This window comes from Oncorhynchus nerka, linkage group LG26 (assembly GCF_034236695.1).
Source record: "Oncorhynchus nerka isolate Pitt River linkage group LG26, Oner_Uvic_2.0, whole genome shotgun sequence".
In the NCBI taxonomy this organism is placed as follows: Eukaryota; Metazoa; Chordata; class Actinopteri; order Salmoniformes; family Salmonidae; genus Oncorhynchus; species Oncorhynchus nerka.
In genome coordinates this window covers 52,091,055-52,163,143 of record NC_088421.1, presented here as the reverse complement: position 1 = coordinate 52,163,143, position 72,089 = coordinate 52,091,055, and the positions used below count along the sequence as shown (strand labels likewise).

General features: G+C 42.6%; 1 protein-coding gene and 1 pseudogene across 1 annotated transcript; both read left to right on the top strand.

Annotated features, from left to right (window-relative positions):
• The window catches only part of LOC135564916 (piggyBac transposable element-derived protein 4-like), a 2,569-nt pseudogene extending 1,598 nt beyond the window's left edge, over positions 1-971 (top strand).
• Positions 972-34,757: 33,786 nt separating this feature from the next.
• LOC135564915 (uncharacterized) lies at positions 34,758-35,462 on the top strand. Its single transcript, XM_065011001.1, has one exon. It carries the CDS (start codon positions 34,758-34,760, stop codon positions 35,460-35,462), a length of 705 nt encoding a protein of 234 aa, XP_064867073.1.
• Positions 35,463-72,089: the final 36,627 nt, after the last annotated feature.

Below are 72,089 nucleotides of genomic sequence, written 5' to 3'. Positions count from 1 at the left end.
GCGGAGCCCGACGTTAGCGATCGCCGCGACCGGAAGCCGGCCCTCATCCTAGACTACAACTGCAACAAGGGCGGCGTGGACAACCTAGACAAGGTGGTCGGCACCTACAGCTGCAGACGGATGACCGCCCGCTGGCCCCTGGTCATCTTCCACAACATCCTCGACGTGTCCTCCTACAACGCCTTTGTCATATGGCGAGAGATCAAGCCCGACTGGATGCCTGGGAAGCGGAACAAGAGGAGGGTGTTCCTGGAGCAGCTCGGAAAGGCACTCGTCAAGCCCTTGATCCAAAGAAGGCATCGTCTCCCCCGCACCCAAGCCGCGTCCGCACTTGTCAAAGTCCTACAGAGTGCCACCGCCGAGGCTCGTCCGCCAGCCCGGGAGCAAGCCGCTGGCCCGGCCGCCGCCGCCCCGGCCGCCCCGCCGGTGGCGAGTAAGAGGAAGAGGTGTCAGCTCTGCCCACCCAAGAAGGACGCCAAGACACACACCACGTGCTGTAGGTGTAAAAAATACATCTGCAAAGGCTGTTCACACGCGTACTGTCACACTTGTGCCTTTAGCCAAGACGGGACAGGGTGACCCGGGGGGGACACTGTGTGGTAGGCATAATAGGAGGACAACGGGAGGGTTATGGACCGGAACTATGTCGGTAGATATTAAGGTAGGTGTAAGTGGAGCTCCCTTGGTTTCAGGGGTAGGTGTGTGCTTGTTGTCTCTCCAACTGGATGATCTACTTATTTGGGGAGGGTTGTCCTGTGGTGGAGGTTAGGTTTTTGTTCGTATTTTATGTTATGTTTGGTAGGAAAGGATGGTGTTGTCTTCAGCGTGGGTATGTATGTACTCCCCCTGGTCGGGGTAGGAGAGGTAATGTGCTATGTGGTGTGGTGTGTCCACCATTTCCAGATGGCTGTGGCAGTCGTGAGGGTCCAGTGGAGGCAGTCCTGGAGGGTGTGGAATTCGGTGGTGGGTAGAAGGGGGATGTGTGGGTGGTTTTTGATATATCTGTTAAGGGTGTCCAGATTGATTCTCTCCTCCAGTGGCATTTTTGGGGAGTGGTTGATCAGTGGGATGAATATATCTGCGTTGGGGAAGGCTAGGGTGGCCGTGTAGTAGAGGTTGGAGATGTTGGCGTGGTGTTGGGTGGCGTTCCCTTGTTCCCTGTTGTTGAGGCCGAAGGAGAGGATCAATTTGGTGACCAGGGTTCTCCCTTGGGTAGGAGGAGTTTGATCATCCCTGTTGCGTGTTCGATTAGGGCTCCTGGTTCGATTTGGGTCTGGTCTGAGTGGATGAGGGGTAGTTTGCAGATGTTTGAATCGCCCATGATAAGGATGGTGCGGAGTGGTTTGATTCTCCAACTGCTTTTGTTTCCTTTGTGTGGGTTTCTCCTGAAGTGGCTGTTGTTGGCTATGTAGGGAGGTGTCAGTGCCGGTGGTGTCCTGGGGAGGTCTGAGGATGGGGTAGATGTTGTCGTGGGTACCGGGAGACCGGTCATGCTGGTAGAGGGTTGGGGGTGGTAGTTGCCCTATCCGTGGGTTTGTGGTGTTTTAGTAGTTGCCTCCGTGATGGTGGGGGGTCTCAAGATTGGTGAGGTCTCTTCCCCGGGTTTCGTAGAGTATTCCTGTGGTTTGGTGTTTTGTGGAGAGGAGGGATCTCTGCTCGTAGGGGTGGGGGGTTTGTATGGAGGTGGCCTGAGTGTTGTCCTGGTGTAGGGTTGTGGATCGTGGGGTGGTGGCGAGGGCGTTGAGTTTTTCCACCTGTGAAGCTGCGTTCATGAGTGCCTCGTCTTCGATGACGTTCAACTCCAACAGGTACTGTGGGGATGGTGGTTGGTAGGGGTGTAGTGGTGAGAGTGGTGGTCCTGAGAGTGCGGGTGGATTGGTGGTTAACATCTGGAAGGTGGGGAGGTATGGGTCCGTGGCTGCCCATTTGTTGATGGTTTCTTCTATCCCCTGGGATTGGGGAGGATGGCACTTCTTTTTCTGTGGTACGGGGCTGATCAAGGATTTCCATGTTTTGGGTAAGCCTTTGGGGATGTGCTGTGACTGGGTTGACATTCCACCCTGGTTTGGGTATGGGATGGCATAGAAAGATCAGAGGCCACCTTAGCACTCTGCCTCTGCTCCTTTCCCTCAATCACCCTGGTCAGGGTATGATCTTGGGTTAGGTTAGGAGGGTTTGTGTTCCCTGAAGGGAGCCCTCCCTGTACCACCCTGGTCAGGGTATGGCTGGGTCTTTGGATCCCCAGAGGCCGCTTTCTGTGAGAGGGTGCCTTGGTCTGTAGTGTTGGGTTGGGGAAATGTTTTTCCCTGGGGTGGTGTTGGACCCCGAAGGGAGGGGGTAGATGCCTTTTGGGATGGGTTCCGTTCTGATGTGAGGCGTCTGTTGGTTCGTGGAGGAGGTGGGATGATCCTGGTGTGTTTTGTTGGTGTGGCTCCCTCGTGCTCGTCCTGGTTGTTGGGTTGGCTGAAGGTAAGCGGGGGGCTTAAATTGGCTCAGGTCTCTGGTGGGCCAGAACCCGTTGAAGTTGGGGAGTGAGTCTCTAATATCCTGTAGGAGGCGATCCAGGAGTGGTCCGCTGAGGAGTTTCTGGGCCCAAAGAATGCCTAGGTACCAGGTTTCCTGCCAGTCGGAGCATGATGGTGTGTTACAGAGTAAGGCGTAGGTTTTGGCTACCTCCTCCCTGTAGTGCTGTTGTAGGATCTGGTGGTTGGATTCTATCCAGAGTGAGGAGGCCAAGGAGAGTGCCGTCAGTGTGGTGTCTGATGCCCCTGCCGGGGTGAAGGTTGCCGTGAGTATCCTGGCTTTGTGGATATATCCGGGAGGTAGGTTGCTACCTGAGAGGTAGTAGCTAGTAGCCTCTAAGTGGTGTCTGATGCCCCTGCCGGGGTGAAGGTTGCCGTGAGTATCCTGGCTTTGTGGATGTATCCGGGAGGTAGGTTGCTACCTGAGAGGTAGTAGCTAATAGCCTCTAAGTGGAGTCTGGCTCTGATGAGTTTGGAGAGTGTCCGTGCTCTGGCGTTGATGCTGGTAGAGGTCTGTGGTGCCCCGATGGTGTAATGTAGTGTTGATGGGTCAGTGGTTGGTGAGACCAGGTTGTCCCGGGGGCTCGGAGTGGTGGTAGTGGGGACCTGCTGTTCCGCTGGTTTGGCAGTACTTCTGGGGGTGGAGCAAAGTGTAGAGGTATCGGTCCTGTGGTGCTGGGTAGGGTGTCTGGAGATTGGTTTGAGGAGAGTGTGGGTACTCCAGGTGTGTGGCTTCAGTGTATGATGTCCATCGCTGTGGTCATAGGGTTTTGGGGTATCTGGGGCGGAGAGGAGTCTGTGGTGGGTGTGGCTCCTAGGTATCCCTCCGGTGTGTCCGGACTGTCCCTGTGTAAGGGATTGTTTTTCAGGTGGTCCGTGTGCCTCCTAGGTCGCCTTTGGGTGGTTTGTGGTGGTGTTGTTCTGTGGAGGGGGGGGATCTGTGTCCTGTAGGTCTCCTGGAGGTCCTGGAGTTGGATGGTGTGAGGTAGGCTGTAGAGTTTGTTGGCCGGCTGGGGATGTCATCAAGAACTTTCTCCTTGCGTCCCAGTTTGGGTGGGGTGGGAGTGTAGTAATCCGGTGGCTGGGTCTGGTCATCCCTTTTGGAACCGTGAAGAGGTTCTACCTGGTGGGAGAAAAGAGACCAATTGGTGTGGGGTATTTCTCCCGTTGTGTGGGAGCCTGAAAAAAGAGGTTTGAGGTTAGGCGAAATCGACGTTCCTGCAATGAGACTAGGTTGCCAGTCGAAACTTTTTTCGGCTGGCCCCTCTGAGCGTCTCTTCTTAAAAGGTGTAGAGGGTCTAAGTGAGTATCTATGCCCAGTCAAAAGATTTTGGCCCGTTTTGTGGTGGAGTAGGGGGTCTGAGTTGCCATCAGAGTGCCCGGGGTCCTCGTTGTCTCGTAGATCTTCCTTTGTAGTGTGTCCCTGTGTAAAACTCAAAATAAGGGTTAGGGTTAGGTTCAATAAGTGACAGACGAATCTGGTGTGCACTGGCACAGGCAACCCCTTTAGGATAAATAGGTAAGACGTATGTATAATATACTTTAAATGACCAAAAAAAGCTATAAAAGGAAGACCAGAGTCAGACATTAAAATAGGGCTTAGGTTAAAAGCCAGAAATTCTAAACTAAGAATAAAGGCCAAGTGCCAAATTCAGAGCGGTGGTCTAGGAGAAAATGTTCGATATGAGAATCTAAAGATAAAAATAGATATGGAGAGTGAAAGATTTGGATTAAATATGGGAGTGTGGGGACATAGGGTTAGGGTTGGGAATAAAGCTGAACATTTTTAAACTATCAGTTAAGGTCAGAATTCAGATTGGGGTTCCCATAAGGGTCAGGATCAAAGTACAGGTAAAGGTTGAATCAAGATCAGATATGAGGGTCTAAAGGTCTAAGGTTAGGCATGAGGGTCTCAAGGTTAGGGTGAGGGATTGGGGTAACTAGGGGTTAAGGTTAGAATTCAGGTTAGGGTGAGGGATTGGGGTAACTAGGGGTTAAGGTTAGAATTCAGGTTAGGGTTAGGTTCAATGAGTAACAGACGAATCTGGTGTGCACTGGCACAGGCAACCCCTTTAGGATAAATGGTGAGACTTATGTATTATATACTTTAAATGACTAAGAAAAGCTATAAACGGAAGACCAGAGTCAAACATTAAAATAAGGCTTAGGTTAAAAGCCAGAAATTCTAAACTAAGAATAAAGGCCAAGTGCCAAATTCAGAGCGGTGGTCTAGGAGAAAATGTTCGGTATAAAAATCTAGAGATTAAAATAGAGTGTAGAGATTAAAATAGATATATTCAAATTAGATATGGAGGTGTAGGGACATAAGGTTAGGGTTAGAAATTAAGCTGAAGATTTGAAAGCCATAGGTTAAGGTCAAAATTCAGATTGGGGTTACCATAAGGGTCAGAGTTAAAATACAGGTCAAGGTTGAATTAAAATCAGATATGAGGGTCTAAGGGTTAAAGGTTAGGCATGAAGGTCTCAGGGTTAGGTTCAGGAATGGGGGTCCCAGGGTTAGGGTAAGGAATTAGGGTAACTTGGGGTTAAGGTTAGAATTCAGGTTGGGTTGGGGTCAGGTTCAATAAGTAAGGTTAGGCATGAGGGTCTCAGGGTTAGGGTGAGGGATTGGGGTAACTAGGGGTTAAGGTTAGAATTCAGGTTAGGGTCTACAAGGTGAACCACCCAATGAGTACAATAATAAATAAATAAAAAAGGTCCATAGTGCCATCAAACAAAGGCAAAACTCGAAATAAGTGCTGTAAAAGTATCCAAACAATCAAATAAAACCACGCCACACTAAAAGATCAAGGATATGATCAAAATAAGTGCCATCGTTTTTATGGTCTGTGAATAGATCCATAAATAAATAAGAAATAAGAAATAAACAATCATAAGTGCTATCAGACAATGGCAAATCCACCATGGACCAGTCCAAAATAAATACATAATACAATAAACAAACATTTATAATGAGTGGCTCTCCACCGGCCCCCACCACCTCCCCTCTTCCCTCCCCCACCCCAAATAGCTCATGTCATGCATGACCCCTTCCATCAGTTAGGTAAGCAAAAATAAATCAATATTTTTCATTCAGGCCCTTAGGGTCTATCGTATTGAGACGCCCAATCCAAGTTCTTTCCATCCCCTGTCGTTGTGTCCTGGACCAACTCCCATTTGTCTCCAGGCCAAAGTCACTCAAACCGTCCACTGCATGCATGCCAAAATGCAAATACAATACCGTAGTCTTATTACCCTTAGCTATCTGGTATAGGTGTTGTTTCAGTCTGACCTGTAATGCATTCTTTGTTTCGCCAATGTAAATCTTTTGGCACAATTTACACTTAATTCCATAGATCAAGTTTACAGTGGACAATTCGATCCTCTGTCTTACGAGGAACCCCAACCCCGAAAAGGCATTAACAATATACTTGGGTCTCCCCAAATATTTATCAAATTTATTAGGTACATTTTTCGTCTGGAAGGCCGAGTGGACCAGACTGTCCCCGATGATTTTATTTCTTCTATACGCTGAGATTACTCTACAATCTACCAGTCCTTCCACTGCCTGTTGAGCCTCCCTGAAATTGGACCTCAAATTCCTGCCAAATCCACTCAAACTCCCAGAGTATGTTGTAACAAATGGTATCAGATTATGTGTTTCCACTGTTTTATTGTATCCCCCTTCCCTGCCAAATAATTCCCGTACTTCTACCTTTATCCCCCTAAGGAAACGTTTGGAATATCCCCGTGGCCCCAAGGCTCTAAAAAGGATAGTTATGGCCTCCTCCACATGCTCACCCAATGTACAGATTCTATTGAACCGAATCAGCTGGGATTTAATAATCCCTCTGAAAGTATGTTTTGGATGGTAACTTGCCTTATGTAACAAGGCATGCCTATCGGTCTCCTTAAAGAAGACTTTAAGTGGCCAATGATTTAGTTACCCCATCTGAGGGTACAAATAGGACCTTAGTGTCCAAAAACTCTAGTTTTTCCCTTTGTATATTGTGAGAGGTTGTAATGGCAGGATGATGTGTATTGAGAGTTTCTAAGAAGCACTCAAAGTCCTGCATAGAACTCACCCAAATTCCAAAGATATCATCCAAATACCTAAGATATAGAAAAGGAAGGATCTGGCATTTAAGAAAAGCTGTCTCTTCCCAGAAGCCCATATATAAGTTGGCAAAGGCCGGAGCAAATTTCTTACCCATAGCAGTCCCATGGATCTGAAGATAGAACTCATCATTAAAATTGAAATCGTTCCTCAAGAGACTCAGTTCCAACAGATCTAAGATTTCCTTATCCGGACGCTGAGGATCAGGAAACCTATCAAATGCCTGTTTTATCGCCCGCAGTCCCAAAGAGGTTTCAATGTTTGTATATAATGAGTTAATATCTATTGAAAATAAGAACGCCCCTAGTGGTAATTCAAGGCCTTTAAGTTTATCAACAAAATCATATGTATCCTTAACATAAGAAGCGTGCTTCTGGGATAACGGATTAATAAAAGAATCAATATATTCAGCAATTCGGTACGATTCCGATCCACAGTCACTAACAATTGGGCGGCCACTAGGGATCTGAAAGGGCACAGACCACTCTTCCAAAGGTTTATGAATTTTTGGAAGGAGATAGAATTGTCGCGGTCTTGGCTCCTCGGGGCCCAACAGGTTGCTTGAACGAAATATACTTCTTTTCCAGCAATTCCACCAATAGCCTCTTAATCATTTTTTGAGTTTCAGATTGAATAGAGTGATCTAATGGGACATAATTTCTCCCGTTATTTAATTGGTTGTTAGCCTCCAACAAATACTGTACTCTGTCCATAATTACAATCTGTGATCCCTTATCCGCCGGTTTAATGACTATACTCTGGTTGGACCCCAATGATTTAATAGTATCTAGCTCCAATTCCGTGATATTCCCCCCAGTGACTGGACCAGGTCGGAACCTCCTAAATGCATCCAGATCCTTCCTGATCAACGTCTGAATGGATGGAAACATGGATTGTACTCTAGGTTCCCAAAAAGAGGGATCTGTAAATGGCACAAAGGGAATGTCAGTTACATAGTTAAAATGATCCAACAATTTTAGTCTCCTATGGTATAGGTGAAGGTCCCTCGAAGCTCCATCCTATCCATTATTCGGGGTGGGGATAAAAGACAATCCCGTTCCAATACCTTTCTTTCCGTCTCAGAAAGCCTATATGAGTGTGAAAGATTAGTGATATTTGAATGTGGAGCTGTATCAGGGCACTGTTCTCCCCTTACATGTTTAAATTATCCAGCCAATAGTTCAAAATCAAATTTCCTGTTTCAGGTGTCCAGTGTACTGGGTCACGTGGCAGTGTATGGAACCTAAGTTTGCTAATCTCCGGTAAATAGTTACATTGCTCTAGGATTTTTTGATTAAGTTGATCCAAGAGTACCTGTTGCTGTTTTTCCAATCTATCTGAGTAGTTGATAATTGGCACGTAGAGTACTGCATTGGGAAATTTACTTTCCGCCACTTTCAACAGTTGTTGTAGTTGTTTCCAGGAGGTCAACGCCAGCTGTTTCAAAAGGCAGTTGTTTAAACCCCCTGATAAAACCACCTTCGCCACCGTTGGGTGTTGTGCCAATTTTTCTATTACCCCTTTTAGATGGTGAAATGTGGCCCCAGGGAAGCTGTCTGCTTGCACTCTGGGGTCAGCAACCCTAGGTATCCGTGAGATATTGGAATCTCCAATTATAACAATTGGTTTTCTAATTGTAAGTTCCCAATCCCAAATTTTTCTGATAGAATTTGGGTGCCTAACTGGTTCAAAACAGGTGGATATAGGCTTCCTGACAGGTAGGTCAATCACTGGGATGGAAAAAGGGACCCCCGGGTGCGCCTCAGCTGGTACTAATCCCCTATTATTTTACTCTTACCTTGACCAAGATGCGGAGTCCCCAAGAGAGTAGCAGCGGGGACCGGAGCGGCAGCAATATGGGACCCCCAGGGGCTCAGACAAGGAGCGGCAGCACCGCGGACCCCCAGGGGCTCAGACAAGGAGAGGCAGCACCGCAGGACCCCACAGGGGGCTCAGACAAGGAGCGACAGCACCGCGGGACCCCCCAGGGGGCTCAGACAAGGGCGTAATCAGGGAACATTCCGTTTTGTTGCCACTTATCATATGTTCATCCCCCTCCTGTCCCCCAAAAGCAGCCCCCACGGTTCCCGCCCCCTCCAACTCCAGGGTCCTCCTGACCAGAGTCAGATAAAGAGGTAATTGTATTACTACATTGTAGGATAACATTACTGTATAAAGACCTCTTAGGACTATGAACAAGAGCAGACCTCACCTGTGTTTGCTTCCCACTATCAGTCCCCCCTGGCACTATCTCTGTGGTCAATGGATCTCCAGCAGGTACTTGGGATCTAGGGGAATATACATCAGCCGTAAAACTGAAACAATTCCCCCCCCGTTTCACTGGATCCAGCTCTAGAGCTGCTAGCCCGGGAGATCTCCTAAGGGAGCTCCCCCTAGGTCCATGTTTAGGCCCATTATGGACTAACCCACCTGCCGGACTGCCATCTCCCACCCCTTCCCCCTTACTGGGAGCTGGAGACAGGGCACCCGACAAGGGCGGAAAGTCCTCCATAGTCAACTGGCCTGGGCCTGCCACCTCACTGGCACCAATGCTGGCCTTGGGAAGCATAGCCTTTAACATTGCCACTGATGACTGACTAAACTTGCGTCTATACCTAGTCCTTGCCCAAGCCACAGCTCGCTCAAAGGAATTGATATCAAATCTCCCCATCTCCAGTAACCCCGCTGCCAGGACTGAATCATAATGCTCCACCAAGATACCCATATTGGTGTCCATCCAGTGGTCCGTATTTTCCTTCACCAATGCCAGAGTGCTTGAGTTAGGTGAGGAAGGCTTGATAAAAGCTGTAAGTCTAACTACCTGTTTCATCATGCCAGGTGGGAAAGACCCAGTCCTTTGTAGTTCTGCTAAAAATTCTGCATGATGGATGGCTTGTAATAATTTAAAGTACTGCTTAGTCAATTTAGGGTCGAAAGAGGTTTTAAGAGTGTCTGAGCTTAAGGTGGGTGTATTCTCCCCCAAAGTTATAGAATGAGCCAGAGGCCCAAACCTGTTGCTTCTGGGAAGCGTCATCTTCAGCCACCCCAAACAACGACCGCAATCAGAAATGTTATCCCAGCTGTCTCTACTACACCCTAGGCTGTTTTAAAAAAAGAAGAAAAACATTTTCATAAAAAGACAAGATTTAAAACCAAGAAACAACAAAACATAAAAACAATTAAGATTCTGAAGTTCCCTTGAGTTTATCCTACACAAACATTCTCTGGTAATGATCCACTTAACCAGAGGAGATTGTCCATGGACTTAGCAATGTTCAAAAGGTTAGAAAAGAAATCTCTTTCACCTTAGTCCTTTTCCAGGCATTTGTTCTCACTGGAGCTTCCTTTCGAGTGAATTTGCAGTCCAAGAGGCCTTCATGTGCTAGATTCCATAGTCCTGCCGTTTGTATAGCTTGTTAAAGGAAAACATCTGTTAAGGGAACTTTCAGAAATTAAAACAAACAAAAACCAGAGACCTGACGTTTCAGCATCATAGCTTTCTTCAGAGGTAATGAGTAGTCACCAACACCTGTGCTGATATGGGGAATTGAGGGGGCGGATCCCTTCTTGCTGAGACATATGTATGGCTTAGTCCTCCGTCCATCCCCCCCATTCTCCTCCCATCAACCGTCCCAATTTGGGTAGGTGTTTAATCATTGTGGCCTACTAGACCAACAAATTAAAACAATTAACATACTAAAACAAAAAGTCAAAGAAGTTTAAAACCCAAATAATGTATAATATGCCAGGCGCGGGCTAGGTTAGGTTCAATGAGTAACAGACGAATCTGGTGTGCACTGGCACAGGCAACCCCTTTAGGATAAATGGTGAGACTTATGTATTATATACTTTAAATTACTAAGAAAAGCTAAATCTAGAGATTAAAATAGATATAGAGAGTGTAGAGATTAAAATAGATATAAAGAGTGTAGGGATTCAAATAGATATAGAGAGTGTAGAGCAGGGGTCCCCAAACTTTTTCCTGTGAGGGCCACATAACTTTTCCCTTCTCTGATGGGGGGCCGGTGTCAGTTTGTAACAGAAAAAGTGTGACGATCGTAGGGGAGCTTAAAAAATTTATTGTTTTCCAGAAAGCCACACATAACCAAATAACCCTTTCCAGGTTCTTTACAGAAAAAAAGTCAGGAAACAAATAATAACACTATTAATGAAATAAATAATAACTAAATAACCCTCTCTGAGTTCTTCACAGAAAAAACAGGAAATAAATAATAACTAAATAACTCTCTCTGGGTTCTTCATAGAAAAAAAAGCCATGGAACATTAACTTTCTGTCGTGCCATGCACAATCTTAACAGATAAAAGTTCAGCTCAGTTGTCAGAGCAGAATCTCTCTGACACATATGAGCAGTCTCTTAAAGTTCTTGTGTTCCTTCCTTATAATCATTTTGTAGGTTCCAGTAGGCTTGTAGACACCGCTGTTTGCAGCTCTCTCTCATCAACTTCCCTGTGAAAACCACAAAAGAAGCAGGTTGATAAACTGAACTAAGTGATACAGCACCTACACAGCACAATACATCAAATCAAATCAAATCAAATTTTATTTGTCACATACACATGGTTAGCAGATGTTAATGCGAGTGTAGCGAAATGCTTGTGCTTCTAGTTCCGACAATGCAGTGATAACCAACAAGTAATCTAACTAACAATTCCAAAACTACTGTCTTATACACAGTGTAAGGGGATAAGGAATATGTACATAAGGATATATGAATGAGTGATGGTACAGAGCAGCATACAGTAGATGGTATCGAGTACAGTATATACATATGAGATGAGTATGTAGACAAAGTAAAGAAAGTGGCATAGTTAAAGTGGCTAGTGACATAAGAATGCAGTCGATGATCTAGAGTACAGTATATACATATGCATATGAGATGAATAATGTAGGGTAAGTAACATTATATAAGGTAGCATTGTTTAAAGTGGCTAGTGATATATTTACATAATTTCCCATCAATTCCCATTATTAAAGTGGCTGGAGTTGGGTCAGTGTCAATGACAGTGTGTTGGCAGCAGCCATTCAATGTTAGTGGTGGCTGTTTAACAGTCTGATGGCCTTGAGATAGAAGCTGTTTTTCAGTCTCTCGGTCCCAGCTTTGATGCACCTGTACTGACCTCGCCTTCTGGATGATAGCGGGGTGAACAGGCAGTGGTTCGGGTGGTTGATGTCCTTGATGATCTTTATGGCCTTCCTGTAACATCGGGTGGTGTAGGTGTCCTGGAGGGCAGGTAGTTTGCCCCCGGTGATGCGTTTTCACTACCAGTATGGTTGTAAAGATGGATTTTATCCCAGTAGATTTTATTATGATTATATTTGTTAATGCTCAGAATGACTCATTCAAGTCAGAAAAGTGAGCTTACCTATGTATGTTCTTCAGTGTGAACTGTGGGCCTGCATCTGGCTGGTGAGAAGTTGAATATCAGGTTCCATTCTAGTTACAGCCAGTCTCAAGCACTGATGCAAATGTTCATCTGTCAATCTTGATCTCATCAGGGTTTTTAGCAGTTTCATGCGAGAAAAGGTTTTCTCGCAGATATACGTACTGCCAAAAACTGTGGACATTTTCATTGCGTGTTTTTTGATGTTTGGATATGTGTCGTTTGGGAGGGCGGCATAGAAGTCAATGAGACTGTTGGGCTTGAATGCGTCTTTCAGAACATCACAGTTCTGTAACTCAGCCAACTCAAACTGATATGAAGGCTGGGCTTCATCAATGTCGGCAACAAAGGGGTTCTGAAAAAGACGGATTTCTTTTGCATGAACATGTAGTTCACTGAATCGCACACCGAACTCCGCCTTCAGCATTTCCAGTGCTTCCACGCACTTTTCAGCTGGGAACGGGACCGCTGGGTTCTCTGTCGACAGGTTTTGGGTAGCAGGAAGATGGACGAAGTTGCGCTTTTTCACTTGTTCCAAAAGCAGCGCTAATTTCACCTCAAATGCTTTTATGTGTGAATACATGTCGCAAATGAGTTTCCCCTCGCCTTGTAGCTGCAAGTTAAGGCTGTTAAGTATTTCTGTCACGTCTGTTAAAAATGTGAGGTGCCATTTCCATTCTGGGTCGATCAGCTCTGGGACCGTTTTGTCTTTTAAATGAAGAAATGCGTTAATTTCGGGTAGCAGCTCGTAAAAACGCCTCAAAACTCTGCCCCGGCTCAGCCATCGGACCTCTGTGTAGTACATGTAAAGAATTGCTATTATGCAGGAGACCAATCTACTGCTAAATACGTGGCTATTGCATTGTTATAACTGAGACAACACATAGCAACGTATTTTCACATTAAAGCCTGTGGGGTCCCCTACAGGATAGCTCCCACATTACACACATAATCTCCCTTTTAAACAAACACTGTGTGCCCGAAGAAGATTCTACGATGACGGACAGACAACTGAGCCAATGGCAGAAGACTACAGACTACAACCAGCTGAACCAATCCGGAGATCCGATCTTCCTAGAGTCAACCTACTTTCTGTGACGTATATAAGGGCTGTGCTGACTGTTTACGCGCTCTCTGCCTGCTGTTCCAACACGAACTAACGGAAGAGCCGTATTTACGTGTACCAGATATTCTCCCTCTGAAATAAACTGTCGCTTGTCGTACAATTTTAACACCTGGTCTGAATCGATCCTTAACCGGCTCACCCTTCTAATATCCTTTTATCAACAAAACATGGTAGCCAGAGGATGGTTGAATAACGGTCCGGTCGAAGTGAGTTGATTGGGTGTGAGAAGGAGAGTGACGGAAGGACGGTTCCAAAAAAGAGACGGGTGAAAGAAATTCGGGGGAGGACAATAATTCTGCTCAACTCGGGAAACTGATCTAAAAGGTGCACCATAAACAAGGTAAGCAAAACCTGTTAAATCAAACTTTGCATATTGTCGTATAGTCTGTCTAAATTCTGATCAGTATTTCCGAGTAAGTATGAATTCTTGTGTAAATTTATAATTTGCTGACGAGTCAAAGAACAGTAGAGTGAACATATGTGGTACAAACCGGCGACGGCCGGGTGATTAAATCATTGATGAGGTATCAGTAAGGGGATAGCTGATTACTATTCATTAAATCTGGCGCCGAGGGGATAAATTGTCATTTTGTCCCGTGACCCGGTCAGCGCAGTCTGATAGCTTTCAATGATGAGGGATCACTTTTGAGGCCTGTTGTTCCGATAGGGGTTAAAGATAATTCTGATAGGGATCGAACATGTGTAATTATTAGTTTCGATAGGGGTCAGAGATAATTTTAATAGGGGTCGGACATGTGTATAATTCTGATAGGGATCAGCACGATAGAGATTAGGGATAGATATCAGTAAGGGGATAGCTAATTGCTATTCATTAAACCTGGCGCCGAGGTTGTCCCGCGACTCGGTCGAAGTCCAGTCTGATAAGAGGTCCAATGATAAAGATAAGCTGATAGGGGTCAGAGAGATAACGTGTATTTGTAACTGTTCATATTAAAATGTAATGTGGTTGTAATCGTCTCCATTAAGATTGTTGATGGTTTGAGAGACAGAGAGAGAGAGAGAACTCAAGAAGGGTTATTGAATAAATCCGAAAATTCTGTGTTGTATGTAAACTTCCATGTTGTATGTATCTATAACTTCTGTGTAAAATGTATAATCAGGAACAAAATGACTGATGTATAATTGAAATAAGATCTGAATATAATATTTAATATTGCGACTATATAGTCGAATAGATCCCTTGGTTGCGCGCTCCACGAAAGCTATACCAACCCAATCAATCGTTTTCTCGAACTGAATATACAAGGAAAAGCTCTGAGGCAGAGTGTGAGCAATAGTGTCTCCTCGAATACATCGTTGTTATTAACTAACGACGGGCTAAGTATATTCTAATTATATTCAAGTAGTCTGGTAAAATTCCGATTAAGTTACGATTAATTTCCGATTGAATTAAATTGAATCACGATTAAAAATTCACAATGGCGACCCCCAATACTCCAAAGCTGAAGTTTAATGAGTTCCTAGAAAAAAATGGAATATAGATCAGGGGAAAGGGACAGTGGAAGGATATAAAGAAAGTCTGGGAGGGAGTAAAGTTAAGATGGACGCAAGCAGGTTACCTAGGAGGGGACTGCCAACTGGGGTCCAGTTGAAAACAATGGAATGTGGGTTAAGAGAGAAAGAGGCAGAAAAGAACAAAATTCACGTATTTAAGAAAGAAGGGTCAGATACGAAGGGAGCGAGATTAATGAGAATCCTAATTGAGGGAAAACTTTGGGCGTTTAAATTAGTGCTATTTTCTGTTGTTCAGATGCCGGAGTAACAAATACAGATAACTGTAAATTGGGTCTATTTGCGGAGAATCTCAGTTCCATAGCATTGGTGGTTCAGTGGTGGAGTTCTTGCCTGCCACGTGGGAGGCTGGGGTTCGGTTCCCAGCTGAGGTGTAAAGAGTAGTTATATATGTCTGAGTTTTTTGTTTTAATTAAACTAATTGTTTTGCAGAGAAAGTTATAGTCACTAGTATTGGTATAAGATATAAACTGAACGTTTTAAATAGTTTGTTTGGTTCAAATTGAAAGACTAATTCATTCAACTTAATATAAGAACGGAGATTTTGATGCAAGGCGATGTCTGTTCACTAAATGATTTGTTGGGAATAATACATTGGGAAAAGAGTCGTAATTAAAAAATGCTAATTCAAAGACGAGACAGTAACTTAATTCTGAATAATAACGGGGGAACAATTACGATAGATTTGTGTCCATCGAAATGTTTTTATAAGATTAGCGAATTGAGAGATGTTGATTGATGTTGTAAACTCTAATTCAGGATTCAACAGATGTGATAAATTAGGTTTGGTTTATCGAACCCGAAATACTGTTGTTGCAGACAGCCAACCATTATTTACAATGAGTTGAAAATCGTTGCGAAATGAGTCAAGATTGAGCGCTTGTTGATGACATCACTTGCGAGGTTTCCGTCGCTTGACTGGAAATGATGTCTTGACTGGGGGTGACAGAGAAAATGGTTAGTGTCCTTTAGAACCGGAGGTGCGGGCTACGATAATGTTGAGTCACTTTTCAGAAGATGATAAACATTTATTAGTGGTGGGACTGAAATACATTTTTAAAAACGGAGTATGTAAATCGTCAGGAAAGATGCTAAAAACTAGCAGCTGATTCGCTGGGTGGGTATCATTGATTTGTGGCGTTTATTTGGACTGTAATTGGGCCGTGAGAGAGAGGGATTGGATGTCTGAGTCATAAAACATCGCGATGGTGGATTCTGATGGTTGTTGATTCTTGGTTTGATCGTTTGAATAGCACCAGTGAATTTGAGCACTGTTTCCATTATGTGGAACGGTGTCAGGGTATTAATGGTGAAAAGCAACCTCTATGGTAAAACATAATTGTACATGTTTCGGTAAACTAGCGAGGTTGAATTTGGTTATTTGAACATTTCCCTTGATACGTAGACATACGTAACAGGGGCAAGTTGTTTTTCCTTGAGGAACACGCAGATGGTGTTTTGTTTTATTGAGATGTAAATGTGAGTTGAAGGAGCCAAGGGAAAATACGTTATTTTTATTAAATATCAGGGATTATAATCTTGGGGAGAATGAGGCCATAAACGACCAAATTGGAAAGGCCTGGAAGTTTTGATTAATCATTAAGGTTTGCAAATATATACACATAAAACATTTGTTAGGACTATTTGTTTTGGTGCAAAGGTATTTTAAAGAGACACGCTCAAATATGGAACTTTATGAGTTTTTATTTTATGAGTTTTAAATTACACAAGTGAATTTGGATTTTAAGGATAAAGGGTTCTTTAATATGTCTAATGTAGTATAGAACTTGACTATAAAAGGGTGGGTTGACTCATGGACCTTATCATGACTGTCTTCTAAGGTCTGATCAGCCTTAGGGGAGATTCATTGGTATAATGAATGTGGTCATATTGAGATACTAGTTTTAAGGTAAATTCATTATAAAGGAGTTTAGGTTAGGAGGTTAGGATAGGAGATATATTAAGCCAATAGGGCAGGGAATTACATAGAAAAATAAGTTTCAGTTCTTAGGGGTGATAAATTACTGTAGATAAGGAATTCTGCACTCTGCAACATATATTAAATTCATGTTATTGTCAGATAGAATACTGAGGGTCCTTGAAGGAAGGATTTTGATATGATAAGCATTTGTTTTGAATTTTTTTTGACCATTAGGGGTTAAAAAAAAAAAAAAAAAAAAATAGTATTAAATTTAACAGGTATATAGGACATCTGTGATGATTTAGGATTATTGTTAGGTTGATTAAGGAAATGTAAGGACTTTAGAGATTGACACTCATAGACATGATTTTAGATAAAGTCAAACAGTTAGAAACTTAGTGGTATTTGAGAAATATGAGAGAAAAGGTTTAAATTGGTAAATATATATTTAAGAAAATATATAAGTAGCGCAGATAGTTCTTAAGTAGATAAGAAACTTGACAGGGAATTGGTACTGGATTGACGCCCAAGGGAGAATTGGACATGTGGAAAACTAAAAGGGGCTCCTTCATGATGATGTCAGACATAAGGATAATATACTAATCTTACCTAAGTCATTATTTAGAGTAGGTAAGGTTGATACCTGGGCAGAGTCAGGTATCAAAAGGGGGATGGGTAAATTGTGGTCTAGGATAGGATGGGGCTTATTGGATAAGAAACTAATAAAATAAAAAAATGTAAGCTAACAATTGGGAATAGAAGTTAAAGATAAAATCAGATAAAACATATGAGAAATAGTTTGTTAACCAAGCCTGTATGTCCAGGATTTTATGCATTACAGGTGAACTACAGGTGAAGTCACTCAATCCAGTCCCAGAGGCTTGGGGACCATAGAAGACCCCTGGTGACAGCTAGCTGAAAGAGCTACCCAGATTCATATCGCACGGCGGAAGGGTAAGACATTTTTTCACTGTCGGACAATAAACAGAGTTCGGGAGAAGAACTGGAATTAACAGAGTTCCGGGGGCCAACTCTCGAATGAAGTAACCCTACCTGTCCTATCACCCCTGTTTTTGTTCATAGAAGTGAAGATGTGTCTGGCTCTGGCTAAGTGATGTGTATTTTGTTCCAAAATAAGCATAAGAAATCCCTAGATCTGGGTAGACAAGAAGTTAGAGTAGAGATTACATGATAACCGACTTCGGACAGTTCTAGGATTGGAGAAGAGGGTATCCTTATAGCATGGGGGATCCCACAAGGGTGGATAGGTTTTCCATGATATGGGGAAACCTGGGAGCAATGTTGAACTTTGTAAAGGTGATGAAATCCTACTAACCATCAAAACTATTAAGCTCTCTGATGCAGGCACTCACTCCCTCGGACTACAAAGGACGAGGACAGACATGATGGGTGTGTTTTCTATTAAGGTACTGCCAAGACCAGAGGTAACCGGACACACTCCTCTACCACCACTGTGTTAAAAATACCATTCAGGTAATTAATGTTAGAGACTATTCGGCTATGGATCAATTAGAAACTGAGACTGGTTTTGATAGTAGGGACAATTTGTGGCTGTCTTATATGAGGTACACAGCTAAAACCCTGAGAAGAAAGGACTGTATTATTTGTAGTCATGATAGACCTGTTCTGGCTACACACCCATTTGCTGTAGGAGAAGGAGAGGGGTGGTTGTGTATTTTGAGAAGTTTTTACCAGGTTAAGCCCAATTCAACCCTCTGTTCCTCTTTGAGCCTTGTGTTTCCTGCAGTACCTCCTCATCGGGCCTCTTGGGGTGTTGAGGCATATGGGGGCAATTACGAGTGCATCACGGGTACAGGTAATGGCATTGATTATGGGAGATTGCCTGAAGCTGATTGCAGGAGTAACATAACCATTAATTCCACTTGGCCAGTTACAGGCCTAAACCAAACTAGTGGTCTGGCTGATGTATGTTGGATGAGTGGAGCCAAAAGAGTGCTGAGACCCATTCTTAGAGGAGAATGGCAAGGTACGTGTGGTCTGACCAGTTTGATAATTCCACTGACCATTGTTGATGTTGTTGCTGAACAGCTGCTGAGTTCTGTAACCAGGGGACCTGAAAACATTCCATCCCATGGGAGACATAGATGTAGTGCTCCATGGACAGAGGATGTAGTTGACATACACACTAACCTGTTGGGAGTGCCAGTGGGGATTCCTCATGAGTTTCAGGCCTTGGGTAGGAATGATGGACTCTGGCACTTACTACCTACTATGGGTCTAGCCATGGTGGATGCTAGACAGACTGCATGGACTAATTATATCTACTATGGTCAACAGCGTTTTGTGAATTACTCCGTGATGCACTCACTAGTATGTCTGAACAGCTTGAGGCCTGCATTTGGGGTTTCTCTTGGCCTGGTTTGGTAGACAGAATAGACTTGCCTTGGATATGCTTCTTGCCAGTCAGGGGGACGTCTTTTTGCAAGATGTTGTGCCTTTTGACAATGTTGCACCCCATATATTCCTAATACCAGTCCAGATGTGTTTGTATGTTTTAAATTCTGTTAAATCTAAGGCGGGGTTGATGCACTATCTGCTTGTTTAAGATGAGGCTTTTTGTGCCCTACCACCTTGGGGTGGAGGAGTCTGTTCTCTTGGCCTGGTTTGGAAGTTACACTGGTAGGATGGTTACTGGATTTCTGACCCTAATTCTTGTATTATTTGTTATTGATGTGATGTGCTGCTTGCATCATACCGTGTTTTGAGAAGTCTGTTACAGATGTGGTGAGGGCTTCAGGCATGATGCCTTTGCTTGATGCTCCAGTTGGCGATGCCGATAGGGCATGCTTTCAGGGAGGATGGGACTGACTGATGATGACACATGGTTTGGAGTCCCTGGGTGGCAAGGAGCCCACCTGGTACAGGATAGGAGTAGCTGAGAGGACCAGATGGTTTCTAATAATTCTTTACTCTGTTTTCCATGACCAAAGTTTTATCCTACATCTTACATGTCAATAACAATAAAGTTTTATCCTGTTTTTGATAAGTGACACCCTTGGGGGAACAAAAGGCATACAACAAAGGCATATATAACTTGTTATTAGTAATAAACTTTTTATTATTTTCATGAAATGCTATGACTGCTGAAATAAAGGATAATTGAGTGACACCTAGCTGGTGTCAAAAGGGGGACCTAAATTTCACACTATTTTCTTTTGTTCTGTTTTTGAATGAGCTGTTCTCTTTTGACATGAAGGTAGTTTAAACTTTGTAACTGTTATATGATTCATTGCTGAGTTTTTGTTCACACCCTAGGGGTTATTTTACATTATAGCCATTACCATATATATGATTGAATATTATCTGCTGTTGCCTTGTGTGGATGTATGTATGTGTTATGCTACCTAGCTGATTTGAAACATTGTTAAAAGTATCAGGGCCATGGAACTTTCTCATGCTGGAAAAATACAGAAGGAGGGCACATTCAGAGCGTGGGGTTGCGAGAACAAGCGGTCTTTTTGGTTAGATAACAGGAGCCAGGTGCGAGATAACGGTATGGAGCATGAGACCCATCTTTCAGTTTTTGCAGCAATTTTGGGAGGGGATCCAGTTGCTTTTATTGATTAAGCTTCTCCATTGTATGTCGTGTCCCATCTGGGATGGGAAGAGGGGGAAATTATTTTTCTTTGTGGGCCATTTCCGGATAGACATACCTAGTTTAGGATATTTTTCCTTTTTGGATTATGTCTTCGTTTTTGCTTGGAGTAATGTATCTGGACTATATCACATCTCTTAGGAGATGTGAAGAGAGAGTATCAAACTTTTTCCTGCTGGAAAAAGTTGGCTAATGTGGACAATAATTTTTACTTTTATTTTGAGCTGTTCTCCGCTCTGTTAAATGAGGGTTGTAAGTTCCTAGGTGGCTGGTAGCCAACTTAGTACATAGTGGGATTGAATGGAGAACATGATGGTAATACATAAATATCTATTTCTGTTTAATACCGTGCCTTATTTCATAGTCCTTTTGGGAGAAGTTTCTCTTTGTGTCTGGATCTAGTTAGGTTGTGTCACGTCTCTGGTGAGACGTGAAGAGAGGGTTTTGTAAAGAATTGCTATTATGCAGGAGACCAATCTACTGCTAAATACGTGGCTATTGCATTGTTATAACTGAGACAACACATAGCAACGTATTTTCACAGTAAAGCCTGTGGGGTCCCCTACAGGATAGCTCCCACATTACACACATAATCTCCCTTTTAACCGAACACTGTGTGCCCGAAGAAGATTCTACGATGACGGACAGACAACTGAGCCAATGGCGGAAGACTACAGACTACAACCAGCTGAACCAATCCGGAGATCCGATCTTCCTAGAGTCAACCTACTTTCTGTGACGTATATAAGGGCTGTGCTGACTGTTTACGCGCTCTCTGCCTGCTGTTCCAACACGAACTAACGGAAGAGCCGTAATTACGCTGTACTACATATTTTCACTCTGAATAAACTGTTTACTTGTCATAAAATTTACCACTTAGTCTGAATCGATCCTTGACCGGCTCACCCATCTACATATCCAATTGCTAACAGAAATGGTACGCAGAGGATGGTTAACTAACGGTCCAGTCGAAGTGAGCAGATTGGGTGTGAGAGAGGGGTGAGAAATGCGTGGAGAGGAAGATTCGAGAAGGACGGGTGATTTGATTTTCGGGGGGTGGACAACAATTCTGCTCAACTCGGGAAACTGATCTAAAGGTGCACCATAAATAAGGTAAGCAAAACCTGTTAAATCAAACTTTGCATATTGTCGTATAGTCTGCCTAAATTTTGATCAGTATTTCCGAGTAAGTATGAATTCTTGTGTAAATTTATAAATTTGCTGACGAGTCGAAAAGAACAGTGTAGTGAAGATATGTAGAAACAAGCCAGCGACGGCTGGTGTGATATAAATCATTGATGAGATATCAGTAGGGGATAGTTAATTACTATTCATTAAACCTGGAACCGAGGGGATAAATTGTAATTTTGTCCCGTGACCCGGTCAGCGCAGTCTGATAGCTTTCAATGATGAGGATCACTTTTGAGGCCTGTAGTTCCGATAGGGGTTGGAAGATAATTCTGATAGGGGTTAGTCGGACATATAATTAATTAGTTCCGATAGGGGTTGAGATAATTTTGATGGGGCTGGACATGTGTGTATTAATTCTGATAGGGGTTAGTGTGATATAAATCAGGAATAGAGATCGGTAAGGGGATAGTTAATTACTATTCATTAAATCTGGCACCGAGGGGGAAATGGTAATTTTCTCCATTAAGACCCGGCACGACTCAGTCCGATAGAAATTCACTGATAGGGATCGGCTTTCAGAGGTCAGAGAGATAACGTGTATTAATTCTGATATTGTTAATTCGATAGGGGTCAGTAGGGGATAGAGTTGAATTCTAGAGTTGAATTCTATCCAGTAAATCCGCTCAGTTCGGTCTGATAGGGTCTCGATTAATAAGGTCAGAGATATAACCTGTAATTGTGTGTTTTGTCTTGTTTTGTCTATTTGTAACTGTTTATATGAAAATGCAAGGTGGTTGTAATTGTTTCCATTAAGATTGTTGGTGGTTACATAGAAATGAGAAAGAGGCAGAAAAGAACAAAAATCACGTATTTAGGAGGGAGGGGTCAGATACGAAGGGAGCGAGATTGATGAGAATCCTGATTGAGGGAAAACTTTGGGCGTTTAGGTTGGTGCTGTTTTCTGTTGTTCAGATGCCGGAGTAACAAATGCAGATAACTGAAAATTGGGTCTATTTGCGGAGAATCTCAGTTCCATAAGCATTGGTGGTTCAGTGGTAGAATTCTCGCCTGCCACGTGGGAGGCCGGGGTTCGGTTCCCAGCTGAGGTGTAAAGAATAGTTATATATGTCTGAGTTTTTGGTTGTAATTGAACTGGTTGTTTTGCAGAGAAAGTTATAGTCACTAGTATTGGTATAAGATATAAACTGAACGTTTTAAATAGTTTGTTTGGTTCAAATTGAAAGACTAATTCATTCAACTTAATATAAGAACGGAGATTTTGATGCAAGGCGATGTCTGTTCACTAAATGATTTGTTGGGAATAATACATTGGGAAAAGAGTCGTAATTAAAATGCTAATTCAAAGACGAGACAGTAACTTAAATCAAATTAATTCTGAATAATAACGGGGGAACAATTACGATAGATTTGTGTCCATCGAAATGTTTTTATAAGATTAGCGAATTGAGAGATGTTGATTGATGTTGTAAACTCTAATTCAGGATTCAACAGATGTGATAAATTAGGTTTGGTTTATCGAACCCGAAATACTGTTGTTGCAGACAGCCAACCATTATTTACAATGAGTTGAAAATCGTTGCGAAATGAGTCAAGATTGAGCGCTTGTTGATGACATCACTCGCGAGGTTTCCGTCGCCACGGAAATGATGTCTTGACTGGGGGTGACAGAGAAAATGGTTAGTGTCCTTTAGAGGAGGTGCGGGCAATAATGTTGAGTCACTTTTCAGAAGATGATAAACATTTCTACATTTTTAAAAAGGAGTATGTAAATCGTCAGGAAAGATGCTAAAAACTTGCATCTGATTCGCTGGGTGGGTATCATTGATTTGTGGCGTTTATTTGGACTGTAATTGGGCCGTGAGAGAGAGGGATTGGATGTCTGAGTCATAAAACATCGTGATGGTGGATTCTGATGGTTGTTGATTCTTGGTTTGATCGTTTGAATAGCACCAGTGAATTTGAGCACTGTTTCCATTATGTGGAACGGTGTCAGGGTATTAATGGTGAAAAGCAACCTCTATGGTAAAACATAATTGTACATGTTTCGGTAAACTAGCGAGGTTGAATTTGGTTATTTGAACATTTCCTGATACGTAGACATACGTAACAGGGGCAAGTTGTTTTTCCTTGAGGAACACGCAGATGGTGTTTTGTTTTATTGAGATGTAAATGTGAGTTGAAGGAGCCAAGGGAAAATACGTTATTTTTATTAAATATCAGGGATTATAATCTTGGGGAGAATGAGGCCATAAACGACCAAATTGGAAAGGCCTGGAAGTTTTGATTAATCATTAAGGTTTGCAAATATATACACATAAAACATTTGTTAGGACTATTTGTTTTGGTGCAAAGGTATTTTAAAGAGACACGCTCAAATATGGAACTTTATGAGTTTTTATTTTATGAGTTTTAAATTACACAAGTGAATTTGGATTTTAAGGATAAAGGGTTCTTTAATATGTCTAGTGTAGTATAGAACTTGACTATAAAAGGGTGGGTTGACTCATGGACCTTATCATGACTGTCTTCTAAGGTCTGATCAGCCTTAGGGGAGAGTCATTGGTATAATGAATGTGGTCATATTGAGATACTAGTTTTAAGGTAAATTCATTATAAAGGAGTTTAGGTTAGGAGGTTAGGATAGGATATATATTAAGCCAATAGGGCAGGGAATTAAATAGAAAAATAAGTTTCAGTTCTTAGGGGTGATAAATTACTGTAGATAAGGAATTCTGCACTCTGCAACATATATTAAATTCATGTTATTGTCAGATAGAATACTGAGGGTCCTTGAAGGAAGGATTTTGATATGATAAGCATTTGTTTTGAATTTTTTTTTTTTACCATTAGGGGTTTAAAAAAAAAAAAAATAGTATTAAATTTAACAGGTATATAGGACATCTGTGATGATTTAGGATTATTGTTAGGTTGATTAAGGAAATGTAAGGACTTTAGAGATTGACACTCATAGACATGATTTTAGATAAAGTCAAACAGTTAGAAGCTTAGTGGTATTTGAGAAATATGAGAGAAAAGGTTTAAATTGGTAAATATATATTTAAGAAAATATATAAGTAGCGCAGATAGTTCTTAAGTAGATAAGAAACTTGACAGGGAATTGGTACTGGATTGACGCCCAAGGGAGAATTGGACATGTGGAAAACTAAAAGGGGCTCCTTCATGATGATGTCAGACATAAAGATAATATACTAATCTTACCTAAGTCATTATTTAGAGTAGGTAAGGTTGATACCTGGGCAGAGTCAGGTATCAAAAGGGGGATGGGTAAATTGTGGTCTAGGATAGGATGGGGCTTATTGGATAAGAAACTAAAAAAAGATTTTTAAAAAAAATGTAAGCTAACAATTGGGAATAGAAGTTAAAGATATAATCAGATAAAACATATGAGAAATTGTTTGTTAACCTGTTGCTTCTACTCGGGACGCTTGCGTCCCAACTAGAGCTCTGGAAATGCAAATGCGCTACGCTAAATGCTAATAGTATTAGTTAAAACTCAAAAGTTCATTAAAATACACATGCAGGGTATCGAATTAAAGCTACACTCGTTGTGAATCCAGGCAACAAGTCAGATTTTTAAAATGCTTTTCGGCGAAAGCATGAGAAGCTATTATCTGATAGCATGTAACACCCAAAAAGACCCACAGGGGACGTAAACAAAATAATTAGCATTTCGGCGTTACACAAACCGCACAATAAAATAGAAAACATTCATTACCTTTCACCATCTTCTTTGTTGGCACTCCTAGATGTCCCATAAACACTATTTGGGTCTTTATTTCGATTAAATCGGTCCATATAAAGCCTAGATATCGTTATATGTAGACTGTGTGATAAACGAAAAAAACATTGTTTCAAAACGTAACGTCATTTTTTAAAATTCAAAAAGTCGACGATAAACTTTCACAAAACACTTCGAAATACGTTTGTAATGCAACTTTAGGTATTAGTAAACGTTAATAAGTGATAAAATTCATCAGGAGGCGATGTAAAGATCATTAGCTGTCCGTCTGGAAAAATGTCCGGCTAGAAACTCAACGAAAATATCCGGTCCTAGACCATAGGAGATACGGTGCCCTGCATGTGTTTGACCAAGAAAAAAACTCGAAGGAAATGACAAGACTCTAGACACCGTGTGGAAGCTGTAGGTACAGCAACCTCAGTCAATTAATTGCGGTTCACCTTTATCAATGGGTTCAAGTAGCGCATGGATATATTTTCCCATTTTCAGTGATCAGTTTTTCCTGTGCTTTTCGATGTAAATGCCGTTCTGGTAAAGCCACAGCAGTGATTTAACCAGTTTTATAAACGTCTGAGTGTTTTCTATCCACACAGACTAAGCAAATGCATATACTATATTCCTGGCATGAGTAGCAGGGCGCTGAAATGTTGCACGATTTTTAACAGAATGTTCAAAAAAGTAGAGGGTCGACTTAAGAGGTTAACCAAGCCTGTATGTCCAGGATTTTATGCATTACAGGTGAACTACAGGTGAAGTCACTCAATCCAGTCCCAGAGGCTTGGGGACCATAGAAGACCCCTGGTGACAGCTAGCTGAAAGAGCTACCCAGATTCATATCGCATGGCGGAAGGGTAAGACACTTTTTTCACTGTCGGACAATAAACAGAGTTCGGGAGAAGAACTGGAATTAACAGAATTCCGGGGGCCAACTCTCGAATGAAGTAACCCTACCTGTCCTATCACCCCTGTTTTTGTTCATAGAAGTGAAGATGTGTCTGGCTCTGGCTAAGTGATGTGTATTTTGTTCCAAAATAAGCATAAGAAATCCCTAGATCTGGGTAGACAAGAAGTTAGAGTAGAGATTACATGATAACCGACTTCGGACAGTTCTAGGATTGGAGAAGAGGGTATCCTTATAGCATGGGGATCCCACAAGGGTGGATAGGTTTTCCATGATATGGGGAAACCTGGGAGCAATGTTGAACTTTGTAAAGGTGATGAAATCCTACTAACCATCAAAACTATTAAGCTCTCTGATGCAGGCACTCACTCCCTCGGACTACAAAGGACGAGGACAGACATGATGGGTGTGTTTTCTATTAAGGTACTGCCAAGACCAGAGGTAACCGGACACACTCCTCTACCACCACTGTGTTAAAAATACCATTCAGGTAATTAATGTTAGAGACTATTCGGCTATGGATCAATTAGAAACAGAGACTGGTTTTGATAGTAGGGACAATTTGTGGCTGTCTTATATGAGGTACACAGCTAAAACCCTGAGAAGAAAGGACTGTATTATTTGTAGTCATGATAGACCTGTTCTGGCTACACACCCATTTGCTGTAGGAGAAGGAGAGGGGTGGTTGTGTATTCTGAGAAGTGTTTACCAGGTTAAGCCCAATTCAACCCTCTGTTCCTCTTTGAGCCTTGTGTTTCCTGCAGTACCTCCTCATCGGGCCTCTTGGGGTGTTGAGGCATATGGGGCAATTACGAGTGCATCACGGGTACAGGTAATGGCATTGATTATGGGAGATTGCCTGAAGCTGATTGCAGGAGTAACATAACCATTAATTCCACTTGGCCAGTTACAGGCCTAAACCAAACTAGTGGTCTGGCTGATGTATGTTGGATGAGTGGAGCCAAAAGAGTGCTGAGACCCATTCTTAGAGGAGAATGGCAAGGTACGTGTGGTCTGACCAGTTTGATAATTCCACTGACCATTGTTGATGTTGTTGCTGAACAGCTGCTGAGTTCTGTAACCAGGGGACCTGAAAACATTCCATCCCATGGGAGACATAGATGTAGTGCTCCATGGACAGAGGATGTAGTTGACATACACACTAACCTGTTGGGAGTGCCAGTGGGGATTCCTCATGAGTTTCAGGCCTTGGGTAGGAATGATGGACTCTGGCACTTACTACCTACTATGGGTCTAGCCATAGTGGATGCTAGACAGACTGCATGGACTATTTATATCTACTATGGTCAACAGCGTTTTGTGAATTACTCCGTGATGCACTCACTAGTATGTCTGAACAGCTTGAGGCCACATTTGGGGTTTCCAGACAGAATAGACTTGCCTTGGATATGCTTCTTGCCAGTCGGGGACGTCTGCAAGATGTTCGGTAAACAATGTTGCACGTATATTCCTAATACCAGTCCAGATGGTGGTATGTCTAAGGCGGGCTTGATGCACTGTCTGCTAAGATGAGGTCCACGGGGGGGGGGGTGGAGGAGTCTGTTCTCTTGGCCTGGTTTGGTAAGTACACTGGTATGATGGTTACTGGATTTCTGACCCTAATTCTTGTATTATTTGTTATTGATGTGATGTGCTGCTTGCATCATACCGTTGTCAGGATTTGGCCAGGGTTGTTCCGGTTTTTGGTCACTAGATGCCCCCATTGTGCCTTTTGACCTTTTGTTTTCCCTTGATCCCCATTATTATTTGCACCTGTGCCTCGTTTCCCCTGATTGTATTTAAACCCTTTGTTTTCCTCAGTCCTTTGCTCTGTGTTTGTATGTTAGCACCCAGCCCTAGTATTCTGTTAACTCTTGTTGATCCCGGTGGACCCTCTTGTGGAATTCTGTTTTTTGTTCTTGTTTATTTATTTTTGAGTATCTTTTGAGGCTTTTTGTGCTATACCTACCACCTTGTGGATTTACCTTTTTTTGTCTTGGAGGATTACCTTTGTTCTTGTGGAATTCCTTTTGAGGTTGTGGAGTTACATGTGTTCCTGAAGGACTTCACTTTTACTACATTAAATACACCGTCTCAAGTACTGCTGTGTCTGCCTCATCTTCTGGGTTCTGCAGACTATTCGTGGCTCAGTTGGTTAAGTGACTGTTTCTCACTCCGGAGACCCGGGTTCGTAACCGGGTCCTGACAACCGTGTTTTGAGAAGTCTGTTACAGATGTGGTGAGGGCTTCAGGCATATGCCTTTGCTTGATGCTCCAGTTGGCGATGCCGATACGGAAGCATGCTTTCAGGGGAGGATGGGACTGACTGAGGATGACACATGGTTTGGAGTCCCTGGGTGGCAAGGAGCCCACCTGGTACAGGATAGGAGTAGCTGAGAGGACCAGATGGTTTCTAATAATTCTTTACTCTGTTTTCCATGACCAAAGTTTTATCCTACATCTTACATGTCAATAACAATAAAGTTTTATCCTGTTTTTGATAAGTGACACCCTTGGGGGGAACAAAGGCATACAACAAAGGCATATATAACTTGTTATTAGTAATAAACTTTTTATTATTTTCATGAAATGCTATGACTGCTGAAATAAAGGATAATTGAGTGATACCCTAGCAGGAGTCAAAAGGGGGACCTAAATTTCACACTATTTTCTTTTGTTCTGTTTTTGAATGAGCTGTTCTCTTTTGACATCAAATCAAATTTATTTATATAGCCCTTCGTACATCAGCTGATATCTCAAAGTGCTGTACAGAAACCCAGCCTAAAACCCCAAACAGCAAACAATGCAGGTGTAAAAGCACGGTGGCTAGGAAAAACTCCCTAGAAAGGCCAAAACCTAGGAAGAAACCTAGAGAGGAACCAGGCTATGTGGGGTGGCCAGTCCTCTTCTGGCTGTGCCGGGTAGAGATTATAACAGAACATGACCAAGATGTTCAAATGTTCATAAATGACCAGCATGGTCGAATAATAATAAGGCAGAACAGTTGAAACTGGAGCAGCAGCACAGTCAGGTGGACTGGGGACAGCAAGGAGTCATCATGTCAGGTAGTCCTGGGGCACGGTCCTAGGGCTCAGGTCCTCCGAGAGAGAGAGAAAGAAAGAGAGAATTAGAGAGAGCATATGTGGGGTGGCCAGTCCTCTTCTGGCTGTGCCGGGTGGAGATTATAACAGAACGTGGCCAAGATGTTCAAATGTTCATAAATGACCAGCATGGTTGAATAATAGTAAGGCAGAACAGTTGAAACTGGAGCAGCAGCATGGCCAGGTGGACTGGGGACAGCAAGGAGTCATCATGTCAGGTAGTCCTGGGACATGGTCCTAGGGCCCAGGCCAGTTGAAACTGGAGCAGCAGCATGGCCAGGTGGACTGGGGACAGCAAGGAGTCATCATGTCAGGTAGTCCTGGGGCATGGTCCTAGGGCTCAGGTCCTCCGAGAGAGAGAAAGAAAGAGAGAAGGAGAGAATTAGAGAACGCACACTTAGATTCACACAGGACACCGAATAGGACAGGAGAAGTACTCCAGATATAACAAACTGACCCTAGCCCCCGACACATAAACTAATGCAGCATAAATACTGGAGGCTGAGACAGGAGGGGTCAGGAGACACTGTGGCCCCATCCGAGGACACCCCGGACAGGGCCAAACAGGAAGGATATAACCCCACCCACTTTGCCAAAGCACAGCCCCCACACACCACTAGAGGGATATCTTCAACCACCAACTTACCATCCTGAGACAAGGCCGAGTATAGCCCACAAAGATCTCCGCCACGGCACAACCCAAGGGGGGCGCCAACCCAGACAGGCCGACCACAACAGTGAATCAACCCACCCAGGTGACGCACCCCCCCAGGGACGGCATGAGAGAGCCCCAGTAAGCCAGTGACTCAGCCCCGTAACAGGGTAGAGGCAGAGAATCCCAGTGGAAAGAGGGGAATCGGCCAGGCAGAGACAGCAAGGGCGGTTCGTTGCTCCAGAGCCTTTCCGTTCACCTTCCCACTCCTGGGCCAGACTACACTCAATCATATGACCCACTGAAGAGATGAGTCTTCAGTAAAGACTTAAAGGTTGAGACCGAGTTTGCGTCTCTGACATGGGTAGGCAGACCGTTCCATAAAAATGGAGCTCTATAGGAGAAAGACCTGCCTCCAGCTGTTTGCTTAGAAATTCTAGTGACAATTAGGAGGCCTGCGTCTTGTGACCGTAGCGTACGTGTAGGTATGTACGGCAGGACCAAATCAGAGAGATAGGTAGGAGCAAGCCCATGTAATGCTTTGTAGGTTAGCAGTAAAACCTTGAAATCAGCCCTTGCTTTGACAGGAAGCCAGTGTAGAGAGGCTAGCACTGGAGTAATATGATCAAATTTTTTTTTGGTTCTAGTCAGGATTCTAGCAGCCGTATTCAGCACTAACTGAAGTTTATTTAGTGCTTTATCCGGGTAGCCGGAAAATAGAGCATTGCAGTAGTCTAACCTAGAAGTGACAAAAGCATGGATTAATTTTTCTGCATCATTTTTGGACAGAAAGTTTCTGATTTTTGCAATGTTACGTAGATGGAAAAAAGCTGTCCTCGAAATGGTCTTGATATGTTCTTCAAAAGAGAGATCAGGGTCCAGAGTAACGCCGAGGTCCTTCACAGTTTTATTTGAGACGACTGTACAACCATTAAGATTAATTGTCAGATTCAACAGAAGATCTCTTTGTTTCTTGGGACCTAGAACAAGCATCTCTGTTTTGTCCGAGTTTAATAGTAGAAAGTTTGCAGCCATCCACTTCCTTATGTCTGAAACACATGCTTCTAGCGAGGGCAATTTTGGGGCTTCACCATGTTTCATTGAAATGTACAGCTGTGTGTCATCCGCATAGCAGTGAAAGTTTACATTATGTTTTCGAATAACATCCCCAAGAGGTAAAATATATAGTGAAAACAATAGTGGTCCTAAAACAGAACCTTGAGGAACACCGAAATTTACAGTTGATTTGTCAGAGGACAAACCATTCACAGAGACAAACTGATATCTTTCCGACAGATAAGATCTAAACCAGGCCAGAACATGTCCGTGTAGACCATTTTGGGTTTCCAATCTCTCCAAAAGAATGTGGTGATCGATGGTATCAAAAGCAGCACTAAGGTCTAGGAGCACGAGGACAGATGCAGAGCCTCGGTCCGTTGCCATTAAAATGTCATTTACCACCTTCACAAGTGCCGTCTCAGTGCTATGATGGGGTCTAAAACCAGACTGAAGCATTTCGTATACATTGTTTGTCTTCAGGAAGGCAGTGAGTTGCTGCGCAACAGCCTTCTCTAAAATTTTTGAGAGGAATGGAAGATTCGATATAGGCCGATAGTTTTTTATATTTTCTGGGTCAAGGTTTGGCTTTTTCAAGAGAGGCTTTATTACTGCCACTTTTAGTGAGTTTGGTACACATCCAGTGGATAGAGAGCCGTTTATTATGTTCAACATAGGAGGGCCAAGCACAGGAAGCAGCTCTTTCAGTAGTTTAGTTGGAATAGGGTCCAGTATGCAGCTTGAAGGTTTAGAGGCCATGATTATTTTCATCATTGTGTCAAGAGATATAGTACTAAAAGACATGAAGGTAGTTTAAACTTTGTAACTGTTATATGATTCATTGCTGAGTTTTTGTTCACACCCTTGGGGTTATTTTACATTATAGCCATTACCATATATATGATTGAATATTATCTGCTGTTGCCTTGTGTGGATGTATGTATGTGTTATGCTACCTAGCTGATTTGAAACATTGTTAAAAGTATCAGGGCCATGGAACTTTCTCATGCTGGAAAAATACAGAAGGGAGGGCACATTCAGAGCGTGGGGTTGCGAGAACAAGCGGTCTTTTTGGTTAGATAACAGGAGCCAGGTGCGAGATAACGGTATGGAGCATGAGACCCATCTTTCAGTTTTTGCAGCAATTTTGGGAGGGGGATCCAGTTGCTTTTATTGATTAAACTTCTCCATTGTATGTCGTGTCCCAACTGGGATGGGAAGAGGGGGAAATTATTTTTCTTTGTGGGCCATTTCCGGATAGACATACCTAGTTTAGGATATTTTTCCTTTTTGGATTATGTCTTCGTTTTTGCTTGGAGTAATGTATCTGGACTATATCACATCTCTTAGGAGATGTGAAGAGAGGGTATCAGAAACTTTTTCCTGCTGGAAAAAGTTGGCTAATGTGGACAATAATTTTTACTTTTATTTTGAGCTGTTCTCCGCTCTGTTAAATGAGGGTTGTAAGTTCCTAGGTGGCTGGTAGCCAACTTAGTACATAGTGGGATTGAATGGAGAACATGATGGTAATACATAAATATCTATTTCTGTTTAATACCGTGCCTTATTTCATAGTCCTTTTGGGAGAAGTTTCTCTTTGTGTCTGGATCTAGTTATAGGTTGTGTCACGTCTCTGGTGAGACGTGAAGAGAGGGTTTTGTAAAGAATTGCTATTATGCAGGAGACCAATCTATTGCTAAATACATGGCTATTGCATTGTTATAACTGAGACAACACATAGCAACGCATTTTTCACAGTAAAGCCTGTGGGGTCCCCTACAGGATAGCTCCCACATTACACACATAATCTCCCTTTTAACCGAACACTGTGTGCCCGAAGAAGATTCTACGATGACGGACAGACAACTGAGCCAATGGCGGAAGACTACAGACTACAACCAGCTGAACCAATCCGGAGATCCGATCTTCCTAGAGTCAACCTACTTTCTGTGACGTATATAAGGGCTGTGCTGACTGTTTACGCTCTCTCTGCCTGCTGTTCCAACACGAACTAACGGAAGAGCCGTAATTACGCTGTACTACATATTTTCACTCTGAATAAACTGTTTACTTGTCATAAAATTTACCACTTAGTCTGAATCGATCCTTGACCGGCTCACCCATCTACATATCCAATTGCTAACACTACACACCTAGAAATGACCAGATTTCACGGCCTCAATTTCACCTACACATCGCTCCTTTCTGCACTCAATGAGGTAAACTCCAAAAGCGGGAAAAAGATGTCTACCACTTTTGCAAGCCTATAGCTAGACCTATGGGTCACCTAGAAACTCAACTATAGTCTCATCCTACTCCCACAGATATCCACCCTACCCTCAACCCCTCCTGAAACCACAGAACCTCATCTTGGGTTCCCTCTAGGCCCAAACCCTCAACCAGAGCAGACCGCTCCCGACGCTAACACACAAGTCAATGGTGACACAAAGGCACAACGTTTTGGGGGATCAACCATACTTCTACACATCACATAAACTCCACGTTGGGCTCATTCTGACCCCTAAGACTTCTAGTCTTACCCAAAACCTTATACCTCTGGGACCCCCACAACCCAAACAGCACCCCAAAAGCAAAGTTCCATCCTTCCCATATCATTCCCCATAGGATTCTATGATGGAGGCTCCCCTACACCTAACAGACGCCTTACCTCAAACAAACGGAGAAATCTCATTGGACCAGATTCCAGCATGCCTCTCACATGCACACATTGTGCACCTATAGGATTTGATATTTTGCTTAACCACACCCCCATTATTCCCCATAAATAGAGGAGCACCCCTCAGTCTCAGCATCATTATGGTCAACGGACCCCCAAGGAGCCTTCAACTGGACAAAGACTCAAGCTGGAACTCTACAAAGACATCCTCTCCTCCACGGATCTACTGGATAAATACTCAAGCTGGAACTCTACAAAGACATCCTCTCCTCCACGGATCTACTGGATAAAGACTCAAGCTTGAACTCTACCAAGACCACCTCTTCCTCCACGGATAGACTGGACTCCAGCTATATGCCAACCCCTAAAAGACACCTCACCGGGATCTAGACCTCCAGCAGGTGCTTCACACACACCTACCCCTTGGGCTCTAGCTATATGCTACTCCCTTAAAAGACACTTCACCGGGATCAAGACATCAAGTTGGGGCTTCATGCCCCCTGGGCTCTAGCTATACGCTACTCCCCTAAAAAAAGACACCTCACCGGGACCCAGACATCAGCTGGGGCTCTGTACTCCCTACGAGCATCTCATCGGAACGACTGGGCTCTAGCTATACGCCATCCCCTAAAAAGACACCTCATCGGGATCCAGACACCAGCTGATACTCCCACGACGGACCTTCATAGACCTTCTAGACCGTCCAGCCTCTACCACACACACACCTACATCCTAAATTTTCCGGTCCATAATACTTTTTCACCGCATTACAACCGAGTGCTCTTTTTTGCACCCCCTTTTTTCCTCTCTGCCACCTGATGAAGCCGAGCTAGGCAGAAACGCGTCGTGGCTGGATTACCCCTAGACCTGTCGTGCAGCTGTAAAGAGGACAGGTCCCACACAGACTTCGGGGGTAACTCCTTTTGGCTACTCAATTTCCTTTGTACTTTTCTCTCACCCTTACTTTCAGTTTTTACATAGGTACACACTACACATGGAAGATCTACGGGACAGCGTATACTCTGGGGACTCCGATGACTATCCAGAACCCCCACTCTACGTCCAGACTAGCCCCATAATATCGATGGGGCCCAGTGATCTACATAGACTCTCTGAACAATTCCAGAAAATACGCACCAAGGGACGGCCGAAAAAAAGTTCCGACCGGCAGCCTGGTCTCATTATGGAAACGTCACATAATGAATATCTCTCTAAAGCTTCTACACAGCGGGAGAAACATCCCACACCAGTGGGCCTTCTCTCCCACCAGACAGCACCTCTCCACGGCCTCCATAGGACCAAGCCACCGGATGACTACACCCCTACACCATCACACCAGGGACGTAAAGACACATCTCCTGATGACATCCCCATCAGACAACCCTACTCCACAGCCTACCTCATACCACCCTACTCCAGGACCTCCGGGATACCCAGAAGACCCACCTCAGATCCTCCACCCAGATTCCCACCCCCTCTTCTGGCCCCCCTACTCCCCCCTTACAGGACACCACCACCCCACACCACCCCCAAGGCGACCCAGCCGGAATACAGACACCCCGAAAAACAACCCCTCATACAGGGACAGACCACCTGAATACCAGCCCTCTGGCAATGGGAACAGACACGGCGGGCGGAAACCTAAGAGCTACCCCTATGCCAGGCACCCCTCTACCCCACCACGTCCAACGGATACTCCCAAACACCATACACACAGAGATGGACATCACACCCCAAAACCATACATTTGGGGTACACGCCTCAAACCCTTCTCCAGACATTCTACATCTTGGACCCAACCAGTAGACCAGGTTGAGCCACCCACCCCGACCAACACCTTTACCCACACAGCACCACAGGACCGTAACCCCTACACTCGGCACTACTCCTATGAGTACTGGTAGCCCAGCAGATCAGCAGACCTCTAAGGGCACCACCCCGAACCACCCGGTTAACCTGGTCTCACCAACCAGTAACAACACAGAGGAACACTACACCACTGGGGTACCACCTATCCCCCCCAACCTCAACACCACAGCACGGTCACTCTCCAAGCTCATTAAGAGCTAGACACCACCTGGAGACGATCAGCTTCTACCTCTCTGACAACGACCTACCTCCTGGTTACCTCCACAAGGCCAGAACACTCACGGCTACCTTCACACCATCAGGAGCATCTGACACCACCCTAGCGGCACTCGCTACAGCATCTTCACTCTGGATCCAAACCAGCCACCAGATCCTACAACAACACTATAGGGAGGAACTATCCCACAGATACACCATACTCTGCAACACTCCATCCTGCCCTGACTGGCAGGAAGCCTGGTACTTAGGTATCATATGGGCCCAAAAGCTCCTTAGCGAACCACTCTTGGACCATTTACTACAGGACATTAAAGGGACTCACTCCTAAGGTTCTACGGGAACTGGCCCACTAGAGATTTGTTTGGGTGTAGGGCCTGATCAAGTGAGGTGCACCAAGACCATACTTAGGTATCATATGGGCCCAAAAGCTCCTGTAGAACCACTCTTGGACCATTTACTACAGGACATTAGGGACTCACTCCCTAACTTCTACGGGAACTGGCCCACAGCCAATTCCAACCACCACTCACCACTGCCAACCTCACAGCGAGGATGAGGTTGATACTACCCTACCGGCCACACACACCAGTGGCCTCTCCATCTCCACGGACCCACAGACACCCCACATCGGTACGATACCCCCTGAAGGAAGATACTACTTCCCCTCTCCAGGAATCATCAAACCACACCACTCCAGGGAAAAATATTTCCCCTACCCAACACAAAAACAAGGATACCCCCTACAACAAGCCACTTACCTCCACCATACCCGGGGACCCAGCCATACCCTGACCAGTGTGGCACAGGGAGCCCCCCCCCCCGGTAAACACAAAACCTCCTAAACCACCCCGACATCATACCCCGACCAGGGGTATCCCCCTTAAAAGATTTAGATGCACTACTGTTCCACTGGATGTCATAAGGTGAATGCACCAATTTGTAAGTCGCTCTGGATAAGAGCGTCTGCTAAATGACTTAAATGTAAATGTAATGTAAATGTGATGGAGGGTAAGGTGCAGGGGGCTAGTGCTAAGGTGGCCTCTGATCTTTCCATGCCATCCCAAATCAGGGAGGAATGTCATGTAAAGCAGCAGGAACAGGTTACAACCAAGCCACGTAAACGCTCGGCTAGCCACGTACCACACAGGGATAAGAACCATCCCCCCCCAATCAGAGGGCATTAAAAAGACCATCAACAATTGGGCAGCCACGGACAAAAACCTCCCCACCTTCCAGATACTTACCACCAACCCACCTGCACTTTCAGGACCACCACTCTCACCACTACCACCACCCCCACAGCACCTGTTGGAGATGAACCTTATCGACGACAAAGTACTCATGGATGCAGCATCTCAGGTGGAAAAATCCAACCTCCTTGCTACCACCCCACACCAGGTTAACATTCAGATCACTTCTGAACCACTAACCTCTCCACCCCCACAGGCTGAGACCTCTCCTCTCCAAACAACACTGGCCAAATTGAGAGCTCCACGGATCCCAGGGAAAAGACTCCACAAATCCTGTGACCCCCCACCAACAGAGAGGAGGCCACAGAAACATCATCCACCCACGGCAGGGTTATCTACTACCCCCCAATCCTCTACCTACAGTACCCACGTCCCGGAAACTACAGAGACATCAACCCCACCCTCAGATCCCCTAGGGACACCATCGGAGCTAATACCTCCCAACATATACACATGGTTAGCAGATGTTAATGCGAGTGTAGCGAAATGCTTGTGCTTCTAGTTCCGACAATGCAGTAATAACCAACAAGTAATCTAACTAACAATTTCAAAACTACTGTCTTATACACAGTGTAAGGGGATAAAGAATATGTACATAAGGATATATGAATGAGTGATGGTACAGAGCAACATAGGCAAGATACAGTAGATGGTATCGAGTACAGTATATACATATGAGATGAGTATGTAAACAAAAGTGGCATAGTTAAAGTGGCTAGTGATACATAAGGATGCAGTCGATGATATAGAGTACAGTATATACGTATGCATATGAGATGAATAATGTAGGGTAAGTAACATTATATAAGGTAGCATTGTTTAAAGTGGCTAGTGATATATTTACATCATTTCCCATCAATTCCCATTATTAAAGTGGCTGGAGTTGAGTCAGTGTCAGTGTCAGTGTGTTGGCAGCAGCCACTCAATGTTAGTGGTGGCTGTTTAGCAGTCTGATGGCCTTGAGATAGAAGCTGTTTTTCAGTCTCTCGGTCCCAGCTTTGATGCACCTGTACTATATATATATATGATAGCAGGGTGAACAGGCAGTGGCGCGGGTGGTTGATGTCCTTGATGATCTTTATGGCCTTCCTGTAACATCGGGTGGTGTAGGTGTCCTGGAGGGCAGGTAGTTTGCCCCCGGTGATGCGTTGTGCAGACCTCACTACCCTCTGGAGAGCCTTACGGTTGAGGGCGGAGCAGTTGCCGTACCAGGCGGTGATACAGCCCGCCAGGATGCTCTCGATTGTGCATCTGTAGAAGTTTGTGAGTGCTTTTGGTGACAAGCTGAATTTCTTCAGCCTCCTGAGGTTGAAGAGGCGCTGCTGCGCCTTCTTCACGATGCTGTCTGTGTGAGTGGACCAATTCAGTTTGTCTGTGATGTGTATGCCGAGGAACTTAAAACTTGCTACCCTCTCCACTACTGTTCCATCGATGTGGATAGGGGGGTGTTCCCTCTGCTGTTTCCTGAAGTCCACAATCATCTCCTTAGTTTTGTTGACGTTGAGTGTGGTTATTTTCCTGACACCACACTCCGAGGGCCCTCACCTCCTCCCTGTAGGCCGTCTCGTCGTTGTTGGTAATCAAGCCTACCACTGTTGTGTCGTCCGCAAACTTGATGATTGAGTTGGAGGCGTGCGTGGCCACGCAGTCGTGGGTGAACAGGGAGTAGAGGAGAGGGCTCAGAACGCACCCTTGTGGGGCCCCAGTGTTGAGGATCAGCGGGGAGGAGATGTTGTTGCCTACCCTCACCACCTGGGGGCGGCCCGTCAGGTTAGGGCAGTGTGCAGTGTGGTTGAGATTGCATCGTCTGTGGACCTATTTGGGCGGTAAGCAAATTGGAGTGGGTCTAGGGTGTCAGGTAGGGTGGAGGTGATATGGTCCTTGACTAGTCTCTCAAAGCACTTCATGATGACGGAAGTGAGTGCTACGGGGCGGTAGTCGTTTAGCTCAGTTACCTTAGCTTTCTTGGGAACAGGAACAATGGTGGCCCTCTTGAAGCATGTGGGAACAGCAGACTGGTATAGGGATTGATTGAATATGTCCGTAAACACACCGGCCAGCTGGTCTGCGCATGCTCTGAGGGCGCGGCTGGGGATGCCGTCTGGGCCTGCAGCCTTGCGAGGGTTAACACGTTTAAATGTCTTACTCACCTCGGCTGCAGTGAAGGAGAGACCGCATGTTTTCGTTGCAGGCCGTGTCAGTGGCACTGTATTGTCCTCAAAGCGGGCAAAAACACCTTGTAGTTAGGGTTAGGGTTAGGAGTATAGGGCTAGGGTTAGGTTTTGAATATAATTGTGTTTCGTTTCAACTAGTTAGTTTTACGGTGCACAGGCCTATCTCCCATTTCTGATGATATAATATAATAGGTGTAGTATTTAAAAAGGCCCGTAGATGTCCACCTAGAATCATATAATAAACTGAGGTAAGCTCCATGTTGCCTCTTTTTCTGGGTTGGCAGTGCAGGAGTCGGTGTGGTGAGAAATTCATTCAAGCATAGTGTTGTTAAATATGTGCATTTAAATGGTTTTATTGTTTTGTTAAAGGAAAAACCTAAAAGAGGAATTAAAACCAAACAATCCATGATTATGAAAATAAAGAATAAAAATAAAACAATGTTCTTCTCCATCAATTTTCTTGTCTGTTAACCCCCCCCCCCCCTTCAGCTCAAACCGTGGCGCAGGCAAAAATATTCTTAGAAATATTTAACCTCCACACATTAACAAGTCCAATACCTCAAATGAAAGATAAACATCTTGTTCATCTACCCAGCATGTCAGATTTTTTAAACGTTTTACGACGAAAACACACCACATATTTATACTAGACCACCACCGAAACAAAGACGAGAGGCAGCCATTTTGTCCCAGAAAATATAAAATTATAAAAGCAGGATTAAAACATAAATCATTCACTAACCTTTTGAAAATCTTCATCAGATGACAGTAATAGGACCTGTTACACAGTACTTTTTTTTTTTTCAATAATATGCCATTTATATCCATAAATGTCCATTTACATTGAATTCATGTTCAGAAAATACTCTAAAATGTCCGGAGAAATTATAGATAGCGCCGCGAGATAACATAAATAGACATCATAAACTTTGACTAAATATACATGTTCTACATAAGGTTAGCAAGATACACTGCTTCTTAATTAACCCGACGCGCAGACGTCTCATCTAGCCATCAGCAAATGCGCTACGCCAAATGCTAATAGCACTCGTTAAAACTCAAACGTTCATTAAAACACACATGCAGGGTACTGAATTAAAGCTACACTCGTTGTGAATCTAGCCAACAAGTCAGATTATTAAAATGCTTTTCGGCGAAAGCATGAGAAGCTATTATCTGATAGCATGCAACACCCCTTAATACCTGAATGCGACGTAAACACAAGAATTAGCGTAGCCGGCGCTACACAAATAGCAGAAATAAAATATAAAACTTTCATTACCTTTGACGAGCTTCTTTGTTGGCACTCCTATATGTCCCATAAACATCACTATTGGGTCTTTTTTTATTAAATCGGTCCATATATAAAATATCCATCTATGAAAACTGTGTGATTCAGAAAAAAACACAGTTTCAAAACGCAACGTCATTTTTTAAAATTGAAAAGGTCGACCCAAAACATCGTTTGGTTTCAAGTCGTGTGTCTTTGTATTAGCATCTGCTAGCAGTTTCAGCTGAAATGCACCCCAAATTTCCTCTGGTCCCGAAAAGTTGCGCATCAAAACTTCAAAATTACATATTATATGTCGACTAAACTGTTCAAACTAAGTGCAGAATCAAGCTTTAGGATGTTCTAAACGTACAAAGCAATTCTCAATTCAACCGGTCAATGTTACTTTTTCTCAGGCGAGCTGGAACAAAGAAATGACTGTGTCCAATTGCAGCCTACCGCACAGGTATTTTCTCCCGACATGCACTCAATTCCCTCCCAAAGGGTCAAGACTTTACTGGATTTGAACAATTAAACACTGTACTGAATGAGGACATCTAGTGGAAGACATAGAAAGTGTCTCCAGATCCATAGCTGGTTGGGAAGGGTGGGGGCCTATCGTCAAAGTTGCCCTCAAGTTTGAGGCTCCCAAAAATATTTTCAGAGAATGGCTGCCTTTTGAGTTCTGCTATACTTACAGACATAATTCCAACAGTTTTAGAAGCTTTAGAGTGTTTTCTATCCAATAATTATTATTATATGCATATATTAGCAATTTTGGACAGATTTTTTTCAGTTTACTATGGGCACGCAATTCCTCCAAAGGGGCAGTATTCTGCCTAGGCCTAACAGGTTTTAATAAAACCCATTTTCTAAAACCTCTCGTTCAGGCCATTTGGCGTTATTGTCTGTAGGTGCTGGATCCACTCCTTTCGCTGCCCACAGGTCCAGCCTATATGTGACTGTAACCTCATAATTTCCATTTTCGACAGATAAAGTTCATTACAAATATACACAGCCACACATCAGCACCAGTACAAGAATCCTATTCATTGAACACACATAAGGTGAGGTAAGGTGAGTGATGGGGTGCTCCTGGAAGTGGGTTATGAGTTCCGTTTGTAGGTGTGCCCTTTTAATGTTATACAGGTGTTGTTTGAGTCTGGTTTCTATGGTGTGTTTGGTTTCTCCAATGTATTGTTTATTGCAAAGTGTACATTGTAATGATATAAATGGTGTTATGTGTGTTCAATGAATAGGATTCTTGTACTGGTGCTGATGTGTGGCTGTGTATATTTGTAATAAACTTTATCTGCAAGATACAGTAGATGGTATCGAGTACAGTATATACATATGACATGAGTATGTAAACAAAGTGGCAAAGTGGCTAGTGATACATGTATTACATAAAGATGCAGTAGATGATACAGACTTCAGATGCTACAGACTTCAGATGCTACAGACGACGCTACAGACGTATTCATGAGAAGACAGATTTTGGGATGTCTCCTGTTCTGACAAACATCACTGTAGCTTTGCCACCTTCCACCGCAGATGCGGAAGGCCGATATTAGTGGATGCGGTGGATTGAGATGCAGGCCACGCAACAAAAACATCTGTAGCTTAGACGGATTTTGATGAGGATATCTTTCAATTCTCCATGGAGCCAAGATATATTTTTACAGTTTTAAAGCAAATTTCCTGCAATTCTACACACATTGGAATGCAACAGAGAAAATATTGCAGTTTACAATCAAATTTCCTGCGGATCTACATATTCTACCTGAGAGAAAATGTTGCACTTTAAAACACATTTTCTGCAATTCTATGCAATTTGCCATAGCTAATAGTGCGTTATTTTGCTCAAACATAATAACAAAACATGTTCTTTTCTCCCTGACTGTCTAGTTTATTGACTGAATACATGTTTTTCCAGTGAGCAGTTTCTAGCCCAGCAAGGAAAAGTGATTTACGATTACGATGCAGTTAGCTTACTAACGTTATTTGCTGTTAGCTAGCTTGCTGGCTAACTTCTGCTAACATACTACAATCCGATGCCCATGTCAACTACTAGAATGCTTAAGACAGCTAGACCTTACTCGCTGAATGAACACTTATTTGATATGAGCTACCTGCTTTATGCCAATATAATAATATATATTCCTTGTTACTGTGGACGTCATGCACTTAGCTTACTAATGTCGGGTAAATGTAGATTCGATGCCCCTGCCTATGTGAAAATAAAGGGAAAACAATAGCTTACTAATGTCGGGTAAATGTAGATTCGATGCCCCTGCCTATGTGAAAATAAAGGGAAAACAATAGCTTACTAATGTCGGGTAAATGTAGATTCGATGCCCCTGCCTATGTGAAAATAAAGGGAAAACAATAGCTTACTAATGTCGGGTAAATGTAGATTCGATGCCCCTGCCTATGTGAAAATAAAGGGAAAACAATAGCTTACTAATGTCGGGTAAATGTAGATTCGATGCCCCTGCCTATGTGAAAATAAAGGGAAAACAATAGCTTACTAATGTTGGGTAAATGTAGATTCGATGCCCCTGCCTATGTGAAGTCACATGACCCATATGACATAATACTACATACTACATAATGCTACATACTACATAATACTACATACTACATAATACTACATACTACATAATGCTACATACTACATAATACATAATACTACATAATACTACATAATACTACATAATGCTACACAACCCGGATACACTTCCGGGTTGGAGCGAGCGGTCGCATCTGCACTCGGTCCGCAGGTAGTATTACATTTCATTACATTTCATTATAGTACAACGGTTTGATTTGTCTAATCGTATCAATTTCTTCTTAGCTAGCTACACAGCCGTCTTTGTATCATAGATAATTGCGTAATTATCGTATTTCGTCGTCCTAACGCAGTCTACACTGCCCTGCAGCTAGCCAGCTAGCTAACGTTCACCGTTAGCTAGTCCACCGTCTACCGATTAGCAGCACAACTATTACACTCAACTGAACGACTTGATTAGTGTAGTGTTAGCTAGCTACATAGTTGTCTTTGCTGTCTTCGTACCCAAGATAATTGTGTAGTTTAGAGTGTGTAGTTTTATGTCGTCCTTAACATAGGAGACTCTGCTAGCTAGCCAACAGCTAGCCAACGTACTACCGAACAGAACTTCTGCACTCAACAATCCGGTCGCATTTCGCTCGCTCCACAGGTAGTATCACATTTTTCATTTCATTTCATTACAGTACAACGGCTTGATTTGTTTGATCGTAGCTAGCTACATAGCTAGCTACACAGCCGTACTTTGTATCAAAGATAATTGTGTAGTCTAGAGCGATTTCCTAGGTTAGTTAGCCAGCTATTGTCGTTCTTTTAGCATACGTAACGTAATCAACACTGCTAGCTAGCCAGCTAGCCCCGAATAGCAGCACAGTAGAAACTATTACACTCAACGGAACGACTTGATTAGTGTAGTGTCAACAACGCAGCCAATGCCAACTAGCCTACTTAGTCAACAACGCAGCCTCTGCCAGCTAGCCTACTTCAGCAGTACTGTATCATTTTAATCATTTTAGTCAATAAGATTCTTGCTACGTAGCTTAACTCTCTGAACACTCGTGACGTGTAGTCCACTTGTCATTCCAATCTCCTTTGCATTAGCGTAGCCTCTTGTGTAGCCTGTCAACTATGTGTCTGTCTATCCCTGTTCTCTCCTCTCTGCACAGACCATACAAACGCTCCACACCGCGTGGCTGCATGTACCACCTAATCTGGTGGTCCCAGCGCGCACGACCCACTGGAGTTCCAGGTCTCCGGTAGCCTCTGGAACTGCCGATCTGCGGCCAACAAGGCAGAGTTCATCTCCGCCTATGTCTCCCTCCAGTCCCTCGACTTCTTGGCACTGACGGGAAACATGGATCACCACAGACAACACTGCTACTCCTACTGCTCTCTCTTCATACTCTGCCCACGTGTTCTCGCACACCCCGAGCTTCTGGTCAGCGGGGTGGTGGCACCGGGATCCTCATCTCTCCCAAGTGGTCATTCTCTTTCTCCCTTACCCATCTGTCTATCGCCTCCTTTGAATTCCATGCTGTCACAGTTACCAGCCCTTTCAAGCTTAACATCCTTATCATTTATCGCCCTCCAGGTTCCTCGGAGAGTTCATCAATGAGCTTGATGCCTTGATAAGCTCCTTTCCTGAGGACGGCTCACCTCTCACAGTTCTGGGCGACTTTAACCTCCCCACGCCTACTTTGACTCATTCCTCTCTGCCTCCTTCTTTCCACTCCTCTCTCCTCTTTTGACCTCACCCATCTCACCTTTCCCCCATACTCACAAGGCAGGAAATACGCTCGACCTCATCTTTACTAGATGCTGTTCTTCCACTAACCTCGTTGCAACTCCTCCAAGTCTCCGACCACTACCTTGTATCCTTTTCCCTCTCGCTCTCATCCAACACTTCCTACACTGCCCCTACTGGATGGTATCGCGCATCCCAACCTTCGCTACTACATCTCCCCCGCTATCTCTCCTCTTCCATCCTATCATCTCTTCCCTCTGCTCAAACCTTCTCCAACCTATCTCCTGATTCTGCCTCCTCAACCCTCCTCTCCTCCCTTTCTGCATCCTTTGACTCTCTATGTCCCCTATCCTCCAGGCCGGCTCGGTCCTCCCCTCCCGCTCCGTGGCTCGGGACGACTCATTGCGAGCTCACAGAACAGGGCTCCGGGCAGCCGAGCGGAAATGGAGGAAAACTCGCCTCCCTGCGGACCTGACATCCTTTCACTCCTCCTCTCTACATTTTCCTCTTCTCTCTCTGCTGCTAAAGCCACTTTCTACCACTCTAAATTCCAAGCATCTGCCTCTAACCCTAGGAAGCTCTTTGCAACCTTCTCCTCCCTCCTGAATCCTCCTCCCCATACTCCCCCCTCCTCCTCTCTGCAGATGACTTCGTCAACCATTTTGAAAAGAAGGTCGACACATCCGATCCTCGTTTGCTAAGTCAAACGACACCGCTAATGTTCTGCTCACACTGCCCTACCCTGTGCTCTGACCTCTTTCTCCCCTCTCTCTCCAGATGAAATCTCGCGTCTTGTGACGGCCGGCCGCCCTACAACCTGCCCGCTTGACCCTATCCCCTCCTCTCTTCTCCAGACCATTTCCGGAGACCTCCTCCCATTACCTCACCTCGCTCATCAACTCATCCCTGACCGCATACTACGTCCTTCCGTCTTCAAGAGAGCGAGAGTTGCACCCTTGCTGAAAAAAACCTACACTCATATCCCTCCGATGTCAACAACTACAGACCAGTATCCCTTCTTTGCTTTTCTCTCCAAAACTCTTGAACATACTACATAATCCATACCATACTCTCCCGCATATCTCTCTCAGAATGACCTTCTTGATCCAAATCAGTCAGGTTTCAAGACTAGTCATTCAACTGAGACTGCTCTTCTCTGTATCACGGAGCGCTCCGCACTGCTAAAGCTAATACTCTCTCTCCTCTGCTCTCATCCTTCTAGACCTATCGGCTGCCTTCGATACTGTGAACCATCAGATCCTCCTCTCCACCCTCTCCGAGTTGGGCATCTACATAATACGCGGCCCATAATTGGATTACTACATACTACCTGACAGGTCGCTCCTACCAGGTGGCGTGGCGAGAATCCGTCTCCACACCACGTGCTCTCACCACTGGTGTCCCCAGGCTCTGTTCTAGGCCCTCTCCTATTCTCATACTATACACCAAGTCACTTGGCTCTGTCATAACCTCACATGGTCTCTCCTATCATTGCTATGCAGACGACACACAATTAATCTTCATCCTTTGCCCTTCTGATGACCAGGTGGCAATCGCATCTCTGCATGTCTGGCAGACATATCCGGGTGGATGACGGATCACCACCTCAAGCTGAACCTCGGCAAGACATACTGCTCTTCCTCCCGGGAAGGACTGCCCGTTCCATGATCTCGCCATCACGGTTGACAACTCCATTGTGTCCTCCTCCCAGAGCGCTAAGAACCTTGGCGTGATCCTGGACAACACCCTGTCGTTCTCATACTAACATCAAGGCGGTGGCCCGTTCCTGTAGGTTCATGCTCTACAACATCCATAATGCTACGACCCTGCCTCACACAGGAACTACGGCGCAGGTCCTAATCCAGGCACTTGTCATCTCCCGTCTGGATTACTGCAACTCGCTGTTGGCTGGGCTCCCTGCCTGTGCCATTAAAATACTACAACTCATCCAGAACGCCGCAGCCCGTCTGGTGTTCAACCTTCCCAAGTTCTCTCACGTCACCCCATAATGCTCCTCCGCTCCCTCCACTGGCTTCCAGTTGAAGCTACATATCCGCTACAAGACCATGGTGCTTGCCTACGGATGCTGTGAGGGGAACGCACCTCAATACCTCCAGGCTCTGATCAGGCCCTACACCCAAACAAGGGCACTACTACATTCATCCACCTCTGGCCTGCTCATACTCCCTACCACTGAGGAAGTACAGTTCCATAATACTCAGCCCAGTCAAAACTGTTACTGCTCTGGCCCCCAATGGTGGAACAAACTCCTCACGATGCCAGGACAGCGGAGTCAATCACCACCTTCCGGAGACACCTGAAACCCCACCTCTTTAAGGAATACCTAGGATAGGATAAAGTAATCCCTCTCACCCCCTCCCCTGAAAAGATTTAGATGCACTACTGTTCCACTGGAGGTCATAAGGTGAATGCACCAATTTGTAAGTAAATACTCTGGATAATAGCGTCTGCTAAATGACTTAAATGTAAATGTAATGTTAAATGTACTACATAATACTACATACTACATAATACTACATAATACTACATACTACATACTACATAATGCTACATACTACATAATACTACATACTACATAATACTACATAATACTACATACTACATAATGCTACATACTACATAATACTACATACTACATAATACTACATAATACTACATACTACATAATGCTACATAATACTACATACTACATAATACTACATAATACTACATACTACATAATACTACATACTACATACTACATAATACTACATACTACATAATACTACATACTACATACTACATAATACTACATACTACATAATGCTACATACTACATAATACTACATAATACTACATAATACTACATACTACATAATGCTACATACTACATAATACTACATACTACATAATACTACATAATACTACATACTACATAATACTACATACTACATAATGCTACATACTACATACTACATAATACTACATACTACATAATGCTACATACTACATAATGCTACATACTACATAATACTACATACTACATAATGCTACATACTACATAATACTACATACTACATAATGCTACATACTACATAATACTACATACTACATAATGCTACATACTACATAATACTACATACTACATAATACTACATACTACATAATACTACATACTACATAATAATACTACATACTACATAATACTACATACTACATAATGCTACATACTACATAATACTACATACTACATAATACTACATACTACATAATACTACATACTACATAATGCTACATACTACATAATGCTACATACTACATAATACTACATACTACATAATGCTACATACTACATAATACTACATACTACATAATACTACATACTACATAATACTACATAATGCTACATACTACATAATACTACATACTACATAATACTACATACTACATAATGCTACATACTACATAATACTACATACTACATAATACTACATACTACATACTACATAATACTACATACTACATAATACTACATACTACATAATACTACATAATACTACATACTACATAATGCGTAAATCTAAGCTTTAGGGCATAATACTACATACTACATAATACTACATACTACATAATGCTACATACTACATAATGCTACATACTACATAATACTACATACTACATAATACTACATACTACATAATGCTACATACTACATAATACTACATACTACATAATATACATACTACATACTACATAATGCTACATACTACATAATACTACATACTACATAATACTACATACTACATACTACATAATACATACATACTACATACTACATAATACTACATAATACTACATACTACATAATACTACATAATACTACATAATACTACATACTACTAATACTACATACTACATAATACTACATACTACATAATACTACATAATGCTACATACTACATAATGCTACATACTACATAATACTACATACTACATAATACTACATACTACATAATACTACATACTACATAATACTACATAATACTACATACTACATAATGCTACATACTACATAATACTACATAATACATAATACTACATACTACATAATGCTACATACTACATAATACTACATAATGCTACATACTACATAATGTTACATACTACATAATACTACATACTACATAATACTACATACTACATAATGCTACATACTACATAATGCTACATAATACATAATACTACATACTACATAATGCTACATACTACATAATACTACATACTACATAATACTACATAATACTACATACTACATAATACTACATACTACATAATGCTACATACTACATAATACTACATACTACATAATGCTACATACTACATAATACTACATACTACATAATACTACATAATGCTACATACTACATAATGCTACATACTACATAATACTACATAATACATAATACTACATAATACTACATACTACATAATGCTACATACTACATAATACTACATACTACATAATACTACATAATACTACATAATACTACATAATGCTACATACTACATAATGCTACATACTACATAATACTACATACTACATAATGCTACATACTACATAATACTACATAATACTACATAATACTACATACTACATAACTACTACATAATACTACATACTACATAATGCTACATCTAAGCTTTACATAATACTACATACTACATAATACTACATACTACATAATACTACATAATACTACATACTACATAATACTACATAATACTACATACTACATAATGCTACATACTACATAATACTACATAATACTACATACTACATACTACATAATGCTACATACTACATAATACTACATACTACATAATGCTACATACTACATAATACTACATACTACATAATGCTACATACTACATACTACATAATACTACATACTACATAATACTACATACTACATAATACTACATACTACATAATACATAATACTACATACTACATAATACTACATACTACATAATGCTACATACTACATAATACTACATACTACATAATACTACATACTACATAATGCTACATACTACATAATACTACATAATACTACATACTACATAATACTACATAATACTACATACTGCATAATACTACATACTACATAATACTACATAATGCTACATACTACATAATACTACATACTACATAATACTACATAATGCTACATACTACATAATACTACATACTACATAATACTACATAATACTACATACTACATAATACTACATAATACTACATACTACATAATGCTACATAATACTACATACTACATAATACTACATACTACATAATGCTACATAATACTACATACTACATAATGCTACATACTACATAATACTACATACTACATAATGCTACATACTATAATGCTACATACTACATAATGCTACATACTACATAATACTACATAATACTACATACTACATAATACTACATACTACATACTACATACTACATAATACTACATAATGCTAATATAATACTACATAATGCTACATACTACATAATGCGTAAATCTAAGCTTTAGGGCATAATACTACATACTACATAATACTACATACTACATAATACTACATACTACATAATACTACATACTACATAATGCTACATACTACATAATGCTACATACTACATAATACATAATACTACATACTAATACATAATGCTACATACTACATAATACTACATACTACATAATGCTACATACTACATAATGCTACATACTACATAATACTACATACTACATAATACTACATACTACATACTACATAATACTACATACTACATAATACTACATACTACATAATACTACATAATACTACATACTACATAATACAAATGCTACATACTACATAATACTACATACTACATAATACTACATACTACATAATGCTACATACTACATAATGCTACATACTACATAATACTACATACTACATAATACTACATACTACATAATACTACATACTACATAATGCTACATACTACATAATACTACATAATACATAATACTACATACTACATAATGCTACAAACTACATAATATTACATAATGCTACATACTACATAATGCTACATACTACATAATACTACATACTACATAATACTACATACTACATAATGCTACATACTACATAATGCTACATAATACTACATACTACATACTACATAATGCTACATACTACATAATACTACATACTACATAATACTACATACTACATAATACTACATACTACATAATACTACATACTACATAATGCTACATACTACATAATACTACATAATGCTACATACTACATAATGCTACATACTACATAATGCTACATAATACTACATAATACATAATACTACATAATACTACATACTACATAATGCTACATACTACATAATGCTACATACTACATAATGCTACATAATACTACATAATACTACATACTACATAATACTACATACTACATAATGCTACATACTACATAATACTACATACTACATAATGCTACATAATACTACATACTACATAATACTACATACTACATAATGCTACATACTACATAATGCTACATACTACATAATACGTAAATCTAAGCTTTAGGGCATAATACTACATACTACATAATACTACATACTACATAATGCTACATACTACATAATGCTACATACTACATAATACTACATACTACATAATACTACATACTACATAATACTACATACTACATAATGCTACATACTACATAATACTACATACTACATAATGCTACATACTACATAATGCTACATACTACATAATATTACATACTACATACTACATAATGCTACATACTACATAATACTACATACTACATAATACTACATACTACATAATGCTACATACTACATAATGCTACATAATACACATACTACATACTACATAATGCTACATACTACATAATACTACATACTACATAATACTACATACTACATAATACTACATACTACATAATACTACATACTACATAATACTACATACTACATAATACTACATAATGCTACATACTACATAATGCTACATACTACATACTACACAATACTACATAATACTACATAATACATAATACTACATAACTACATACTACATAATGCTATACTACATAATGCTACATACATAATACTACATAATACTACATAATACTACATACTACATAATACTACATACTACATAATACTACATACTACATAATGCTACATACTACATAATGCTACATAATAATACTACATACTACATAATACTACATACTACATAACATACTACATAATGCTACATACTACATAATACTACATACTACATAATACTACATACTACATAATACTACATACTACATAATACTACATACTACATAATGCTACATAATACTACATACTATACTACTACATAATACATACTACATAATGCTACATACTACATAATACTACATACTACATAATACTACATACTACATAATACTACATAATACTACATACTACATACATACATACTATAATACTACATACTACATAATACTACATACTACATAATACTACATACTACATAATACATACATACTACATAATAATACTACATACTACATAATACTACATACTACATAATACTACATACTACATAATAATACTACATAATACCACATACTACATAATACTACATAATACTACATACTACATAATACTACATACTACATAATACTACATACTACATAATACTACATAATACTACATACTACATAATGCTACATACTACATAATGCTACATACTACATAATGCTACATACTACATAATACTACATACTACATAATACTACATACTACATAATACTACATAATACATAATACTACATACATACTACATAATACTACATACTACATAATACTACATACTACATAATGCTACATACTACATAATACTACATAATACTACATACTACATAATACTACATACTACATAATGCTACATACTACATAATACTACATACTACATAATACTACATACTACATAATACTACATACTACATACTACATAATACTACATACTACATAATGCTACATACTACATAATACTACATACTACATAATACTACATACTACATAATACTACATACTACATAATACTACATACTACATAATACTACATACTACATAATGCTACATACTACATAATACTACATACTACATAATGCTACATACTACATAATACTACATACTACATAATACTACATAATACTACATACTACATCATGCGTAAATCTAAGCTTTAGGGCATAACTTAAGTGTGCCAAATAGCCTACATGCCAATTGCCAAATGTTTTTGGGAACGGGCAGAAAAAGTTGAAAATCTTGATCCACAGAGGCAAAAAGGACAATGTCGGAGTTTAATTCAATAAGAGAAAAGCTGCTCGGGACTCGGGATCAGGTACAGGAGTGGAGAAATAGGATTGATTTATTTCAGCATTTTGAGAGAATACAAATGTGCAGTTCGATACCATCTTTGGAGGTACTGTCTTTATCAGCATCATAAAAGCGGATTGCATTTCAACCACATGAAATATGCATCCAAACCGAACTGAAATCTTATCAGAGACTTTTCACAGCAATCTATTTCCTTACAACCGGTCAAACCGATGTCATTTGGAAATTGTGCACAGAAAATCTTTATTTGTATTTATTGCATTTTTACCCATCCATATAAGAAACAGTAATGATTACCGATGACAAATAGATTAAAGCATTCATTCCATCGATTTACGACATCTATCTAATTATAGACAAGTTGGCTAATAAATAGCCTACCAAAATGTTGAAAATTATAAGCAGAAACGTATCTAAATCAGGCCCCCCCAGATCAGGCCCCCCCAGATCAGACCCCCCCAGATCAGGCCCCCCCAGAAAATTGTTAACCCTAACCCATTTTCTATATTAGCCGGTCGAAGCCACATCCCTGGGGGGGAAAAGACTGCTAATCAAGGTAGGTACAAAACCCATTTTCTATATTAGCCGGTCGAAGCCACATCCCTGGGGGGGAAAGACTGCTAATCAAGGTAGGTACAAAGGGTTAGGGTTAACCCTAACCCATTTTCTATATTAGCCGGTCGAAGCCACATCCCTGGGGGAAAAGACTGCTAATCAAGGTAGGTACAAAGGGTTAGGGTTAGGGTTAACCCTAACCCATTTTCTATATTAGCCGGTCGAAGTCACATCCCTGGGGGGGAAAGACTGCTAATCAAGGTAGGTACAAAGGGTTAGGGTTAGGGTTAACCCTAACCCATTTTCTATATTAGCCGGTCGAAGCCACATCCCTGGGGGGGAAAATACTGCTAATCAAGGTAGGTACAAAGGGTTAGGGTTAGGGTTAACCCTAACCCATTTTCTATATTAGCCGGTCGAAGCCACATCCCTGGGGGGTTAACCCTAACCCATTTTCTATATTAGCCGGACGAAGCCACATCCCTGGGGGGTTAACCCTAACCCTAACCCATTTTCTATATTAGCCGGTCGAAGCCACATCCCTGGGGGGGAAAAGACTGCTAATCAAGGTAGGTACAAAGGGTTAGGGTTAGGGTTAACCCTAACCCATTTTCTATATTAGCCGGTCGAAGCCACATCCCTGGGGGGGAAAAGACTGCTAATCAAGGTAGGTACAAAGGGTTAGGGTTAACCCTAACCCATTTTCTATATTAGCCGGTCGAAGCCACATCCCTGGGGGGGAAAAGACTGCTAATCAAGGTAGGTACAAAGGGTTAGGGTTAGGGTTAACCCTAACCCATTTTCTATATTAGCCGGTCGAAGCCACATCCCTGGGGGGGAAAGACTGCTAATCAAGGTAGGTACAAAGGGTTAGGGTTAACCCTAACCCTAACCCATTTTCTATATTAGCCGGTCGAAGCCACATCCCTGGGGGAAAGACTGCTAATCAAGGTAGGTACAAAGGGTTAGGGTTAGGGTTAACCCTAACCCATTTTCTATATTAGCCGGTCGAAGCCACATCCCTGGGGGGGAAAAGACTGCTAATCAAGGTAGGTACAAAGGGTTAGGGTTAGGGTTAACCCTAACCCATTTTCTATATTAGCCGGTCGAAGCCACATCCCTGGGGGGTTAACCCTAACCCATTTTCTATATTAGCCGGACGAAGCCACATCCCTGGGGGGTTAACCCTAACCCTAACCCATTTTCTATATTAGCCGGTCGAAGCCACATCCCTGGGGGGGAAAAGACTGCTAATCAAGGTAGGTACAAAGGGTTAGGGTTAGGGTTAACCCTTACCCATTTTCTATATTAGCCGGTCGAAGCCACATCCCTGGGGGGGGGAAAGACTGCTAATCAAGGTAGGTACAAAGGGTTAGGGTTAACCCTAACCCATTTTCTATATTAGCCGGTCGAAGCCACATCCCTGGGGGGGAAAGACTGCTAATCAAGGTAGGTACAAAGGGTTAGGGTTAACCCTAACCCATTTTCTATATTAGCCGGTCGAAGCCACATCCCTGGGGGAAAAAGACTGCTAATCAAGGTAGGTACAAAGAAAACGCATTAACAAAAATGTATATTCTGTATTTGGGGTATTAAAATCACTTCATCTTTTTCTTAATCCCTTGAATTCTCTGGTTTCCATCCAGACTACCTCATTCCGCCCCCTGCGGTTCCCCTGCACCTCGCAGTAGAGGAGATTGAGGCAAAGGATGTGTATGATTATGACTACCCCCGACCCCAGGCTCCCCCGACCCCCGCCAGGCGCACCCTCTCTGATGTCACCTTCAGGTGCCTCTCCATGGACAGCCTGTCTACCATGGATCCCTGTATGTAGCTTAGCATTAGTGTTTTCAATCCTTTCACTCTCTTGCTATAACAGAGTTATAGTTATCAAACACCATCTCTCTCCTCTTTCAGCTATGTTTGCGTACTTGACTCACGATTCCCCTCGTACATACATTTTGTAGCTAAATACAGGTGGAGTCAGGTGGAGACTAAAGCGTTTAATTCTGTGGTTTGTGCTAAAGCTAACGAATGTGAATCTTGAAGTTGCATTGCAGTATTACAGGACTCCATGTCATACATTTCACTGTATTGTAGTAAATGAAGTAAAGTAAGATTTTTAAAAGTAAGAATATCTCCAAATTGCCTAATCTGTATTTTTTTCATATCCATACTATTATCATTTCCAGACAATAGCATATTGATTGGGCATAGAAGACAAAGTGATCCAAGTCATATACAGTTATATATATATATTACACTCCTTGATATTTAGTGCAATGAAGTACTTAATTGGCACTACCTCATAGACTTGATTTGCTGCCGCCTCTTGTACAACGTTCTTGTTACGTTACAAACAGACCATGACCCCATCGTAAGGTGTCAAAAAATGTTTTTTTACTTTGTTAATGCGTTTTCTTTGTACCTACCTTGATTAGCAGTCTTTTTTCCCCCAGGGATGTGGCTTCGACAGATTATTGAGAATCTGTTCATATATTAATAATGACATTTCTTTCCTTTGAATTTGAAACCCGGTTGGACAGAGGGAGTTTTTGTCATTGTCCTCTTGACTCAGGTACACAACAGAAACTGAACAATGTGTAGTGATATGCCAAGGTTGTATGGGGACTCACACTCCAGAAATGTTAGTTGTAAATGTGTTGGATATAAAGCCAAAAGCATTGAAAATACAGGTTTAAATCGCATATTAGTAGTAGATACTTGTACAGTCATTGTAAAGGATGGCCATGATATTTCTGCATCGGTTTGTTTCTCTTGATCTCAATACCGTTTTAACTTCTTTCAAATTGTGATGTACGTTGACTGCAATTCCTTGATCATGAACTTAAGTGCCACTCCTTGTAAAATGATTTGTGAAAATTGACTTGAAATTGTTCAAAGTAGTGCTTTGTAAGCCCTCTGCTTTCCACTGTCACTCATATGTAGACTCACCACAAGAGGGCACTCTGTCATAAGATATTGCTGTGGTCTCTGACTCCACATGCAGTGCTCAATAGTTGCAGAATTTACTGGTATAGTGTAATACAGTTGGTACTTTGTCATTCGATCTAAGATCCAATGTGAAAATGTATGTATGGTATAACTCATTGTTCGCCTAACCATTACATACGGAGAGAAATAGCTTTTCTCTTTGCCTTGTTATTGCATGTGTAGATAAAATATTGTATTTATTGATTTTAATATACTCCGCATTCATTATGTAGCCATGTGTTCATGCCTCAGCCATTAAATATTTTAAAATAAACCATATTTTCTTTAAAATTTGATTGGTATATTTTATTGAAAAATATTTAAATAGTATTGTAGTACTGGAAAAATAGTGTTTTATAATGTAGCTCTAGAAAGTAACATTTTCCAATCTGGTAACAGTAAAGGCATTCAAATACAAATGAAATCTGCTGTTTCTACAGTCTATAGACTATTTTGTTGAACCTCCTCCCACCAAGCATGCTCTCTCTGAAAATCTGGAGCTACTGTTCTACTCACTCCAGCATAACAGTGGTTAGCGGGGAGAATTATCTCCTTTCCCCCGTCGAGGTGCATAGTCAATCATATTTTAGCTGTTGTGAAATGTATTTTCAGTCATGCCTTAGCCACTGAAATGCACTCGTATGTTTTCAATTCTCTGCTGTAAACTTTTCTTTTAAATATTTTGTATAAAGATGACAATGAAAAAGCAACATCAAATTTAACTTTTTTATTTGGCATTTTCTTGCAAAAAAAGAATTGTAAAAAATGCAAGCATAAAATCACAAGAACTTGTCATACTACTACCAAAGGTCCACTATCTGCAGTCCAATGGCAGGATGAAAGCAAACACAAAGAAATACACAGAGCAAATAAGAAAAAATAAAATATTCAGTGTATCTTACATTTTCAAAATGAGACAAATTTCCACAGGCACAGCCGATTATAAAACAGTAGGCCATTTAAAAAAAGACAGTTGAAGGCCATGGCTACAAAGGTTCTTATGCTACGATTACAAACAGTAAAAGAGCTCGACAGTAGTTCACAAGAGAACGACCCATCCGGATGGGCGATGCTGACTAAATTTAAATGGCTGTTGGCATGGCGTTTCGACATTTACTTAACAGTGGCAAAGCATTGGGCCACTACTGCTTATCTGACATTTACTTAACAGTGGCAAAGCATTGGGCCACTACTGCTTATCTGACATTTACTTAACAGTGGCAAAGCATTGGGCCACTACTGCTTATCTGACATTTACTTAACAGTGGCAAAGCATTGGGCCACTACTGCTTATCTGACATTTACTTAACAGTGGCAAAGCATTGGGCCACTACTGCTTATCTGACATTTACTTAACAGTGGCAAAGCATTGGGCCACTACTGCTTATCTGACATTTACTTAACAGTGGCAAAGCATTGGGCCACTACTGCTTATCTGACATGACAAGCTCACTCGTTCCCTGATTTACATGAGGCTTTCTCTCTTCAGCTCCAGAACTTATGTCTTATGATGGAGTATAGCTGTCAAAGCTTTTAGTGAGCCAATATAGTGCATATATACACACTCACAAAATGTGACATTTTGTACGTCTCTCTAAACATTACAATGGGTAATTGGTCCAATGTCAATAGATTAGCATATTATGAATATCATATTGTGTACAACAGAGCTTTGAAGAATGTAGAGTTGTAGACACAATCTGATTATTCATCGGATCAGGTCTTGAACACCAGTATATTTACTGTAGGTTTCCAAAAGAAAAGTAAAAACCAAAAACATAACAGCAACTGGTCCACTGATAGTAGACCATTCACAAAACTAACCATCTTTGCATTAGCTTTGGGAGACAACAGGTCATGCGTTGTCTTGCGTCCCATTCCTAATTAGTCATAGGAGTTGCCTTGTTGTTGATAGCCACCTGGTCTTTGAGGATCTGATGATAACCTCCATTGCCATTGTGAATGCCAATGGAGAAATGGTACATCCCGCCATTATACCTACATTCAGGCACTGCCATGAGGTGGTGAACTCTGAAGTGGTGAAGCAGAACTGCAGATCCTGGAAGTACGACTTCACCAGGTTTGTGATGGTGTCCGGTATGTGGAAAAATCTGAAGGCAGACCACAGGAGTTCATGGGGCACAGAGCCAAATGCATTGGCGAGGTCGAGGAAGACTACATGGAGGTCCCTTTTCTCCACCTTGGCCATTTGGATCTGGTGCCAGATCATGCTGGAATGTTCCAAGCAGCCAGAGAACCCTGATATTCCTGCCTTCTGTACAGATGTATCGACGTACGCATTCCTTTGCAGGTACTCGGCCATCCTCTGGGCAATGACCCTAAAGAAGATTTTACCCTCGACATTCAGTAAGGAGATTGGGCGGAATTGGCTGATGTTCACTGCATCCTTCTCCTTAGGGATCAGGACCCTGCCTGCCCTACGCCACACTTTGGGTATTATCTTCTTCTGCCAAGCTGTTCTCATAAGCCTGCAGAGGAACCTCAGGATGTCTGGTGCGTTCTTATACACTTTGTACGGGACTCCATTTGGCCCCGGGGCTGATGTGTTATATGTTGGTGTTTCATACTGGAGAGGGAATGCAAAACAACGACGCTGGACAGAGTGGAATCAGGTGTATCAAAAAGGCAGTTTATTGGTCAAAGTTATCTTGTCCTGCCGTTTATCGTGCACGGACCTAAGGAATGTGACTCTTGTGAGGAGTCAGAATAATTAGGCTGCTCAGCCAGAGTTTACAGCAGAATGTATACACAGAATAATGTAGGTGGAGTCTCGTCGTGTTGGTCTTCTGACTGGTCCTGAAGAGTTGGAGGCGGGCCTTGCTCTAGCCAGAGCGGGCCCCCTTGGTGCACAGCAAAGTCCTTTGCTCTTGGCACCCGACCAGTAGGGGGGGGTAGAGTGTGAGTGTACAGTGCTTCATGAGATGTTTGTGTGTCAAGGAACGTAAGATAGGGGAAACTAGCAGTGTCTGCTTTAGGCGCAGGTGTTTCCTGTTTATGCAGGAGTGCATGAAAGGGTCAATGTCAGTGAGATAGCTTGGCACTTCTAAGCTCGTTATTGTTGCAGGATGCTCTTTGTAGTTTTACAGGGGAGTAATATTTGCGTGATGGCAGCTGTGGGTCCTTCGGATAATCATGTTATTGCACACAGGCTCTAGACTTGACTGTAACCAGAGCTTTGGTCTGCTAGTAACGCTTTATATTGTGACGACCCTCCCACTCTGTCTGCCGTATTCTCTCTGTTATTTCCTTATTAGGATGCTGGTGGGCGGAGTTGGGAGGGTCGTCAGCTACATGGGAAACACCTGGGCCCGGTGTCTCCCAGGATAAATACACCACTTCCCCATTCATGGAGGAGACTCTCTCCATGCAGACACCCTCTGTAGATTGTGTTGTGGTTCTTGGTGGCCGTTTGTTTGTTTGTTTGTTTGCTTTGGCACCTTTCATCACCCTGCATTATCACATTCATGCATGCAAAACACTCACTTACACTACTGATTACTGATTACACACACCATTGTCTATTATACTTAGTTGCTTTAGGTAATAAATACATATTTTGCTACTCATTATCTCCACGTTGTCTCCCTTTGTTACGGGCTTTGAGCCGGTTCGTGACAATATTAGATTATTTATATAACAAATCCCCCTCTTCACATCTTATTAGACGTGAACAATAGAAATAAAATATGAAGCAACCAAACAATTTGGTAGGAACCAAATTTTTGAGTCCCCCTCTTCACGTCTTTTAAGACGTGAAAACTATAGAATTAGAATATGACACAAAACAAACAATTTGGTAGGAACCAAATTTTGAGTCCCCCTCTTCACGTCTTTTAAGATGTGAAAACTATAGAATTAGAATATGAAGCAAAACAAACAATTTGGTAGGAACAACATTTTTGAGTCCCCCTCTAGTATGCAGCGAATCTAGGCAAATAAGCAAGGACATACATAAGGTGGTGCTTCTAACCTTGTCTGGTGTGCGTGGTGGGTCTGTAGGTGTAGTGCTATGTTTGGTGCGTGTGAGATTGAAGGGAGTGGTGCTAGGAATGTATCAGGGATAGGGGTTGGGGTGAGAGGGGTTGATGCTTTAGTATGTGTTTGTTGTTCTATTAACCATGTGAAAGTGCCCAGGGACACCCCAAATATCAGTAGGAATATCACAAACAGTGGTTCAGATATTCCTAGCCTCACCCAGGGAGGGAGAAATGTCCCTCTAACTGGGCGAGGTTCCTTTATCAGGGTTAGAGGGGTTTGATGCCCCATTACCTGAGTCAGGAATATCTTCATTTGGAATCAAATTTAGGCTGTTCAAATCAGCTCTGACCTCTGTCAGTGTTCTGGAAGGAGTTGGGGCTGGAGTGCAATGTGTAAGGTGGTGCCAAGGTGTGCCTGATTTACCTTTGACCTGGACTGAGTGTGAAGTAACCTCCTTCACTTCGTACGGTCCAGTCCACCTGGGTTCCAGCCACTTTTTCTTGTGGACTTTAACCCTCACCCAGTCACCAACCTTTACCTTCAATGGTAGCGTGTCCCCCGGCAGACTCCCCCTCCTGGACCTTCTGAACCTGGGTAGAGAGTGCTGCAGAGAGAACCGTCAGTTTTTTCACATAATTAGACATTACATTTTTATTTTTTTTTACATCAAGGGCGGGCATATGACCTCCCTCCCTTGGTGGACCAGGCATGACTCTACCAGTCATTATCTCATGAGGAGAGAGATGGGTGCCTGCTCCTGGTGAGGCTCTCATGGCCATCAACACCAGAGGCAGGACTTCAACCCATGTCAACTTCGTACCTGCACATACTTTAGCTATCTTAGCTTTCAGCTTTTGGTTTAACGTTCCACCAGATTTTGGAACCAAATCTGTGTGTTATGCCAAATCTTGTGATCCATTTGTCAAATATGATTTGTCTTGGGATGCCATACCTGGGTATTAGTTTGGTTTTTAACCACTTAACGACTGACCTAGCATTCCCCCTTCGCTGTTGGTATTGCTTCTTCCCATTTGGAGAACCTATCTACCATAACTAGGAGATAGTGTTTGTCTTTAGAATACATTGTCGGGGCCCATGTCGGTGTAATCTATACTAATATCCTGAAAACATGCATTAGGTAATGGGTATGAGCCCATTGGTGTTTGATATGGTTTCTTTAGGTTGTGACTGCCACATATGTTGCATTCGTTACAAAATAAATCATCGTCATAAAATAAGTCAGTCATATTTTTTATGTGAGGGTGCCACCAGATGTGCGAGGCCTTTTGGAGGGTCTTTAGTTAGCCTTCGTGTGTGTGGCTATGTGCTTCACGTAAAAGTTCTGGGTCCATCAGTGTGGACTGCTCCATGGGCATAGGCTGAGTCTGTATAGATATTCACAGTCTTTCCTTTTCCTCTGATGAGGGCCTGCGTCAATCCGATGATTTCAGCTAATTTGGGCAGGTGCTGGTTGAGGGATGATGGCTGATTCAAGGGTAACGTGTGAGCCGTCTGGGAGTTGCTGCACCATCGCATAGGCTGCTATGTTTCCTCCTTTTCCTTTGTAGCAGCAGCCATCAGTGTACAGCCATTGGTCGGGATTGGTCAGTGGTTAATTCTTCAGGTCTGGTCTCAGTTTGACCTTGTAGCCCTTGGTGGCTAGGAAGTCTGGCAGTGTTTTTTGTTATTTGTAGGCAGAGGTCTGATGTAGGAGCGCCTAGTAGTAGATCGTCAACGTATATGGAAACAGATGACAGCATTTGGGGGAACTTGATAGCAGAATAGGTGCATCCTGTGTCTACCAGGAACTGATGGGTGACACCCTCAACTTCGCACATCATTGTTGGTTCAGTGTGCTGTTGAAAGTGTTGTCTCCCTTCTCCTGCCGTGGGTGGTGGGCATCTTTATGGCCAGGGCATGGTGTCCCCAGTCATTCCCTGGAACTGCGGTTGGTTGTATGCGGGTTGCTGATGCATGGGTATGGGTCCTGGTTGCTGATGTTCGTACTGTTGAGGTCTATTTCCACCCCTTCCCCTCCCATATGGCCCTCTCGTAGAGTTCCACTGACGTTGTTGTGGTGTGAGTGGGTATGGGCACTCTCGTGAGTAGTGCCCTGGAATTCTACAGTTGAAACAAACCCCTCCCCTGGGATGGCCTGGTATCCATTGCGGCTGGTATGCAAGTTGTGGTTGCGGAGGATACCAAGGCTGAGGAACTCCAGGTTGCCCCACTGGAGTAGGCCCCGGGTTGGCTGGTTGAGGACCGGCCTGCTGTTGAATCATCTGAGACACAGTCTGGGCCACTATTTGAGGGATGTCTGTTTTGGTGGCTGACTCCTGGGTTTCTTCCACCACCATCTGTTTCTTAGGTTTTTCTCCTTTTTGTGCTTCCTTCAATTGGAGTTTCAGGAGTTGTATCTGGAGGGACTGGACTTGGTTCTCGGATCCCCCTCTGTCTTTATTGTGTTGGCCCACATGGTGGTGCACATTAGCATTAAATTGGGTCAAAGGAAGTGCGATCAGTCCCACCGTTCCTCTCAGTTTGGTCTTTGCATCCCCTGGGCAGCCAGTGACCACCATCTCTTTCCACATGTTGAGGGTGGTGTCTGTATGGTCAAATGGTTCATCATGGACTGATCTCCAGGTGGATTTAGCTCTATCCAGATATTCTGCTGGATGCTCACCTGGGTTGATCGTGAAGGAGGACAGGGTGGCATGGTTCCTTTCAGTAGGATAAGCTCTGCGCAGTTCATCCCATAATACGGTCCTGAATCGATCTAGGGGCAGGGTGGGTGGCTGGGCTCCGAGATCGGCTGCTGTCATGATTCCGTTCATGGTGCCATGGTTGGTGGCTCTGGATAGTAGTGCTTTTTCTCCTAGGCAGAGATCCAGACCGGAGGTCAGAGTCTGCAGCTGGTGTAGCCATGCGGAGGCCCCTCCATGTAGGCTGGGCATCTGTTCCATCAGTGTGGTCAAGTCAGTCATTTTCCAGGGTTGGTACTCTACGTAGCGTGGATCAGCTGCTGGGAATAGAGGATACATGCTGGCTCCACCCCGTTCCAGGTCCCAGTCTTCTCTGGTGGTCACTCCTTGAGATCTTAGTCCAGCCACCCTGGCAGACTTCCGGGTTGCGGTCGCCCCCTGGGTGTTGGTTATGTCAGTCACCTTTCCCTTCATCATGCCTTCGATGTGGTACTCACTCATCCCTCTGCCTTCATTATTCATCAGGCCCTTGGCTTGGGCTATTGATTCACTTAATTCTCTCCTTAAGTGTTGTATTTCACAGTCTATTTCTAAACTGGTGGGTGTCTTTCTGTTGCTTTCCTCATCATCTTCCGTTGCCTGGCTCACGTGGCTGATATAGGACCCTTCCTCAACTTGGAGGCTACGCGGGGAACACTTTAGATGGAAATAGTTGGGGTTTAACCGTTGTGCCTCCAGGGGGAAACGCCCATCTGCAGCTCTATATCCTGGGCTTGTGAGGGAGCCCACAGCACCTCCGAGATCTATCAGGAGGGGTGCGGCGGAGTTTCCAGGGAAAGCTCCTTCCTTGCATTGGTGCTCTCGCTTCTGGGGGGTGTGACCTGTATGTGGAGTGCTGGTGGTGGGGAGTGGCTCACACTCTATCTGCCCTCCTTTTATTCCGAAGCTCATAGCCCCATTCAGCTGGCCCGCCTGTACGCTTAGCACTGGGGCCTGTATCGCGGGCTGGGTCCCGGTGAGGAAAGGGTTACCTTTTAACGGGTTGTGAGAATGCCCACGTTGGTTATGCCCCATTGAGTATGGTGGAGGTTGGGCCACCTCTAATGGTATTTCTGGGTATAGTGAGGAAGGAGCAGACGCCGTGCTGGCGTTGGCCACTTGGGGTACTGTGGGTAAACTCTCGAGTGGAGTTTTTTCTCTGCTAAGGCCACACACAACATGTCCAGTTTGTTTTTTGGCAGCACTCTTCTACTTTTTCTATTGCCCACGTTTTTAACTCTGCTTCGGCTCGCTCTCTCTTTTTAATGCCGTGGTTCTTGAACAAATGAGTCTTCTTCCCCTCTGTCTCACCCTTTACGGCTTCTTCCAGCCCTCTAGATTGGAGTTCCTCGTCTACTGGAGCTCCCCCTCTAAGGTAACCCGTCTGTATCCATTTCAGTCTTACCCCCTCCCACACTGTTTTCATTTTTTTATACTGGTCTTTCCCTCCCGCTCTATTAGTCATGCGCTGTTCTAAGTATTCATTGAACTTGAGTTTGGGTGTATTTGAGCCAGACATGTTATCACAAAATAATTACGTGAACTGCTAGGGTATTTATTAACGCGGTTAGGCAAGATGTAACTGAGGCAGTGATTATCTGAAAAAGGTCTTATATGGCTCCTAATTCCTGTTCTAGCTCATCTGGTAATGTCTGAAATGTGTCCTCTAGGTTTGAGTCAGTCCTGTACTACGTCCTGTGTAATATGTGTTTATTTCTATCTTTGTATACTTAGCCCGTCCTTGGTCGAAACCAAGGATGTATTCGCGGTGCCGGGACAGACTCAACTCTTGTACCCCACCCTCGTATTCAAAGGTTCTATCGGTATGTGATTACAATTACGTGTGTGTTCTTTTTTTGTTGTTGAATGTGTTCAGTGTTTTATTCAGGTTTTATCTAGAAATGATTCACTGATTTCCCTTTGGAACGATGTATTAGTGAATCTAGGCAATTCTATGTCAATTGTCAGAATAATTCTAGTACTTTAGGAAATAAAAAATTGTTCAGTGAATCATTTAAATACTTTCTGTAAATGATTCAGTAACTTCTTTTATGAACTTATTTTAGTAAATTCAAGCGATCATATAGCAATTTTCAGAATAATTTTATCTCTTTGGGAAATATGGATAGAAATAGAAAAACTACAAATCCGTGTATAGCTCGGCGGGTTGTCAATCAAAGGCAGTGCTTAGCTCGGCGGCTTATTTAAGTACTTTCTATAAATAATTCAGTAATTTCCTTTTGGAACAATATATCAGTAAATTCGAGCGATTCTATAGCAATTGTCAGAATAATTTTATCTCCTGCGGAATTACCAACAGCGGAAGAGGGAAAAAAGAAACCATCAATATTTTAGCACGGCGGCTGGGTTAATTCACCGCTCGGCGACTGATCAGTATTTTGGCCCACCGACCGTCAATATTACACCGTTTATGTATTCAGAGTATGGCAATCATTCCCCAACAAATGTTTTCTCTGAATTGGGCACAACAATATCGCGGAACGTCAAAACTGGTTATATTATGTTATAGTGTGAGGTGCAATGGTCACATCATTCCCGATCTCTGTCTTGTGGAACGCTAAACTTACATATACTATGTCTATTCGACTACACCTCTAACATAACCAATTAAACATTCTACAACTTATTCAATAGGATCTTTTACATGCATTAACTACACCTCTAAACACAACCAATTAAACAGTATAGCACTTATTTAATAGGATCTTTTACATGTATTAACTCGATCTCACAATTGACTACACCTCTAACACAACCAATTAAACAGTCTACTACTATTTAATAGGATCTTTTACATGCAGATTCAGTCGATCTCAGTATAGGCCAATTAATAAAAAATAAAAATAATAAAAGAGTTAAACGAGCAAAACAAGATCTCCCTGACCAATGCCTTAGGTTCTTATGTAAAAAAAAAAAATTGGCAACGATTCATACTCACGTCAGTACTTTCTGATCAAAATTTGGTTTAGACTATAATACAATATGCAGATTTCGATTTAACAGGCTCTGCTCACCTTTCAAGTAGAGCGCTCCGATCAGATTTCCTGAGGCAAGACGAATGGCTGATTGTCTCTTGGACAGGTCACACTTCCGTCTGATTTTGAGCCGTCCTCATGCTACCATTTTGTTGGTGTTTCATACTGGAGAGGGAATGCAAAACAACGACGCTGGACAGAGTGGAATCAGGTGTATCAAAAAGGCAGTTTATTGGTCAAAGTTATCTTGTCCTGCCGTTTATCGTGCACGGACCTAAGGAATGTGACTCTTGTGAGGAGTCAGAATAATTAGGCTGCTCAGCCAGAGTTTACAGCAGAATGTATACACAGAATAATGTAGGTGGAGTCTCGTCGTGTTGGTCGTCTGACTGGTCCTGAAGAGTTGGAGGCGGGCCTTGCTCTAGCCAGAGCGGGCCCCCTTGGTGCACGGCAAAGTCCTTTGCTCTTGGCACCCGACCAGTAGGGGGGGGGGTAGAGTGTGAGTGTACAGTGCTTCATGAGATGTTTGTGTGTCAAGGAACGTAAGATAGGGAAAACTAGCAGCATCTGCTTTAGGCGCAGGTGTTTCCTGTTTATGCAGGAGTGCATGAAAGCGTCAATGTCAGTGAGATAGCTTGGCACTTCTAAGCTCGTTATTGTTGCAGGATGCTCTTTGTAGTTTTACAGGGGAGTAATATTTGCGTAATGGCAGCTGTGTGTCCTTCGGATAATCATGTCATTGCACACAGGCTCTAGACTTGACTGTAACCAGAGCTTTGGTCTGCTAGTAACGCTTTATATTAGATTATTTATATAACAGATATCTGATGGGATGGCCAGATGTTCATGTCGCTTTGAGTCAAAGTTTGTTGTTCTCAGGTGCTCCTCTAGGTCTTTCTTTGATGTTTTTAGAGCTCCACTTTTTTCCTTTGTGAAGAGACTTTTAAGGAACTTGAAGGGATCTTTATAGAATCGAGTTCTAGTTTGTTCTTTCTTCCTTCTGCGTTTCCGTAGGTTCTCTGCTCTACGGAGGGATGCCAACCGGGTTTTGATGTCAGCCTGAAGTGCCTCTATGCCCTCCTTTTCCACTTCCGAGGCCTTCTTCCACTGTTTCTTAAAACCTGTTAAGGATACCCCCCCACTTTGTGCAATTTCCGCCTGAAGACATACCCTATTCTAACAGCCTGTTGCTCAGGCCCAGAAGCAAGGATATGCATATTCTTGTTACCATTTGATTAAAAACACTCTGAAATTTGTGTAAATGTGAATTGAATGTAGGAGAATATAACACAATAGATCTGGTAGAAGAAAATACAAGGAAATAAACAGGCGTTTTTCAGTTATTTTATTGTTGTAGCATCTTTAAAATCAACTAGAACATCAAAATATTCAGTTATGATACTCTGGATACTTTTAAATGAGAGAATAAGCAGGCAACAGTATTTGCCCAAAGTTTCAGACAGATACCTCTAGGAATGAGTGAGGTACATGCCATTGGGTATGAAGTCACCCAAGTGTCCCTCACAAGTTTCCCAAATGTACCCAAGTGGCCGAATTGGTACATGGGTACATTGCTGAAAATAACTATATACAAAATGTTAAAAAATTATTCACACATACCTGGAAAAATATATTTTGGAAAATTGAAGAAAAAAAATGAACATTTCCCCAAAAAAATTAATAACATGGGTAACTATTTACATGTTCAATAATGTGAAGACACAATATTGTGCTGCTGATGCCACAGCGCATAGCAGTCTCTTTCTGCTGTGAAGTAGAGGGTCACTGAACAGGTGCTGCAGCCGACAGAGGATTTCTTGTGGCAAAGAGCACAACGAAGCCTCCTTACTGAATTCCTTTTGCACTCCTTCTCGCCTGCAATAAGGAATTTCAGCATGTGCACACCACTGGTTGAAGGAGCAGAAGGGACAGAGGTAGAGGGGACTGAAGGTTCTGCAGTGGACCTGCTGTAGCTAGCAAGCTCACGGATGAGCTGCTCCCTGAATACCAGCTGTGAGATGGGGGGCTGTCCACAGCTCTTGGCCATTTCCTTATGGAGGATGAAGGAATTCACCACAGCAATGTCCATGAAATGGTAAAAGAATGTCTTGTACCATTTCATGGTTTTGTGAAGAACATTATAGTAACCTATAAGTGCATCTGACAGGTCGACTCCTCCCATGCTTTTATTGTAGTCCTTCACTGCTGTTGGAATGGGGACATTTTTTGTGGTCCATGCCCCAGTAGCGTCCTTCACATGCCTGGCGACGTGATCACCAGTGAAGGCCTTGTGTATAGTGGAGCACATCACCACCTCTCTGGTGTCCATCCACTTCACTAACAGCAGGCCATCTTCACGGATCCATCGTATGGTCCCCCGCTCAGCCCGCCTAGGCATGTCGTTCTCCCTGGTTTTTGGAAAGCCCACTCTGTTGGAACGGATGGTGCCACAGGCCCACATCTCCAGCTTTCTCAGGTCTGCAAACAGGGTAGAGCTTGTGTAGAAGTTATCCACAAACAGTTTGTAGCCCTTCCCTAGCAGCTGAAAATCTAATAGCTGCATAACAGAGTCATAGCTCAGTCCCTTCCCGGTAGCACAACTGTTCTTCCCTTCATAGACAAAAAAATTGCACGTGTATGCACACGCAGAATCGGCCAAAACAAACAGTTTGTAACCCCATTTATTCGGTTTGTTACGCATGTACTGTTTCAGGCCAATTCTGGCCTTTGAGGCTACCATTCTCTCATCTATGGAAAGGTTCTGGCCAGGCTGAAAATAGGTTTTGCAGGCCTCAATGATGTCGAGGTAGAGAGGTTTAATTTTGCATAGCTTATCAAACCCCGCCGTGCCTCGTTTCATCTCATTGACCTTATCAACTTCTGGGTCACTGATATGAAGTGCCCGTGAAATTGTCAAAAACTTTTTGCATGACATGACCGTGGAGGGAAAAGGCAGTTGATATAGTGATCCAATTTGTAAGTCGCTCTGGATAAGACTGTATGTTTGTTTATTCCATGTGTAACTCTGTGTCGTTGTTTGTGTCGAACTGCTTTGCTTTATCTTGGCCAGGTCGCAATTGTAAATGAGAACTTGTTCTCAACTTGCTTACCTGGTTAAATAAAGGTGAAAAAAAAGAGCGTCTGCTAAATGACTTAAATGTAAATGTAAATTCAGTTTTCCAGTAGTTTTTCAGGGTTTTTAGCTTTATTAGACCCATGTAAATGACCATAGAAAAGAAACACAAAAGATCTGACATGGAAATGGGCTTCCATGCCTCTTTCTTGCCTTCCTGCCTATTAGCTCCGTTCCTATTAGTGTTCAAAACCAGGGAATCTACAACTTGTGGGGTAAAAAACAACTGAAAAAGTTGAATGGGGCTGTACTTAGAGGTCATGTCCAGCTGAGGACCTGGTGATCTCTTTGGTCTGAACAATGGAGGGGGTGGGGCCACATCCTCCTCCAGCACAGAGTGCCAACGATCCTCCTCCACTCTGCCAGCAGGTTCCACTTCCCTTCCTCCGCTTCTTTGTCACCGGCTTCACACCTCTTGATGGCAGGGCGGCAGGGTAGCCTAGTGGTTAGAGCGTTGGACTAGTAACCGGAAGGTTGCAAGTTCAAACCCCCGAGCTGACAAGGTTCAAATCTGTCGTTCTACCCCTGAACAGGCAGTTAACCCGCTGGTCCCAGGCCGTCATTGAAAATAAGAATTTGTTCTTAACTGACTTGCCTCGTTAAATAAAGGTAAAAATAAAAAAATAAAAGGTGTGGTGCCAGAGACAGCATGGCTCCGGCTGGATGGACCAGCCTCAGTGGGGGATTTGCTTCTAGGTAGTATGGGCTCCCATTCAGTATCACTGGGACTGTGAAATAAAGACAGACAAACAGACACAGATTATATACAGAGTAAGTGAGGTGTTGTTCATTTCATGTTTAGATAAAACACATGCTATATACAGGCCTCTCAGCTAAAAATAACCCATGCTATATACAGGGCCATACAGGGCCACAGACATACACCCAAAATGTAGAGCAATGTTTATAAGCGGATTTGCTGGAAAGTTTTTTGAAATCTGACATGGTGGCTGGATTAGCAAGAGGTTTAGCTTTCATTTGGTGTGCTGCATTTCTGATTTAATTGAAGTTAAATATTTTTGATAATGACATATTAGGCAATTTCTGTACAAACGTTCCCAAATGGGAACGGGTGTCCTGGAAACTGGTGGGATTGGAAACTTTCTCCCGCCTTTTACCTCTTCCACTCCAAATCTTTCTGTCCCGTACTCATAGATGATGTCCCCCATCCTCTCCAACTTCTTCTCCACTGTGCCTCGAAGTTTCTCGAGGGTCAAGGTAAGGTCAGTATTCACTGTTTCCCACAACTTCTTGTCACTGGCGCCAGGCCACTTCACATACGGTCTGTGCCCTGGTAGTCTCCTTTCGACTGCAGGTCTGGGAGGCTGGGTGAGTTCCACTCCTGTTGTTGGTTCCACCTCAGTTGCTACTTCAGTGCTTGAGTTTACGTCCTCCATGACAGTGGTACTGATGCACTGCAAACTATGGTTTGCGTCCAGTTACTGTGCTTCATTCGACTCATTCGACTGGAGGCTGAGACCCCTCCTGTCTCAGCCTCCAGTATTTATGCTGCATTAGTTTATGTGTCGGGGGGCTAGGGTCAGTTTGTTATATCTGGAGTACTTCTCCTGTCCTATTCGGTGTCCTGTGTGAATCTAAGTGTGCGTTCTCTAATTCTCTCCTTCTCTCTTTCTTTCTCTCTCTCGGAGGACCTGAGCCCTAGGACCATGCCCCAGGACTACCTGACATGATGACTCCTTGCTGTCCCCAGTCCACCTGGCCATGCTGCTGCTCCAGTTTCAACTGGCCTGGGCCCTAGGACCATGTCCCAGGACTACCTGACATGATGACTCCTTGCTGTCCCCAGTCCACCTGGCCATGCTGCTGCTCCAGTTTCAACTGTTCTGCCTTACTATTATTCAACCATGCTGGTCATTTATGAACATTTGAACATCTTGGCCACGTTCTGTTATAATCTCCACCCGGCACAGCCAGAAGAGGACTGGCCACCCCACATATGCTCTCTCTAATTCTCTCTTTCTTTCTCTCTCTCGGAGGACCTGAGCCCTAGGACCGTGCCCCAGGACTACCTGACATGATGACTCCTTGCTGTCCCCAGTCCACCTGACTGTGCTGCTGCTCCAGTTTCAACTGTTCTGCCTTATTATTATTCGACCATGCTGGTCATTTATGAACATTTGAACATCTTGGTCATGTTCTGTTATAATCTCTACCCGGCACAGCCAGAAGAGGACTGGCCACCCCACATAGCCTGGTTCCTCTCTAGGTTTCTTCCTAGGTTTTGGCCTTTCTAGGGAGTTTTTCCTAGCCACCGTGCTTTTACACCTGCATTGTTTGCTGTTTGGGGTTTTAGGCTGGGTGTCTGTACAGCACTTTGAGATATCAGCTGATGTACGAAGGGCTATATAAATAAATTTGATTTGATTTGATTTGATCGCTTTCGCAGAAAGTAATCAATGCGAGTTCTCTGTCTCTCTTTACCCAAACACCCCTTCTTCCCCTGGTGGATCCTCAACCCATGGTGTGATGTAACTTTCCTCCAACCACAGACACA

What these genes read in the sequence shown, in the direction of transcription:
- LOC135564915 (XM_065011001.1), top strand. Translation starts at nt 34,758, where the DNA reads ATGAATATCTCTCTAAAGCTTCTACACAGCGGGAGAAACATCCCACAC.